Source organism: Megascapheus bottae, chromosome 10 (assembly GCF_031878675.1).
Source record: "Megascapheus bottae isolate mThoBot1 chromosome 10, mThoBot2.hap1, whole genome shotgun sequence".
Taxonomy (NCBI): domain Eukaryota; kingdom Metazoa; phylum Chordata; class Mammalia; order Rodentia; family Geomyidae; genus Megascapheus; species Megascapheus bottae.
In genome coordinates this window covers 56,827,251-56,897,169 of record NC_143518.1, presented here as the reverse complement: position 1 = coordinate 56,897,169, position 69,919 = coordinate 56,827,251, and the positions used below count along the sequence as shown (strand labels likewise).

At 49.7% G+C, this 69,919-nt stretch overlaps 2 protein-coding genes across 3 annotated transcripts; one reads left to right on the top strand and one right to left on the bottom strand.

The window, feature by feature from the left end:
* Positions 1-8,715: 8,715 nt before the first annotated feature.
* Btg2 (BTG anti-proliferation factor 2) lies at positions 8,716-11,133 on the top strand. The gene is made up of 2 exons (XM_090339943.1): positions 8,716-8,925; positions 10,072-11,133. Exons 1-2 carry the CDS (start codon positions 8,784-8,786, stop codon positions 10,404-10,406), a joined length of 477 nt encoding a protein of 158 aa, XP_090196069.1. The 5' UTR covers positions 8,716-8,783; the 3' UTR covers positions 10,407-11,133.
* A 28,216-nt stretch (positions 11,134-39,349) lies between these two features.
* Positions 39,350-48,400, bottom strand: Fmod (fibromodulin). 2 transcript variants are annotated; one of them, XM_090341389.1, is made up of 4 exons: positions 48,382-48,400; positions 48,099-48,152; positions 44,360-45,354; positions 39,350-39,650 (listed from the first exon to the last, which is right to left on the bottom strand). In XM_090341389.1, the coding sequence occupies exons 3-4, from the start codon at positions 45,345-45,347 to the stop codon at positions 39,499-39,501; spliced, it is 1,140 nt and encodes a 379-aa protein (XP_090197515.1). In that variant the 5' UTR covers positions 45,348-45,354; positions 48,099-48,152; positions 48,382-48,400; the 3' UTR covers positions 39,350-39,498. The 2 variants fall into 2 exon arrangements, with proteins under 2 accessions (XP_090197515.1, XP_090197514.1); XM_090341388.1 differs by lacking the exon at positions 48,382-48,400 and having other exon boundaries at positions 48,099-48,272.
* Positions 48,401-69,919: the final 21,519 nt, after the last annotated feature.

The window sequence follows — 69,919 nt, the reverse complement described above, 5'->3', positions numbered from 1 at the left end:
AGACAGGAGGTCACCCCACAGTGAAGGTATTAGAGGGTCCTTGGGGAGTTATTCTGTTATGCCCTTCACCCTGGGTCTCACAGCTCAGTTTCCCTCTTGTTCTGAGATCCTGGGCCCAGTTTCTGCCTCCAAAGCTCAGGGTCAGGACTCAGCCCTCCTTCCCTTCCTCCCTTCCTTCCTTCTCCAGCGCACTGAACATTCTTTTCCACCCCCCTCACCTCCTCAGGCTCCACGTCTGGCTTTTTGATGATGGTTAATTGGAGATAAGAGTTTCCAATTGGACTGTCCTGCCCAGGCTAGCTCGAACTGTGATCCTCAGATTTCAGTCTCCTGAGTAGCTAGTCTGACTAGTGTAAGCCCCTGGCACAGCCATTCGTATCTTGCACTATGGCTTCAGTGCTCTGTGTCTTGCTCCAGACACCCTCTCATGCCTGTTTTTGTATCCTCTTGAGCCCCTAACCCATGCTCTCAGCTCTGAATCATCTTCCCCATCCCTTGAGACTGAGTCAGCCTGTTCTCCCCTACACCAAGGCTCTCTCAAAGGGAGCCTGCTTTTCTGCTTTCCTTGCTCTGTAGAGACTTCTTCCAGGGTGGCCGGCTCTGAGATACCATTTTTCCTCATTCCATCAGCATGGGCCCTTCTGGCTGCTCCTTTATACTGTCTGAGGATCTGGCCCAGTGGAGCTACCTTTCTCTCTATGCACATTCTCCAGCACCTGGGGAAATGTCAACATCTGTGCAAGCAATCTTACTCATTCTACCCTCGAGTCCCACTCTCTCCATCCTTCTTCATTGACTACCTCCTCCTGTCAAGTCTGCAACATCTACCCCCAGAGACTGCTCAGGCCAACTCCCAAACTTTCGTTTTGTCTCTAGAGGCTGGCATCCAAAATGCCCAATAAATCTTCCTTGACTAAATAGATGAATGAATGAATGAATGAATGAAGTCAGGATCATAAGACCACTGGGCATGTGATCCAGTGAAAAGATACTAGGTGAGATTGGAGAATCCTGGCCCATCACCAAGCAATACTGTAACATCGGGTATCTTGTCTCATCTCTGGGGCCTTCTTTCCCTCATCTGAATAACACTAGCTGCACCTTTGTGTAGGTAATTTCTGCAAACACACTGACAATCTACAATAATAAAGGCTACGGTTTATCATGCATTCTGGTGCATGCCATATTCTATGTATTTTCTCCCACTACCCAATAATGCATTATCACTACTCTAAAGATGAGAAAACAAAGAGAAAGAGATTAAAGGCTTGTCCTGTCATAAAGGTAATGGGATAGTCAGGTTCAGGATTACAATCCAGGTCAGCTGGCTTAAAAACAAGTATGTCCTAATGCACCTTATGTCTTGAAATCAAAGAAGTCTCACCCACATCTAGAGGGACAAGGCCTCTGGGTAATGAGGTCTCTTGAGGTGACAGGGACTGACTGTTTTACAAGTCTGGCTGGGATGAAGGCCTGCCCTCCCCCTACCTCCAGTCAATTCAAAGGGCACTGGGGGAGTCTACTCCCCCCCCCACACACACAATGGGGAGGCTGTCTGTGGGGAGAGGAGAGGATAGATTAACTCCTGGGCTGGCCAAGTAACTCAGGACTTAGTGCTGTCGGTGGGCCTTGAACACAGGGAGCTGAGTGGAAACACCGGCCGCTTCCTCCAAAGTGCCCCAGTTCTCATTGTAGAGCAACACCCCAACCCAAGGGCCGGCCAGCGTATAGGAGTTTCAGGCACTGGTGGAGCTGATTTTTACCAACCTCCCCGACCTGCCAGGAGACTTGCATTTCTGTTCCAGGTCCCACAGGTCTTAAACACAACAGAAAATTTTAATTAGTGCCACAGACAATGCAAAGCCACTGAAGATCTTAAAAGGGGGAAAATCAAGAGTAATGTTATCGAGAGGACAGAACAAGTCCAAAGCAAGGAAAAGGAGAAGGGTGTTTTGTCTTGTTCGGTGTTCAGATGAAAATGACAGCAAATGATTTCAAAAGTTCTCCAAGGGAAATTAAAAGAGTCAAGACAGGTCAGTAGTAAGGCTAAATTAGATTATATCTGGGACTTATTCTCTGTCAGGAGAGGCAAATTTGATTACTTCTGAGGATCAAGGCACATGATGCAAATGAGGATTAAATGTAATCATAATAACAATCATAATAACAACAACCATCCCCAACTTACATCCAGAATGGATGGCAAATGAAGCCTGTTGAACTTGGCGGAGACAGAGAGGCAGGAGAGAATGGTGGGACAGGGGAAGGATCCCCTTTCTGTCCTCAGGGCCAGGCATTGCCAAAAAGGAAGGTGAAACAAGTGTTAACAGATATTCGGACTTTTAAAGAGAAACTACAATTGTAGATTTTTCAACATGATACTACCTATAGTTAAATGTTAACAAGTAAAAGAAACCAGACTTGTAGATTTTTAAACACAATACTTCCTATAATTAAAATTGGACAACTAATTTTGACCATACAATATCTATCTGCTTTACAGGCCTCAAATATGTGATTTGAGAGCCAGACACACGGAATGATGGAAAGAGGATTGAGACAAGTACAGTAAGCTACACGGCTTACTGTACAGGCTCCTGTGCCCAGTGAAGGCTTAATGAGGCCCCCCAGGCCTTAGAGTGAATAGATGAATGTTATATAAAGTATACCTTGGCGGTGTGTGTGTGTGTGTGTGTGTGTTAGTATTGGGACTTGAACTCAGGGCCTGGGCTCTCTGTTGCTTAGCTTTTTGCACGCAAGGCTAGCACTCTACCACTTGAGCTACAGTGTCTCTTTTGGCTTTTTGGTATTAAATTGCAGACAAGAGTCACATGGACTTTCCAGCCCAGGCTGGCTTTGAACCTGCATCCTCAGATCTCAGCCTTCTGAGATTACAAGTGTGAGCCACTTGTACCTGGCAGGAGGGAAATCTCAACCTTTGAGTTTCTAGATTCTGTTCTTGTCTACTTTAGATGTTTGGGCAAATTACAAAACAACAATAACAACAACAAAATTCTTCTTAGGAGAAAGGGCATCCTGCAGTCACCATAGCTGTTACCGCCCTGCATCTGAAAACTTGTAGGAAGCAACTGAGGTCCAGCGGCTTCCCAGATCTGTCCTGATCTGGGGGAGGAGCTTCCAGCTTTTGTTTGGCCCACCCCTATGGCTATTTTCATCCCATGCTGCCAGGATCCTGTGCCTGAGGAGGCTGAGTCCTGGCTGGGAGCAGGCCCCTAGTGAACACAGCCTTATCAGGAAGTTCTGTGGCCTGACTTTGGGGCTTTTGGTACAGCTGATTTCTCTAAGCTTCTTCTAGCTTCAGAACAAGCTATGGAATTGTTCCTTTCTAGCTTCAAACACTTCCAGTCCTCAACAGAGTCTCCAAAGAGATCCTTGGGGACTTGAACTTTCCAGGGACTGGCGGATGAGGAGGCCTTTTGCTTATTTATATTTTACCAGAGGTTTTCTTTAACCCAGATGGGTAGTTTTCCACCCACATCTCCCCACCCCCAATCATCTTTGCATGATCTGTATTTGTCTCTACTTTCTGTTCCTTTTGGGGGATGGGAAGCAGTTTCAAGACATAAATTTCATAAATAGTTCATATCTCCACTTTCCTGGAGTCCTCAGTGGTAGAGAACCAAGGGCATTTTCTTCAATCCTGGTTTTTGTTGTTGTTGTTGTTGGTTTGTTTTGTTTTACTTTGTTTGCCAGTCCTGGGCCTTGAACTCTGGGCCTGGTCACTGTCCTTGGGCTTTCTCAAGGCTAGAGCTCTACCACTTGAGCCACAGCACCATTTCTGGCTTTTTTCTATGTATGTGCTACGGAGGAATCAAACCTGGGTCTTTGGATGCTAGGTAAGCACTCTACCACTAGGCCAAACTCCCGGCCCTCAACCCTGTTTTTTGTTTGTTGTTTGTTTGGTTGGTTTGTTGTTTCTGTTGTTGTTTTTTGTGGATCATGGGGCTTGAACTCTGGGCCTGGGCATTGTCTCTGAGCATTTCAGCTCAAGGCTACCTCCCTAGCCTTGGAGCCACAGCCCCACTTCCCATTTTCTAGTGATTAATTAGAGATAAGAGTCTCCTGTCCTTTAGTGCCAGGGCTGGCTTTGAACCTCGATCCTCAGATCTCAGCCTCCTGAGGAGCTAGGATTACAGGCATGAGCCACTATGCCCGGCCCCTGTTTTTGTTTTGTTTTGTTTTTTGCTTTTTAAACTTGTACAGGATCTCAACATTTGCCAATTAGGTGACTCTATTGCTGAACCATGCCTCCAGCATTATTTGGTACTGGATATTTTTGACATAGGGTCAAACTTGGGTCTCATAGCTGGAGCTCGGATGACAGGCATATACCACCACATCTAGTTCTCAGTTGAGAAGGAGTCTTGTGGCCTCTTCTCCCTGAGCTGGCCTCATATCATGATCCTCCCTATTGTAGCCTCCCATGTAGCTATGATTATAGATGTGAGCTACCAGTACCTGACTTTCTCCTCTTAAACTCTGTCACTGAATGTCATGAAAAAAAAAAATGACATCAGTGGTCTGCAGCTGAGCTTGGTGGTGGTGATGGGGAACCCACAAAGAGGTCTCACAAAGACATGCAAATATGTGAGGCAATATTTTCTACCCTGATTAGGAAGTAATGAAGAAGCATCTGGTCCCCTCTGGGTGAAGTTTCTTATCAGCCCTGGACAGCACAAATAGGCTGTCACTGGAGTTGCCTAAGAAGAGGAAAGATCAAGTAACAGGGCCAGAGCACACATCCCAGCCAATGCCCCGGCTGCACCAGCCATGGGCTGTAGCAGAGTAGAAGAGCTCCACGTTCAACATCCACAAACACGGATCCGTGTTCCCTTCTGCCCACCTACCTTCTAGTACGCACACTCACTCAAATACACTTACCACCTTCCTGCCCACGGCAACACACAGACACCAACCGAGCTGCACACGCAGAATGTGGGAGGGAGCTGATGTCACCCTCTCAGAATACCTCAGCCCCGCCTCTGCTGCATACAACCTCATTAGCCTCTCTTTCTATGCCTGGTCAGAAAGCTGGCAGGTAACCTTGGCAACCCACCCAAGTCCCCCTCCCCCACCCCCACCCCGAAAGATGCACAGAAGTCACATACAATCACCCAGTTAGCTCTGCCTGATGGGAAAACAGGAAGCCAGGCCTGTGTGCTCGTCCCACAGGGCCCAGCCAGCTCTGAGTGGCAATTTGGCCACTTTATAGGGGGACATATGGGTGAGGCAAGAAAGCTGACAAGACAGGGTCAGAGGAGATGGTAAGTCTCCAGGGTCACATGGCATCAACAATTCTGATAGAGCTGGGCACAGGTGGCTCATACCTGGAATCCTAGCTACTCAGAAGGTTGAAGTCTGAGGATACAGTTTGAAGCCAGCCTGGACAGGAAAGTCTGTGAGACTCTTATCGCCAAAAGTGGAAGTGGAGGGCTGGGAATGTGGCCTAGTGGTAGAGTGCTCGTCTAGCGTGCTCAAAGCCCTGGGTTCCATTCCTCGGTAACACATATACTGAAAAACCTCGAAGTGGTACTGTGGCAGAGCGCTAGCCTTGAGCAAAAAGTGTCCAAGGACAGTGCCCAGGCCCTGAGTTCAAGCCCAGGACTGGCAACACAAACACACAAAAATGGAAGCGGAACTGCGGTTCACTAGTCGTAGAGCAACAGCCTTGTGCAGAAAAGTTAAGCAAGAAAATAAGGCTCCGAGTTCAAGTACGGCTACCCACCCCGTCCCCCACCCACAGTTCTAGTAGGGACTGATGACCACTCTGTCCTCTGTTACAACCAAGGCCATTCTTCAGAGGGTGAGCCACAGGTAAATACAGAGTGTCAGCCTGTAATATTCAAAATTCAACTCAGGGGCATTGGAGGATATGGAGAGAGAAAGAGAAAGAGGAGGAAGAAGCCGGGTGCCATAGCTCACGCCTGTAACCCTAGCTACTCAGGAAGCTGAGATCTGAGGATCAAGGTTCAAAGCCAGCCCAGGCACAAAAGGACCTGAGACTCTTATCTCCAAGTAACCGCTAGAAAATGAGAAGTGGGGCTTGGCTTGAGGGTAGGGTGGTAGCCTCGAGCTGAAGAGCTCAGGGACAGTGTCTAGGCCAAGTTCAAGCCCCATGACGCACAAAAAAAAAAAAAAAAAAGCATGACATGAGGCTCCCCTCCCCCCCCCCCGCCCCACACACATTATACCAATTCTTCCTAGCCTTGGCCGTACACAGAAAGGTAGATAAGAATAAAGTAGGGGATCTCCTGCCCTTTTTACTTCTCCTTGTATAGTGTTCAGATTCTCCGGTGAGGAGGCAGGGTAAAGAAGGAGGTAGCAGAGTCCACCTACCAGCTCTTGTCCCCACACCTGTGCAGTGACAGCTCCAGAGACCGGTGTGAGACTTGAGCTACAGCAGTGGCTGCAGCCCTGGAACCCTGGTACCTAACCTGGTCCAGCTGTGACCTATGGAGAACTCACTCTGAGGCCCAGTGGAACCATGCAGAAATTATAAAAGGACCACAGTTCTATTGCTTAAGGCACAAAATGAATGACGGTTTGTAAAATAAAAAAAATAAATAAAAAACCAACGTTCTCACCCATTGTCTTTAGGGAGTATCAGATCTAGAATACAAAAACCCTGTCAAAGACACACAGGAAGATGTTTAGTGGATACAGTTGGGCTTGAGTGACCCTGATCAGAGGTCTATATTTTGACCTATTTTGCCTGATTTCCTTGGTGGTTGGCCTTGGTCAGTTCCGGCCTTGCTGACTCAAAATTTCTTTGGTTTGATGCATTTCTGGGTTATCTTTTCCCATGGACATTCTTTCATATACATAAATTGTCTGTCGATGAGTAGAGAAAAGGTGATGGTCTCGTTCTGAGAAGCAGTCAGGGAGTGAGCAAGCTCAGGGACAGCTTGAATGCCCGATCACAGAGCATTTTGATTAGTTCCATGAAAGGGTAGAGAAGAATATTTAAAATGTGAATTTTCTTAACCAGGCACTGGTAGCTTATACCTGTAATCCTAGTTACTCAGGAGGCTAAGATCAGAGGATCCTGATTTGAAATCAGCCCCGGAAGAAAAGTCTGTGAAACTCTTATCTTCGATTAACCACCAAAAGTTGGAAGTGGAGCTGTGGCTCAAGTAGTAGAGCACTAGCCTCGAATAAAGCACTAGCCTTGAGGAGAGCACTAGCCTTGGGCATGTGTGTATGCGCATGTGCACACACCATACAGGGGTGTTCTCAGGTTGTCCTGAGAAAAAGAATATATGAATATCATAACCTGTTTCAAAGTAATAAGCAAGTTGTCCGTGTGACACTAAACGTCCTGTGTGGTATGTTATGGGTCGAGGGAATGACGTGGTCAGTGTAGGCTTTCTTTCTTTTTTCTTTTCTTTTTCATTTCTTTTTGTTTTTGTGGGTCATGGAGCTTGAACTTGGCCTGGGCACTGTCTCTGAGCTCTTCAGCTCAAGGCTACTACCCTACCCCTGGGCCTGGGAATTGTCCCTGAGCTCTTCAGCTCAAGGCTAGCCCTACCCTTGAGCCAAGGCCCACTTCCGTTTTGGAGATAAGAGCCTCAGGTCCTTTTGTTCCCGGGCTTTGAACCTTGATCCTCAGATCTCATCCTCCTGAGTAGCTAGGATTACAGGCGTGAGGCACCGTGCCCAGCCTCGTGTAGGTTTTCAAGGTGGAAGCCCGGAAGGCTGCCCCTTCAGGAGTCAGGGTAGGGGTGGTTAAAACTGATGGCTGGCTGCTACCACCCTCTTTCCCTTTCTGCCCGCTGAAAAGTCGGGGCCCAGAATGTTCCAGAGGTGACCTAAGCAAGGGAAAAGGCAGGGAAGGAGAGTGAGAAGGCTTGGACTGGCGGTGGGGGAGACCAAAACCCCTTCCATCTGGCACCCAAGGGCCCAGAGCTCAGGAAAATCGGAATTTACACAGGCCCTTGGGTTGGACACCTTTAATCAAGGGCTTTGTGTACACACCGCCCTGGCTGGGCTGGGGACCTCGACCTCACTCTGCAGCTGTCCACAGAGGCCCCTGCACAGCCCGTGTTTACAAGGAGGGCGGAAGGAGGCCGGAGTCCGTGGAAGAGGAGCAGAGCTGCGAGCCACCCGAGGAACCGAGCTTGCCGCCACACCCCTCCCGGCCACGCCGCCGCCGGCCGAAGGGGTGCTCTTAGGAGGGGAGGGGGGGCTGCGCGGGGGGTGGGCGGGAGGGTGGACCCCGAGGAGGTAAGCAGCGCAGCGCTCGGTGCCGGGCGGTGAACGGAGCCCTGCACGTCAGCAACACGGTGACACGGCCACCCGGAGTCCCGGTCTTCAGCTCTGAAAATGCGGTGGGGGGCGTGGCAGGTGAGAGGCCGGCGAGGTCAGAAGTGGGGCGCTCCGCCTACGAGTTCCTGACACCCGGGGCTCCCGGCCTTCCCCCCTCCCCCCCTTCCCCCCTCCTCCCGCCCCCCCGTCCGTCGGGCCCGGCCGGGCCCGGGAGCCCAGCGCCGGTTCCCAGCACTGACGTCAGCAGGCGATGATCTCAGCGCTGGGGAGGCGGGGGCGGGGCTGGCGTCGCGGGGGGCGGGGCGGGCCGGCGGAGGACACGCCCCCGTCGATAGCAGCGACCAATGGGCGCCGCCGTCCTCGCCCCGCCTCCGGGAGCGGTATGAAAGGCCGTCCCGGGGAAGTGCGGGCAGAACCGAGCGCGGTGGGACGGACGGGCAGTCGAGAATTTCCCCCAGGTCGCCGGAGAATCCCTCCGCTCCCCGAGCCGGGACGTCATGAGCCACGGGAAGAGAACCGACATGCTCCCGGAGATCGCCGCCGCCGTGGGCTTCCTCTCCAGCCTCCTCCGCACCCGGGGCTGCGTGAGCGAGCAGAGACTCGCGGTGTTCAGCGGGGCGCTCCAGGAGGCACTAACCGGTGAGCGCACGTCCGGGGTCCCGGCGCCACCGGGACGCGCCACCGGGACGCGGCACCCGGGACGCCGGAGACATCCACCGCAGCCTCTGGGACTCGGTTTCCCCCTCCAGGATCCGGGCAGCCTGCGGTTCCCTGTTTCCCCCCCACCCCTTCGCCGGGTCCGATCTCCACTCCCCGGCCCCGCTCTCCCTAACCCTTGAGCGTCCCGTCTTGTCCCCGGGAGAAGGGGTACCTGTGGATCTAGGAGAGGACTCCTCTCCTCCGAGGACCCTCGAGGGGTGCTGTGGGGGACGAAGCCTCTTGATCGGGGCCGGGGGGGTCTTTAGGGCGCATTTGCGCCTCCTGCCCAATTTGGGAGCCCTGGGTGGCGGCGCGGCCTGCGCCGTGTCCTGTCCTGCCCGTCCGCCGGCGGGGTCCCCGGGCCCCTTTTGTATTTATTCGTTTTGGCCCTCTTTACCATCTGCCACCTCTTGTGGTGGGAAGGGCCCGTCGCTGCTGCCCGGTGCTGCGGTCCTGTGTGATGGGGAGGCAGGCGGGGCGTGGGTCCCGGAGGCTGGGGACAGACCTGCCTCCCAGCTGTTTCTAGCTGCTTGGCTGCCATCTGTGAAGGAGCCGCACATCGGCCTGGGGAGAAGCAACGGCTGTCATTTAAATCCGTTTTTCAACTTTGCATCCTGCTAAGAACCAGGCTGTCTGAAAGGAGGCAGAGGCTCACTGGGTACTGGGCATGAGGCCTGGGCCTCCTCGCCGCGAACCGAACAATGCTGGCAGCCGTCCTTTTGAAACCAACTCCCAGGTCTCCAAAGGCCTTGCCTGGACATGCCAGTCCCAGTCACACCCTTCCCTCCACACTCTGGGAAGGTGCCAACGTAGTATACTTGACCCCTGGAGGGTGCCCAAGGTTCCCTCCGCCCCCCAAAACACACAGGCCAGGCTTGGGAAGAGTGGAGGGGGGTTGTCCTTTTTGTTGTTGTTTTTTAAAGCTCCCTTAAGATCTCTAAGTGGCAGGAGGACTGCAAGTGGAACTTTCATCTCTCTTTTTTTAATACTCACCAGCCCTTCACCCCCCCCCCCCCATCCTCACTGGTGGTGGCATCGGAAACTGGTCTTCTAACCAGGCATTTCTCCCTTGTCCCACTTCCACAGAGCACTACAAACACCACTGGTTTCCGGAAAAGCCAGCCAAGGGCTCAGGCTACCGCTGTATCCGCATCAACCACAAGATGGACCCCATCATCAGCAAGGTGGCCAGCCAGATTGGACTCAGCGAGCCCCAGCTGCACCAGCTGCTGCCCAGCGAGTTGACCCTGTGGGTGGACCCCTACGAGGTGTCCTACCGCATCGGGGAGGACGGCTCCATCTGTGTCCTCTATGAGGAGGCCCCCGTGCCTGCCTCCTACGGGCTCCTCACCTGCAAGAACCAAATGATGCTGGGCAGGAGAAGCCCCTCGAAGAACTACGTGATGGCAGTCTCCAGCTAGATGGCCGCCCCCGCCCCACCCTGGCACTCTACTGTACTCATGCTGCCGTGACAACAGGCCACCATACCTCAACCTGGGGAACTGTATTTTTAAATGAAGAGCTATTTATATATATATTATTTTTTTTAAGAAAAGAGGGGAAAAAAAAAACCAAAACTTTTTTTTTTTTAAAAAGAAAAGTCCTTAAAGGGAGCTGCTTGGAAGTGGCCTCCCCCAGGTGCCTTTGGAGAGAATATTGTGTGCTTGGGTCTGTGAGCCAGTGCCTGCCTAGGGAGTAGTTGGGAATTGGACTGGCAAAGTTGAGGGGGGGGGGGAAGCTTAGCTGACAACCCAGGAGGTTGGAAGGGGCAGCATGCAAGGTTAGCAACTGTGATGAGAAGTCAGGCTGAGCCCTGGGATGGGGCCAGGAGATGGGGGGAGGGCGATGAGTTCACACTCTCTCCCAACCAGGACACCTGTATAGCCTGGATCCTCTCTTACTCAGGACCTTCAAGCCATTCAAAGCCTGGACTTAATACTATGTTGCCCAATCTCTTATTTTTCTGATGATGTAGATCCCAGGCAGAGCGATAGGACCCTCCCCGATTCCTTTCTGTTCTAAGCAGCTTTCCTTGAAATCATGTCTCATTTTTTCATTCTACCCTCAGGTGACTGTGGAGGTTGCTTCCTAGCAGGAATCTAAAGCCCTTCTTCCTCTCCTTCTCTTCCTCCTCCTTCCTCTTCTTCCTCTTCCTCCTCTCCCTTCTCTACCTCCCTCCTTCTCTATCTTCCTCCTCCTCCTCTTCCTCCTCCCCTGCCCCTCCTTCTTCAATGAAGTATAAGGCAGGGATGGGAGACCTTTAGGATAGAGAACTCTGCACAAAATCTTTTGCTTTGCAATGTGCTGCTTTGTGTGAATGTGTAGTGAATAACTTTGGGGGTGCTTTGCAATCGAATTTTGGGGGCCCAAAAAGTATTCATTGAGGATTTTCTTTTTTGGCCAACCATGTGAGAGTCCTGATGCTGCTATGTGACTCGTTTGAGAGGTGGCTCAAAAGCCACCTGGGACTCCAGGCCCTTTACTGCCTTCATCGCAACTGCACAATACTCCCCCAGCCATCCTTCCCTCCTGTCTCTCATCTGCCTGAGTCACCAAGCTACCCTGCTTTTCCAGGCCAAGAGTTCTCAGCCACTGTGCAATATTTCCCCAGGGTTCCAGGATGCCCTGGGGAACCGGCTCCCAGCACCTCCTGGTCACCTAGTAGGTTTGGGGAACCCTCTCTCTGCTTTCGTGCGGGATTCTGGCTGGCCTGGGAGATACCCTGGCCTTACTAGGCTACAGAGGAGGGAGCCCTGTACTCTGCTGGACTGCCTGGTGTTCTTGCAGGGCTGACACTAAAAAGCCGACCCTTGAGCACTGCTTTCTCTCGCCGATGCTCAGAGCAGCTGTGGGAGAAGTGGTTGTCTCCCTCAGTAGAATCTGTTTATAAACTTGTGCAATATTTACTGTTGTGGTGGGAAGACATCCCTTTTCTTCAGTTTCTCAGTGACCTTGATGAGGGGTCCTCGAAAAAGGCCTCAAGTTCCCCAAACCAAAATCACCTTAAAAAAGGGCAGCTAGAGGAAAGTGGCGCTGTGGCTCAAGTGCTAGAGCGCTAGCCTTGAACTGAAGAGCTCAGGGATGGTGCCCAGGCCCAGAGTTCAAGCCCCATGACTGACCAAAAAAAGGAAAAGACAACTAGTGCATCTAGTCACTGTGGCTTCCCTCTTCCTGCTGACTGCCCCTCTGCTCCTCAGTGAGGACCCCCCCCCCCAATTCCATTCCTCTGCCTTACCACCAGCTCCCTTTTCAATTTTGTCTCAAAGGTGCTATTTACCAAACTCTCCCTTCTTATTCCCACCCTTCCACTCTTCGGCAACATTCTGCCATTTTAGACCCTGCTTGAGCTTTATTGCTTTAAAGTTAACTCGGGGCCCACAGATCCAAAAGCTGTTCTCTGGTCTGTGGGTTGACACAAAGCTGTGAAAATGTGCAAACTGTGTTGTCACAACTGTCTGTAGACAGGTTCCTGTCTATTTTGAAGCAGCCTCGTGGTCTCACACTTCAATCTTTCCTTGATTCTCTTCTTATTGATGTTCACTTTAAAACCAACTACTCCCCTCCCCTAGAGATGGACTGTTGAGCAGACCTGTCTCTTCTACTAAAATAATAGTAGTACATTTGTAAGCTTTTCTGACAGAAAAGACAAGGGTTACTAATTGTATGATAGTGTTTTTATATGGGAAAAGATGTACAGCTTTATGGACAAATGTACTTTTTCTTTTGTTACTTTAATAAACAAAGTAGCACATAATGTATTCTGGTGTAGAGGAGGTAAAATTCCCAGGCTGCTGATTTGCATTTCCCTCTCAGATCCACCCTTTTGTTGTTTCTCTACATGCCCAGGCAAACAACCCTTCGATGTCATGAGATTGAAGGAAACCCAGGGCCATCATAGTTCCTTCCTTGCAGTCATTTCTCACATTTTCTGGGGGATAAAAAATAGTAACAGGCCAGGAGCATGGCCTAGTGGTAGAGTGCTTGCTTAGCAAGCACGAAGCCCCGGGTTCGATTACTCAGTACCACATACATAGAAAAAACTGGAAGTGGTGTTGTGGCTCAAGTGTTAGAACTCTAGCTTTGAGAAAGTCCAAGGGCAGTGCTCAGGCCCTGAGTTCAAGCCCCAGGATCGGCAAAAGGAAGGAAGGAAGGATCACAGTTCCCACCTTGTGTGAATGTTCCTTAGTCTAGTACTGAATTTTGCTCATTTATTCATTCAGCAGTCATGTGCCGTCAGCCCTCTGTATCCATAGGTTCTACTGGTTCTCAACCATGGCTTAAAATTATGCAGGGGGAAACCACCAGAAATACCAACAACACAACTTGCATTTGCCCCATGCTGGCACCACATGGAACTGGGTGGAGGCAGCGGTGTGTAGGCGCATCCGGCTGCCGCCTCGAGGTCTTTCACTGGCGCCTACTCTCCGGCTCTCATTTGGACATCAAGTCAAGCGCATGTACTAGTCAGACTTTCAGTATGCTTCTGAATTGAACACAAACACACTTTGCCCCGTCAATCCCTGTGAAACAACCACTCGCATAGGTTTTGGTTGTGATGGATCTCATGACCTTAGATGCTTAGGCTAGCCTCCAACTATAAACCTTTGCTCTTTGCCTCCCACATAGCTAGGATTACAGGGTTAAGCTACTGTGCCTGGCTTTTCCTTAGCTTTTCTGAACATAGTGAATTCCCACTGAAGTCACAAGCACTTTTTCTTTTGACCTGACCTAGTTATTTCTTGGTCAAAGAGTAGAGGATAGGGAGCAGGTAGCTGTACTTAAGTATTTAATTCAGGACCTAGAGCAGGATGGGTAGCAGATATCCCATCCTCACTTCATATCTCCTTAGCCTTACTAAGCAAACAGGTACTTGCCCTGGAAGAGCAGGGGGCTGGGTGTTTGTACTGGAGGAGGAGGGCTGGGTGTAGGGGTGAGGGGGGGGCAAGCATCTTTATCATAAGTAGAATTAGGTATTTGGGACTAACTTGTACCACGGGATATTGTTTATAAAGGGCTCCATTTTCTGTGTAGTTTTGGGTAGACATGTTCTAGGCATTTACTTAAAGGACCTACTTTTAAATGGACATGCTGCTTCTTGCATTAGAAGGCAGCTAGGACTTACTTTTTTATTGTAATTAATAGAAGAGTTACATTATATTCACCAGATGAAAGGTGTATTACTTCACAGTGTTACCCTTTCTCATGTTTTTGTCCTCATTTCCCTCCCCCACCCCCTCCCCTTACTTTTTTTTTTTTTGGTTGGTTTTTTAGGACCCAGGTGTTCTTTGGCCCATCACAGGATGCTTTTTTCTTTTTCTTTTTTTGCCAGTCCTGGGCTTGAGCTCAGGGCCTGAGCACTGTCCTTGGACTTTCTCAAGGCTAGAGCTCTACCACTTGAGCCTCAGCACCACTTCCGGCTTTTTTCTATGTATGTGGTACCGAGGAATCGAACCCGGGTCTTCATGCATGCTAGGCAAGCACTTTAACCACTAGGCCAAACTCCCGGCCCAGGATGCTTTTTTCTTGGGCACGCTATTTAAAGGTAGCATCTGTCTTTTTTCTTGTTTAGGTAGTCATGGGGCTTGGACTCAGGGCCTGGGCACTGTCCCTGAGCTCTTTTGCTCACAGCTAGCACTCTACCACTTTGAGCCACAACTCCACTTGTAGTTTTTGAGTGGTTATTGGAGATAAGAGTCTCATGGGGACTTTTCTGCCCTGGCTATTTTGAATGTCAATCTTCAGATTTCACAGCCTTCTGAGTAGCTAGGATTTAGAGACGTGAGCCTGGGTGCCTGGCTACATCTGTCTTTTTTGTTTTGTTTTATTTTAGACTGGTACGTGCTGGCCTTAAACGCACCATCTTCCTGCCTCAGGCTTCTGTGTGCTGAACTTTCAGGCATGGACCACTATACACACCACTTCTATTGTTTCCTAAAAAGCTCCAGTCTCAAAGGACACTTGATTGTTTAGTGGAAGCCTGAAATTCATGAAAGGCTGTCTTCAGGCCAGGGAAACCACAGAAGGGCAGATTTATCTTGAGGTTACTCTTGACTCTTGTACTCACGTTACATGAGACTGCTCTATGATCAAGTAAGGTGTCCCTGGGTTTAGATCTGACCAGTATCAGTAGGGCGAGCTGGGGGTAACGGGGCTCTGGTAGGGAGCTGCCTAAGCAGCAGCAGATGGTGACTTTCCTGTCACAGGGTTGGCCATCAGTTGGGGTGGGTCCAGTATGCTTTCAGCTCCCTCACATAGTAAACAGAGCCAGCCTGTGCTGGGTCAGCTGTTTGGGGATGATAATGTGTCTTCCCAGAGAGAACAGACAAGGTCCTGACAGCCACAGATTAAGAGCCCGCCCCCACTCACGATAAAGAGTTTTGGGTGGAGGTGGCCTTGGTGCAGCCACAAACAGGCCTAAGGAGAAGGAAACCACTTCTGTGGGTCTGGCTCCTTCTGCAGACTCTGGTAAGGAAAGATAGCCAGGACTCAAGTATCCAGTCTTCTAAGAGAACCAGCATCTGGGGCCCAACAGAATGGGTGTACCTGTGAGGGAGAAAGATGCCTGGGGACCTGGTTCTCCCTGCAAAATCGAGGAGTCTTCCACTGGCTCCTGTCTTACTGGGGGGTGGATAGAGAGGAGGGTGGATCTTTCCCTTGGCTTTTTTGCTCAAGGCTTGCACTCTACTACCTGAACCACAGCCCTACTTCCAAGTGTTCAGTGGGCATCTGGAGATAGGAATCTCATGGACTTTCCTGCCTAGGCCAGCTTTGAACTGCAATCGTTAGATCGCAGCCTCCTGAGAAGCTAGGATTAGAGGCTTGAGCCACCAGTGCTCAACTTGTATGTATGTTTGTATGTATGTATGTATGTATGTATGTATGTATGTATGTATGTATGTATGTATTTTTGCCAGTCCTGGGGCTTGAACCCTGGACCTGGGCTCTGTCACTGAATTCTTTTTACTCAAGGCTGGAATACTACCACTTGTGCCACAGGCACCACTTCCAGCTTTTTCTGAGTGATTTACTAGAGATAAGAGTCCCACAGACTTTCCTTCCTGGGCTGGCTTTGAATCATGATCCTCAGATCTCAGCCTCCTGAGTATAAAATAACAGGTGTGAGCCACTAGTGCCTCGCTTCTCTCAGTTTTTGATTCCAAATCATCCCCATTTTGTGGGCAATCCCTGAGGGGGGGGCAAAATGATCACTATGGTTATCCTTTTTTTCAGTGAGTTGAGCTGAAAGGTCATTTGGGCTGGAAAAATGAAGTAATCCTGTCTAATTTGGACCATGTTCCCACATGTGAGGGTTCTGTTTCCGGGTGCAGGGAGGAAGTTGTATAAGTTCTGTCAGGATCTAAGACCTCAGTAGCCAAGGGAGGTCAAATCTCAGTGCCACCAGCATCCTACTGGCTATGCTATTTGGAGCAAGTTGCCAATCTGACCTGTTTCCCCAGGTTGCACTTGCAAGTCCATTTCAAAATGCTATTGTTATGGTGAAATCAGATCGATACACCGCTTACTCCGGCACATTCTAAAACGTAAGAAAGGAGAATTGCTGCCCATGTAGAAGTTCATCTCGTGCCTTCGAGGGCTCAGAATCATCTTGAGATGGAGGAAGCTCTGGGATGCATGGTATTAAAACAAATGCAGAGGTTGTGTCTAGTCGCATCCTGTCTTCAAAAGAGCTTTAGTCAATAGCATCTGAGCAACCTGGCTGCTGCTCCCTTCTAGAAAGAGAAATCTTGGGCTAATGTCTAAAAACCTTCACTGTCCCATGTAACCCACAGAAGGCACTCTACAAGCCTGACCTTTGTCATTCCCATAGAAATGTACTGAGTCTTGCCAGGCACCTGATCTTGTTTGGCTCCACAGGCCTGTTTATGGATTAATACCAAACTGGGCTACGTGCTGATTTACACACAGAGTGGGTGGGGGAAAAGGCCTCCAATAGCAACTGTGCCCATAAGTCCAGTCATATCCATGTGCTCTCCCTTCCCAGAAGAGAAAGAAATGCATAAGTCACACATTTGAGTGGATTCTAAGAACCTAATAAAGCCTCACACAGCCATCTTTTGCAGTTCTCTGGTTTGATTGTCCAGCTTCTCCCCTGCTTTGATAGACAGCTTGCTGTCCTGGAGTTCTACCTAGTTTTGTTCCCAAAAAAATCTTGCCTTTCTCCATCTCCACCCTCCTTGCCACAAACAAGGGTGGGCCTTAGTTCAACCCTTGTCCAGAAAACCCCACACACAGCCTGAGGCACATCAGATAAGAGGAGGTAATAGCTGGGTAGGTTGGAGCTAGAACAACTTTATTTACCCACACTCTTAGGGAGGGGTTATTTAAAGATTTGTGCACACTAGTCAGAGTGAGGACAGAACAGAGGCTGAAATAAACCTGGAAAGCCAGCTCCAGTCTTATCTACAAAGGGTGGGTTTCATAACTCTCCTGCACTATTCACGGTGCCTCTTGAGAAGCAGGACAAGATACTGTGATGCTTCTAGAGAAGCCGTGAAAGGCTTGCTTACTTTTACATGGCATTTCCCTAAATACTAATGATGGCAACTTTGTGTGTATGTCGAGGGGGGGGGTGTGAGGGGCTTGGTCCAGTGGCTTGACCTTTGGGCCTGGCACTGTTCTTGAGCATCTTTTTGCTCAAGGATATCATTGTGTGACTTGAGCCATGGCTTTCTTTTTTTTTTTTTTTTTTTTTTTTTTTGCTTTTTCCCAATGGTTTATTGGTGATTAGAGTCTCACAGAGTTTATTTGCCATGGGCTGGCTTCAAACCACAAACCTTAGATCTCAGCCTACTGAGTAGCTAGGATTACAGCTGGGAGCCACCAGTGCCTGGCCAATGAATTACTATTTTTTTTGTATGTGCATATGTGCCATTCCTGGGGCTTGAACTCAGGGCTAAGGGTACTCTTACCTGGCACCAAGGCTGATGGTCTACCCCTTGAGCCATGCCTCCACTTTTAGCTTTTTTTTTTTTTTGCTAGTAAATTGGAGATAAGAATTGCACAGACTTTTCTGCTCAGGCTGGCTTTGAACCTCATTCCTCAGAGCTCAGCCTCCTGAGTAATTAGGATTACAGGCCTGAGCCACTGGTGCCTGCTGGTAACTAACTATTAACAAGTCTCGGCATTGTTGTTGAAGCATGTATCTGCCTAGATCTTCCAGTGTACGACCTTGGAGGCACCTGGCAATGGGAATGTGGGGTTCTTGTCCCAAACTGAGAGTGAGAATCTCCACTGAGGACATCAATTGTAGCCTATCTTGGGCCCTGAGCACCAGGAAATTGCATTCTGGAATGTTCCTGATGAAACAAAGGATACCCCCCAAGGTTTCGGTGCGAAACAGCTGTGAACTGGTGCCCATGAATCAGTGTTTTGGACAAGTGACCTGTGGGTCTTGGCCTCCCAGAAATTTCCTGACCCTTCCTGCTCGTCTATTTTTGCCTGATGAACTCTTGTCTTCAAGATTTCAGGCCATCTTCCAGGCAAGTTTTTCATGACATTTCCATCCTTCCCAAGATCTGGTCTGTGGCCTTCCTTTAAGTTTCTGTGATGTTCAGTTCTTGTTTGTCCCTGGCCTTAGAACCCTGAATGTACAGCACCTAGTGAATACCAATTGAATGAGTAAATGTCAAAAGTCGCCTGGAGTACAGGCTGGTAGATGAAGGGCTTTCATTTTAGATCAGAGGTAGAAGAGAACAAAAAAACTAACTCAAATCCGTTTAAAAAAATTGACAGTGAGTTCCAGCTCAAATCTAACTTGGATACAGCACTGGAGGGCAGTGATTGCATCTTAAGACTCTTAGAACTTAAAGCACCTGCCATTGAAGTGTAAATGTCACTTAGAGAGGTAGAGACACTTAATGTCCTCATTTAAGAACCTTAGTTATTGATTAACTCCCTACCCAGAAAGTAATGACTCTGAGAAAAAGGCTGGGCTGTCATGGGGGGAGATTCTGACCTTGGCTGCTGTGGGTCTCTAACCCTCTCCTCAGGAATCTTCCTTTCAAATGGCAATTTGGTGGCTGGTTGGCTAGAAGTGGTAGCAGTAGAGGCACAGGCAGTGGGAAATGAGGAGCCTTCTGACATCTCAGACTGGCTTTTCCCTGCTCTGAGTGCCAGTTTCTCATGTATGATGTGAGTCACTGGTGTCAAATTATCTCTCATCATTCCATTTCCATTTTCAGATGGAATGGAAAAAATCCTTGATGTTTCTCTTCCATTTCCAGCAGGCACACAGTCCAGGCCTTGCCCTGCCATATTTGAATGCCACAACAGCATCTGGGGACAGCCACATACACTCCACATTCCTCATGCCATTCCCTTCCTTTGTTGTTCCAAACCCTGGTTCAGAGCTACTTTCTTGTAGGATCCGATCACCTACCCTGGGCTCAACTCTCACTATGCCACAGTGACTTGCCCACCATATCTCTAATCTAATCTCCTGAAATGTTAAGTGCACTGAAATGTTAAGACCTCAAGTTCACAAATCTAAAAGCCCTAGGAACAAGAAGAGAGATAGGTGGGGAGGAGTTTATGGCCAAAGTCTTTCTTCAGAGTCTCTGCTTTCCCCCTTTCTTCTGGATACCCTCCCTAAATAATTCCTTTCCTTGGATCTAGGCTTCTTTCCTCAAGGGTTTTCCACCTAAACGTATATGGAGGTGGAACTGCTCACACTTTCCTGACCCCAGTCTTCATTGATGTGTCTGCATACAGCAAGCACATCCTGTCTTGCTTTTGGTTGATGCCTGATGGCTCTGCTAGCCAGATCCCCTCTCCTACCAGTACCTAGGCATCTCTCTAGCAGGAACCATGGCCCCCCTTTCCTTCTTCTTTATTAACTTTTTTTGTGCTGTTTACCGGGATTTGAATTCTGGTCCTGGGTGCTGTCCCTGAGCTTTTTATGCTCTAAGTGGATGCTCTACCACTTGAACCACAGCTCCACTTTCAGCTTTTTTGGTGGTTACTTGGAGGTAAGGGTCTCACGGACTTTCCTGCTGAGACTGGACTTGATCTGTGATCATCAGATCCTCCTAAGTAGCCAGGATTATAGTCTATAATGACACTGGATCCTGTTTCCTTTTATACTCTGTCTGCTTGCCCACCATTTGATGCAGAGTAGGCCTAAGTTTCCGAGCTGCGGAATGAAACGGTATCAGATGAGCAAGCTGGGCAGTGCCCAGGAGTGGATTTGGTGTAAAAGCTTCTCCCGCACCCCATCCTCCACGCTAGATCCAACAAGAGCATTTCCTTTAGAGGCTTTGTTCATCTTCTCCGTGAAGACTGCCCTACCCTGAACCCCTAAAGTCAGTTAATAGATAGGTGTGAATGGAACAGTACACAAAAATAAGCTCGGGAATAAAAGGAGGCTTCTTTTTGGTAGGAGCCATTATAAAACTAGGCTGCTGCAACCCCTCCAGGCTTCTGTTATGGTTACATTTCCTTGTCCAAACAGATTCAGAATCAGTGATGGAGGGCCAGCAGAAGAAAAGCCTGTGAGGAGTCTGTCTGGATGATGGTGGCTGTTCTGGCACTGGGGAAGCTGGTGTAGGGCCCGAGACAGCCCTGTACCATGTGTTGTGGGGGAGGGAGGAGGAGGAGGGGGAGAGGGGAGTGCACTCCAGCCACTCAGCTGTTACTTCTCAGCAGCTGGTGGATGCCAAGAGCCCACAGTTAAGCCTGGCCCCCTCCCCCAGCTCCTTCCAGGCCTAACTGCTCACTAACCCTTTCTTCTCTGGGGCAGGGCCTTCCCATGTCAGCTGGCCTCTCCTCCAGGTGTTTCCTGTACCCTCTTTATTTGTTGGCTGGGGTGCCTGGGGGTGGGGAGGGAGTCTGCTCTGGCTTCCTGCACCAATGGCAGCCCTGTGGGGGAGGCAGTGCTGCTGTATCTGGGGAGAATGGAGTAGAAGAACAGCTGTCTCTGGACGCCACACCTGCCTCTCACAGAGCTTGTAAACAGTAGTGGGGGAGGAGAGAGAAAGCTTTCTGAGCTGGGCAGGGCTCTGTTGGGCCAGGCCAGAGAGGGGCAATGCCTATTTCTGAACCCAAACTCTCCTGTCCAGGGAGAAAAGGGGGAGGTTAAGGCCTAAAATGTGGGTCACTTTACCCCACCAAGGGCACACAGGGCAAAGGCCTGGCCATTTGGGGCTCAGATCCCTCCACAGAGGACACAGTCTTGCCGGGTGACCCTTTGCTGTCTCCTTGTCCTAAAACAAGGGCATTGCTTGCCGGGAGACCTTAGTAAAAGCACAGACCTGAAACGTTAGCCCATCCTGCAGCCTGAATAGCAGCCTCTGCCTCCTATTCAGCCAGAGTGGAGCAGAGACGCGTGGTCCTGGGCTTTCCCCAGCTTCTCTCCCCAGGTAGGCATGGCCATCTTTTTGGTTCTGTTTTCCATTTGAGTTAAAATGATGCCTGATGGTTGTGTTCACATCTGTCTCCTTCCTGGGCTGTGAGTTCAGGGACAAGGTATCCCCAGGGCTTGGCACCTAGTGGTTTTCAAGCGTGTTGTAAGGAACAGATGGCAATGTTGCAGGGTTGTTCCTTTCCTATGGTTCTGTTGGTGATGTGCTGACACAATAGCAAACAGAAAACGGTGTTAGTAAGGAACACCACATTTAGTAAACGCACCCAGCATGCGTCTGGTTATAAGCTTCTCAGAGCAGCAGGGTGGGGTGACTTGATTGCTCTTACACCACAGGTGAGAAAACAGAGGCTTGGGTTCAAGATACCCAGGAGCACACTACAGCGAGGCTCAAATCCAGAACTGGCTGAAGAAAGAAGGAAAGAAAGAAAGAAAGAAAGAAAGAAAGAAAGAAAGAAAGAAAGGCAGGAAGGCAGGCAGGCCTAACCCAAGATTTCTTCCATTTCTCTCTACCTCTCTTAGCCCTGGACTTCTGAATTCCAGGAACCTTTACACCAAACCATAGTTCAGTTTGAATATAGTCTACAGAAGATAAGCAGTGTAAGCAGGCACCAGTGGCTCACACTTTAATCCTAGCTACTCATGATCTGCGGATCATGGTTCAAAGCCAACCAGGGCACTAAGGACTATGAAACTTTTATCTCCAATTAACCACTAGAAAACGGGAAGTGGTACTGTGTCTCAAGGGTAGGGCGGAAGCCTTGAGCTGAAGAGCTCATGAACAACGCCCAGGCCCAGAGTCCAAGCCCCAAGGCCGGAGGGGGGGGGGCGGGGGAAGATAAGCAGTCTGTAAACCCAATCTTTATATACATGGCTGTGCCAAAGCTCAGGTCATCCTTCCTCTGTACAGTCTTAGCCATTTCTTTTGTTTGTTTCAAGGATTTTGTATTATTATGATTATTATTTCTGTGGTGCCAGGGGTGGAGCCCAGAGCTGTTTTATGCTGCATTCCAGGCCCTTTAGGGGTTGTTTAAAACAAACAAACCAACAAACTAACAAAAACAACAACAAACACCAAAATAGCAGAAGCCATTGCTCCCATTTTCATTCATATGTAGGATGGTGTGTGTGTGTGTGTGTGTGTGCGCGTGTGTGTGTGTGTGTGTGTGTGTGTGTATTTGAAGTTGTTTAGATGTCCTATTTCAACTTGAACAGAAAGTCCAAGAGGTTACTTCTGACATTGTTCCCTGTCTATCACAGCCTGAGTCTAGCACAGTGCCTAGGTATGAAGTTAAGCAAGAAAACCAGGTCACTGGCCCTGGGCACTTGAGGGGAGCCCCTCTTTTCCTTTACCTTTGCCTCTTTCCAGTTGGAGGAATCCCAGTGTAACAGAGGCTGGCCAACCAGATGGATTGCTTCACCCTAACCAGGAATTCCAGCTGTGGATTTCCCAGCCAGGGTACAAAACACAGGAACTCCTTGTGTGCCTTGTGACCCACTTCCTTTCTTACCCAGCCAGCTCTGGGTGGAGGCTAGGGCTCAGTGGTGTCTCTTGTTTTCACAAAAGGAAAATAATCTCCCTGTCATCATCCTTGCTTGACCAATAGGCTTTCCTGGCAGCACCTCCCAAGGGAAGAAAAATGGAGCACTGACCGGTCCTAGAGAGAGATTCAAAGATAACCTAGGAGGGCAGAACCGGATGGGAAAGCACTTGTTAGGATTAGAGGGCTGTTTAAATGTGAGGGGTTGATGGGATTCATGCGGGCCCGGGAGGTCAGGCTGTATCTGGGATCTGCTGTACAGGCAACCTGACATTTTGTTTTTATGGTTTCCAAGTTTTCGGTCTTCTTTTTGATGGACAGCAATAAGGGTAGGTGAGAAAGAGCTCCTACATGTCTGTCACATTGGGGCATGTGACAAGCATAGGACTGGAGTGGAGGATGTCACCGGTCCAAAGGTGGTGACTGGATCATTGTGTAGAAAAGTGGGTGTGGTGACTCACGCCTGTAGTCCTAGCTACTCAGGAGGTTGAAAGTTAAGGATTGCAGTTCGAAGCCACCCCATGCAGCCAAGTCTGTAAGACTCTTATCTCCAATAAACTACTCAGGAAAAGCTGGAAGTGGTGTTGCGGATCAAGTGGCAGAGCACTCACTAGCTTTGAGCGAAAGACCTCAGGTAAAATGCTCAGGCTCTGAGCTCAAGCTCCATGACCAACAAAAAGGAAGAAAGAAAAGAGTATGGTGCGGATCAGGAACAACTGAAGGGAATTACACAGAATGGAGTATTATCCATAAGCCAAGAGCTCAGGTGGCTGCTAGATGAGTGAAGCTGACCAGAGATGGGTGAGGTTAACTTGAGCAAGGAGTGGGAAAGAAGTTTTGAGAATGCCTTAGGAGGCCAGAATAGCTTTACTATCTCATACCACAGAGAAGAATCACAGATCAGCTCTGAGTACCTGCATCTGGGCCAGTGCGACCAGCAGGCAGTCAGCTGGGAGGAGAGGCTCCAGCACCCCTGCACTTCCCCACCCCGCACTCCAGAGTCACCCCTCTCCTCTACTCAGAGCTTCATCTGCTCACTTCTGTGGAAAGAGCAGCAGGGGGTCAGCCCTGAGAAGCTGGGCTTTCCAGCACCTTTCTAGTGAATGAAGACAGGGAATGAGTGTCTTAAAAAATCATTTCTTCATCATTTGCTCATTTATTTAGTTATTTTGTGATGCTGAGGATGGAACTCAAGGCTTCACATATGCCAGGCAGGTATTCTATCACTGTACTATTTCCCAAATCCCTTTTAAACTGATGTTGGAAGGCAAAGGCAGAGGGAGATTTATAACAAAAAAATGAGATTCATAGCTAGGCGCTGATGGTTCATGCCAAGCCTTAGCTACTCAGGAAGCTGAGATCTGAAGCCAACCCAGCCAGGAAAGTTCATGAGACGCTTATCTCCAATTAACAAACAAAAAGCTGGATGTACAGATGTGGCTCAAGTGTTCCAGCCTGAGAAAAAAAAGTTAATGATAAAACAGTGACTCAGGCCTGTAATCCTAGTTACTCACGAGCTGGAGATCTGAGGATGGGGGTTTAAAGCCAGTTAGGGCAGGAAAGTCTGAGATACTCTTATCTCCAATAAATCACAAAATACTGAATGTAGAGCTGTGGTTCGAGTGGTAGGGCCTGAGTTCAAGCCTCAATATCACCATACAGGCATACACACACACAGATTCAAGAGACTGGAGTAAGACACTAATTTGTATCCCTACTTCACTACAAAAAAAAGAAAAAAAGAAGATGCCCATTGCCTCAACAAGCACAAGCACAGGGCCATTGAACATGGCAACTTGATAATAGACTTTTTTTTTTTTGCCAGTCTTAGGGATTGAACTCGGGGCCTGGGAACTGTCCTTGGGCTTTCTCAAGGCTAGTGCTCTACTATTTGAGCCACAGTGACACTTCCAGCTTTTTCTGTATGTGGTACCAAGGAATCGAGGGCTTTGTGGATGCTAGGTTGCTAGGTGAACACTACCACTATGCTCCCAGCCCCTTTATAGACTTTTTTTTTTGTCCTGGGGCTTGGACTCTGGGCCTGGGTGCTGTCCCTGAGCTCTTCAGCTCAAGGCTACCACCCTACCTCTTGAGTCACAGTGCCACTTCCCATTTTCTAGTGGTTAATGGGAGGTGAGAGTTTCACAGTCTTTAGTACCTGGGCTGGCTTTGAACTGCGATCCTCAGATCTCAGCCTTCTGAGTAGCTAGGATTACAGATGTGAGCTACCACGCCAGGCTCATTGATAGACTTTTTTTTTTTTTTTTTTTTTTTTCCAGTCCTGGACGTAAGCAGGGCCTGAGCATTGTCCTTGGATTTTTCTCAAGGCTAGAACTCTACCACTTGAGCCTCAGGACCACTTCTGGCTTTTTCCAAGTATGTGGTACCAAGGAATTGAACCCGGGTCTTCGTGTGTGCTAGGCAAGTACTCTACCACTAGGCCAAACTACCCGCCTTGATAGACATTTTGGTGATTTCATGTTTGTAGCATTCTGTCTGGCAGTCTAGGCTCATTTCTAGTCTCATTGCCTTCATGAAATAATAGCTGTGATGTGGTTTGAAAAACGTTTCAAGTGCTGCGTTCACTGGAGCTCTGGGGAAGTACAGGGGGAGCAGGGAGAATACATTTGTGCAGACTGGAAGGCACAGGAGCGTTCTCTCACATTGCTGGTGGAGGGATGACTTTACCACCATGTTAGAAGAAATGAGGACTCAGACAGCCCAGATGACTGGCCCAGAATCACACCACAAGCACATGGTGAGCTGAGACTGGTCTCACCCTGGTTGCTAGCTTCTCAGTCTCTGAGGACACAACTTGGGCCACTTGGACAGTACCCCCTCTGCCATAATTCACACCTTCATTCAACCACAGTGCCCAGACACCTGGCCCAGGCCTCCGATTGCCTATTTACCTATTTCTAAAGAGGCAAAACAATGCACAACCTTACAACTTCCAAAGCCCCAAACTATAATGGCTCCATGTGCCACCTTGTCTATGGAGGTCTGGGTTCCTGGGGCCCTGGTTGTGTACAGAGCTGGCCAGACGCCGAGGGGGAGCGTGAGGGCAGAGTTTCCCAAAGGAGGACAGATGGGCGAGCTGACCTCAGCTCCCGCCCAACCAAGCTTTCAGCCAACATTTTTGTTTGGCGGCCAAACATCCAGTTTTAGTCCCCCCTGTCACCTCTTGGGCAGCCCTTGCCCCTCCCCCACCCCATCGCCCAGTCCTGGGCTGGCTCTGGGGAGTCTCTGGGCCCTGCAGGGGTGGGGCCTTCCTCCTTTATGACTGGGAGAAGGGATGAAAGGTCTGCAACTGGTGTGGGGTAACTGTTGCCATCTGTCTGGTGGGACGTCACCAGGGAGGGTCTCACCCATTCACTCCTTCACGCACCGCTGGACTCCAGCCTTTTGTTGGGTTAGCTGGGGTGGGGGCTGCTGTGGGTAACAGTGGGAGGGGGCTGATGGGGGAAACTAGCGGATCTTTTGTGTCCAGGCCAAACTTTCACCAGGGTCATTTGCATGAGGAGGCTGCCCTGGGGCCCACTTCTCAGGTGATTGACATCTCCTTCACATCCCGTGTCACAGACTATTCCCCCCCCCATCTTTAGCCCAACAACTCCCCAAGGCTAGGGAGGGAGGCCCCAGCCCTGTTGGCCATGTCTTCAACCCCTAATTCCTATCCTTTCCTATGCCTTCTGCTAGGTAGACCTGTGTCCGGTCTCAGCCCCTGCCTTGGAGTTGCTGATACCCTGGAGTGCTTTACAACTCTTCTTTTTGAGGTTGGGCAGGCCGAGGGGCCAGTGTAGGAGAAGGCCCCTTAGCCTATGCCCCCAGCAGCTGAGCTAGGAAAGAAAGGAACTGAATAGAGACAGTTGGGTTGGCAGTCCTCCAGCTCAGTTCCTGCGTTTTGAATAACACCCCATGCCAGGGCTGCAGCTGGGGGTGGGGGGAAGGCTTAGGGGCATTTAATTATTTAAAGGTCTCAATAAAAGGAGCTTAGTCTCTAGGGGAGGAGGAGGACAGGCAGATGGTGTACCCCAGGAGCTGGAAGACTGACGCAGGCTGGGGCTGGAAAGGTGGGGGGCAGAGGGGGAGTAAAGAGGAAGAAGGAGAGGGAAGTGAAATCGGGGACTGGTCTCCAGAAGTAACCTGAGACTGTAGGTTCTCAGCCTGACTCTCCCCAACTTCTGAGTTGGTATCTGCTCTTTTTGGAAATAGACCAAAAGCTGTAAAGTATAGTGGGTGGGGTGTGTGTGTGTGTGTGTGTGTGTGTGTGTGTGTGTGTGATTACCTTTCTTCTGTTATTTGGGATACTCCAGACTAACTCAGGTGCTCAAGTGACCAGACTGGACAGAAAAGCATTTGTTTTTGTTTTTTTTTGTTTTTTTTTGGTTTTTTTTTGGCTGGTACTAAGGATTGAACTCAGGGCCTGGGTACTGTTCCTGACCTCTTTGTGCTACCACTCGAGCACAGTACCACTTCCAGCTTTTTCCGAGTAGTTATTAGAGGTAAGAGTCTCACAGACTTTCCTGCCTAGGCTGGCTTTGAACTGCAACCATCAGATCTCAGCCTCCTGAGTAGCCAGTGTGAGGCACTGATGCCCAGTAGATGGAAAAGGTTTTTCTGGCTTCAATATACATATTTGTGGGAACCTAATATCAAAATCTGCATTTTATTTGTTTCCTCCTCCTCCTCCCCTCCTTTGTGGTACTGGAGATAGAACCCAGGGCCTTGTGCATGCTAGGCAAGCACTCTGCCAGAGAGTGCTCCCTCTTGTTTCATGGCATAGGGTAAGGTCATTGAGTGGGTCTGTTTGAAGTCTGGAGAAGACAGAGCATATAGCAAGCCTTTGCTCCAAAGGGCAACTTCAAGACTGTAGAGAGGCTGCCATCTTGAAGAACAAGATTGGATGGTGCGCCCAGTGGTAGGTGTGACTCAACTAACTCTTGGACAGCAGATGCGTTAACTTCTTGATGCCTCTCTTTCTCATCTTTAATATGAGGAGGAAAGTAGTTCCCATTTGGTATTGCTGAGGCCACTGACTCATGAAAGGAGGAACCCAGAAGAGCTGGCTCACAGCAGGCACATAAGAACTGTTCTCAGACACTACCATTCTTGCTATTGACCAGCTCTGGGGCACATATCAAATTTGTGGCATCCTGGGCATTACTGTTACCTAGATCTTGTAGATGAACGGTCAAGTTAAACGTCCAGGAGGCCTGCACTTGGTATCTCCTGGGTCCTATTTTCACTTTTTGCCCCTTCTAGCCTGTCTACCAGGTCACTTGGTCACTAAGGGACACCAATCACGTAAGAGGTAGCATCTTCATAGATTATGAGATGGTTTGCACCACTGTCCCATGGCAGCTTTCTTCTGGTGATCGGGAGAGGGTGGGGTGGCCACTGTGATTTCGTGGACAGCTCAAGCCCAAGCGATCCCACCACCAGCTGCTTGCAATCAGACCTGCCCAGCAAGGAAAAGCCAGGGAAAGAGGCTGGTAGGGCGGTGTGGGCCGGCAGATGTCTGGCTTCCTCCCTTACCAGGATGTGGGCTGAGCTCTCGGCCACCCACCCACTCACCTACAGCCCTCAGTCCCCCCTCCCCCGCCCCCTCCAGCAGCTGGCTAGGATTTAAAGTCACCAAACCCGCTTGCAAAATCGGCTTCACTCGCTCAGCAACCACCCGGGGCGCCCGGGCTCCACCCTGTTGGGGGGGGGGGGACGGGGAAAGCCACACCTTGGCAACAAGCATCTGATTGGCTGGCCCCGGAGAGAGCTGGCCAATCAGAGCCTAGCTGGTCGGGCAGAGCTTTGGCCCCGAGCTGGGCAGCCCGGGAGCCCGGGAATGGGGGTGAGGGCCTGGGAGGCTCGCAGGGCGCCTCCCCGCCCGGCCTCGTGGAGGTGAGGGCGGGGGCCTGGGGGCGACGGGGGGCCCTCCACCTGCTGCCCAGGATCCCAAGCCGCTAAAGCTTCGGACGTCCCCGCTTGCCGGGCTTCGAGCCGCGGCGGGAGCCATCTGGAGGCCCTGGGGTTTGAACTTGTAGCAGTTCTTTCTGGGTCACCTTCGGAGACCCTGTGGACTGGGGGCCTTGCTCTCCCCGGCTCCGCTCCGCCGCCCCTCCTCCTGTCCTTCTGCGTGTCTGTGGGTCGGCGCCCTCCTGGGGCAGCCGTGGGCCCGGCTCTGGTCTCCCCCTGTCCCGTCGCTTTCCACCGGCTTCATGACTGGGCTCCCAGAGGGAACTGTGAGCTTGGAGGAAGGCAGCGCCTGAATAACGTCGTCCCCGGGGCTCAGAAGTTAGCACGAGGCTGGAGAGGCACCGGGCTGGCCCTCGGTGTCTTCACAGAGCCTTGCTTCCCCCCTATAACAACATTCGTGAATGACCAACACTAGGGTGTGAGCAGTACCGCCCAAGGCTTCTGAAGAGCTGGTCTCCCCACCGCTCCATCACTCAGCCTGGACGGGCATCGGGCCACCCTAACTGCCTGGCCCAGGCAGAATTCAAAAGCCGAAGGAGGGCTTCTTTCCACTGTCAAGTGGAAACACGAGAAGCTGGACACCCTCTGCATAAAAGCACTCCACCTCAGAGAAGTTACCAATACAGGAGGGCAAGGCCCAGTGGCACATGCCTGCCTGTGCTCCTAACCACTCAGGAGGCCCAAGGATGAGGGCTGAAACGTGAAGCTAGCTTGGGCAGGGAAGTTGCTGAGACTCTTGTCACCCATTCACCATCAGAAAACTGAACGGGAGCTGTGGCTCAAATTGGTAGAGCACTAGCCTTGCGTGAAAGAGCTCAGGGCCAGCGCCTAGGCCCCGAGTTCGAGCCCCATGATGGACAAAAAGGAAGAAAAAAGAGGAGGAGGAGGAGGAGGCCACCAAAAGTCCTATCAGGGGACTTTAGAGGATTTCCTTTATCCAAAGCAAATACAACAATGTGTTAGTATGTGTTAAATCCACAGGACAAAAGCGTGCCTATTATTATAGTGCTTTCTGCACTTCATTGAAATAGCTCATTAATAACAGGAATAATAGAGATGTGGGGGTGTTTTCTATCTGTGCACACCCATCAGGAGGTCCCCTCTTTCTCAGAAGATACCTGTGGATAATTGTCTTGCTGGGGTGTTATCCACTGGGGGACAGCCTGGAGCAGTGGGGACTGGGCCTGAGCACAGTGTTGGTGCTCTACTACTTGAGCCATAGCTCTACTACCAGCTTTTATGCCAGTTATTCAGAGATAAGAGAGTCTTAGTTTTGATCCCTCAGATCTCATCTTCCTAAGCAGCTGGGATGACCAGTGTGAGCCACCAGAGCCCCTACCCTGCCCCCCCAAGCCCAAGTGTGACCTTATTTGTAAACAGGATCTTTGTAAAATAAATAATAAAGGCTCAAGATGAGATTATAATGAATGAGGGTGGAGCTTAAAACAAATGAGTGGCAACCTTGTTAGAAGAGATTACTCAGACAGGTTCTCAGGGCTTGACCCTGATAGTGTTTCTGCTTACATGCCCTTCCATCTAGATTCTCTGAGCTCCCCAACATGTCTTCTCTCAAGAAGCTATTAACAGAGAGACAAATTCTTTCTGTACAAATCAGCTAACTTCAGTTTCTGTTGCTTGCACCCTGAGCATTAAGTCTGACACACGACTCCACCCGCCATCTAGTGGTCTTGCTAGAAAATGGTCCTGGTTGATTGCATAGCTGAGACTTCTCAGAGCACAGATGTCTGAGAATATTCCGTTTTATAATCCCATAAAGATATAGGTGTTAGGGCATGGTGGCTCACGCCTGTGTTCCTAGCTACTCAGGAGCTGAGATCTGAGGATCGCAATTCAAAGCCAGCATGGGCACTAAAAAAATCTGTGAGACTCTTATCTCCAATTAATTACCAGAAAACCGGAAATGGTGTTGTGGCTCAAGGGGTAGGGCTGCAGCCTTGAGCTGAAGAGTTCAGGGACAGCACCCAGGCCCACAACTGACAAACAAACAAACAAACAAAAAAGATACAGGTGTATTATGAAATGTGTCATGATTTTCTGTTCAGAAAACATGCTCAGTGAGATGTTTGCATTGCTTTTTTTTTTTTTTTTTTTTGTGGAGCTACTGGGATTTGAAGTCAGCGTCTTGCACTCTGGCTTTGCTTTTTTTTTTTTCCCTCTTTGCTCCTGGCTGACACTCTACCCTTTAGGCCACACCTCCAATTCCAGCTTTTTTGCTGGTTAATTGGAGATAAGAGTCTCTCAGATTTGTCTGCCCCAGATGGCTTTGAACCAGTCTTTGGATCTTGAGTTCCTTTTCTAGGATTATGGGTATGAGCCACTGGTCCCTGGCTCACTAGACTTTTAAGATGCCTCTTTGTCTGGGCACCCCCCACATGGAAGGAAATAGACCCTGGCATTTCGTATCAAACTAAAAGTCCTCAGGGCTATGAAGGCCCACTGCTATGAGACATAATGGGACCCCCTTTAATCCAGACAGAGGGTGCAGAGCTGCTAGGGCCCCTAACCTATGGCCTACTTCTGTGTGGAGTTTGGGTTTCTGGCTCCTTCTATAGCTCTGTGCGCAGCCTGCCATAGTTGGCTCTTCTTGCTGTTTTTGGAACTGTTTCCAAGTCTGGTGCTCATGGCACCAGATTCCATTATTGTCTCAGCTTGTCTTCAGAGTCCAATTTTGCCAAGACCCCAGGCTCCTCACAACACCTGTTCAGGAGATGTGGAAGCCTGTGTGCATGGAAAGTTAGTGATAGGAGAAAGCAAGGGTACAATGCCAGGACAAGATACTCTTTTTCTGCGTCTGATGTGTTTTAAGAAGGTTGAAGACTCACTTACCCTCAACTTTCCACCGGTCTTGTGTGTATGTGTGTATGTGTGTATGTGTGTGTAGGTCTGTGGTGTCTCTGTTATTATTTCCTAAACTGGGTCAAGTGTGATTCTATTCTTTCTGCCTCTAGTGCATCTGGAGGCAGAGACCCGGGCTGGGGAGAGAGAACTCACTCCAGTGTTGACAGTTCCTGTGGTGCAGTTCGTGGCCAGGAGTGGCCTGTGTGGTCCAGCGTGGGCCAGCCTGTGTTGGTTTCTCCTTCTCCCAGCTTTCTGGGACAGGCTCTCCAGCAAGGCCTTCCTTCAGTCTATTGTGTCCCTGTCTGTGGCTCCACATGTGGGCTTTGTCCCAGGGCATGGACGGGTTTCCAGGAACCACTACTGCTCTAGAAACGGGGCTGTCCATGGGGCTAAGCAAGGTGCTCATGTGGGGCCAATGGGGAGGCCCGGTCACCCCGAAGCTCAGCTCCCCAGCTCGCTGTCTGTTTGGGGCAGAGGCTCTTCCTAGGATTTGCAAAGGATCCAGACTCTCCGGATGCTGCTTCTGCTCGGGCCCCAGCGCCTCAGTACTGCTGGGAGAAGGGCTGAGGAGGTCCGGGACCCCAGAGAGAGGGGCCTGGTCGTGCCTGTAGCTCTCCTATCACCAAGATCTCATTGTGATTCCCTCTTAAAAAGAGAAAGAGAGTGAGAGAGCGAGAGAGCGAGAGAGAGGAGACATTTTGTGTGTATGCTTTATTTAGCACTTAATTAAGATTTGAATCGGAGCGTTTTGCTTATGAGGCACTTTTGCTTGTCTGCCACTTAAGCCATCCATCCAAGCCATTTCTCACGGGTTCTATTTGAGATGGGAGTCCCACTGCCTGCCCAGGTGAGTGCTTCAGGCTCTCCTCCACTGTGGGGATGACAGGCATACGCCATTGCACCTAGCTTCCCTCTGTGGGAGATGGAGGCTCACAGGTCTTTCTTCTCAAGTTGGCCTTGAACCGCGATCCTCATATTTTCAGCTTTCCAAGCAGCTAGATTACTGGTGCCTGGCAAGTTTCTTCATATCTTGACTTGGAGAGGACTCATGAACTTGTCTGTGCTTTTCATACATTGATCTGAAATTTGTCATATCTTCAACTATCAAGAGAACTTGAGGCCTTGCTAATAGATGAAATCATAGATATATTTATAACCATTGCAGTAATTGAAAACTGCCTTAAAGTGCCAATTGCACTTAATACCTTGAGATGACCATGGTTAATAGAGAGTGGTTACATTTTGCTCCTTGTTGTACTTATAAAGGAAGGTATATATTACTTTTTAAAATTGTACCTGGTTTATATTTCAGTAATCGCATTTCAAGGCAACTAGTTTGTTCTGCAATCCTATGCATTGTGTGTGTGTGTGTGTGTGTGTGTGTGTGTGTGTGTGTGTTTGTTGTGTGTGTGCATGTGTGAAAGGGGGGAGGGAGGGAGAGAACCAGTACTGAGGCTTGAACACAAGGCCTCTTACTTGGCTTTTTGTTGTTGTTGGTCATAGGGCTTGAACTCAGGGCCTGGGCACTGTTCCTGAGCTCTTTTTGCTCGAGGCTAACACACTACAACTTTGAGCTATAGTGCTACTTTTGGTTCTTTGGAGGTTAATTGCATATAGAGTCTTACAGACTTTACTGCCTGGGCTGGCTTTGAACAGTGATCTTTAGCTCTTAGCCTCCTGAGTAGCCAGGATTATAGGCATGAGCCAGCAGGGCCAGCTTACTTGAATTCTTTGCTCAAGGCTAGTGCTCTACCACTTGAGCCATGACTCTTCTTTTGGCCTGTTGGTGGCTTATTGGAGGTAAAGTCTCATGGACTTTTCTGCCTGAGCTGTCTTGGAATTGTGATCCTCAGATCTCAGCTTCCTAAGTAGTTAGGATTGCAGGTGTCAGCAGCTGGCGTATGATCTATATTTTGCCCTCAACAGTATTCTAAAGCATTGTTGCTAACTGCAGTTTGCTTCTTTCTTTATTTATTTACTTATGTACTTTTTGGCAGTCCTTGGGCTTGATCTCAGGGTGTGAGCACTGTCCTTAGGCTTTCTCAAGGCTACAGCTGTACCACGTTAGCCACAGCACCATTTCTGTTTTTTTCTATGTACATGTGGTACCAAGGAATCGAACCTGGGTCTTTGTGCATGCTAGGCAAGCACTCTACCACTAAGCCAAACTCCCGACACTGTGTTTTTAAATTTAATATTTTTTGTTATTATAAAGGTGGTGTACAGAGGAGTTATAGTTATATGAGTCAGATAAAGAGTATATTTTTAGGATATTATCACCCTTTTCCATTTTCCCCCTCCTATCCCCATCCACACGTTGTAGAGTTCCTTTTTAACATAATGTCCGGTGAGGACCACTGTTGCATTTGTTCACCTGTTGTCCCTCCATTTTTGTGCCCCCCTTACACTCCCAAAGCCAAGTGTGCTCTTTAGTCAATTTTCTGGAAGCAGGTGTTGGTGATTTAACTGGAGGTTAAGGACCAGGAGGTGAGAAGGGGCCCTCTTTCTTGTGTAGTGTTGGCGTTTCTGTGCTGGGAAGCTGTCTGATCTGCCTCACCTCCAGGTCCCAGGGACTTTCTTATCCTCCAGATAATTGTAAGAAAGCTTGGGAGTGGGCTCGCATTAACACCAGTTCAGAAACATATTATTGCCTGTAAAGATCTCTTGGCAAGAGATCTTGGATTGCTTTTTGTGGATGGGAGGCATTGTCAATAGTTGAAAAACCTCAATAAAGTCACAACATTTGGCTATTGACTTATGTAGGCCATGGGAGGGTTTCTGTTTATAAAATGTATGGAGAACATTTCAGAAATGAGGGCCTAGTGGTAGAGGCTTGCTTAGCATTCACAAAACCCTGGGTTCAATTCCTCAGTACCACACACACAGAAAAAGCCAGAAGTGGTGCTGTGGCTCAAGTGGCAGAGCCACTACCCTTGAGCAAAAAGTGCCCAAGAACAGTGCCCGGCCCCGAGTTCAAGTCCCAGGACCGGCAAAAAAAGAAGAAGAAAAAAAAAAAAAGAAAGAAAGAAAAGAAAAAAGAAAAGTCTGAGGCCAAGCATGGCATTCTGTGTTCTTCTAGTTGAAACATTTGGGAAGGAGTGTTGGAGGCCAGCGGGGGCTACAGAGTAAAGCCTTGCCTGAAGACAAAGAAAACCCAACATATTCTGAGAATCTGAGTATGGTGGCTGCCACATGTAGTCTCTCAACTCAGGAGGCTGAGGTAGGAAACTTGAGGCCAAGAGTTGGGCTCCTGACACAAAAGCAAGCCAGCCAGGGCCGGGAGTTTGGCCTAGTGGTAGAGTGCTTGCCTAGCATCTACGAAGACCCAGGTTCGATTCCTTGGTACCACATACATAGAAAAAAGCCAGAAGTGGTACTGAGGCTCAAGTGGTAGAGCTCTAGCCTTGAGAAAGTCCAAGGACAGTGCTCAGGCCCTGAGCTCAAGCCCAGGACTAGCAAAAAAAAAAAAAAAAAAAAGTCAGCCAATGAAGCTCCCAAGACTCCAAGAGGAGATTCCTAGGCCTTCTGGTGACACAGCCAACAAAGATGATGGCCCTGCTCACATCAGGCCTCTGGTACCCTGTCTTTTAGGGGCATCCCATGTGGCTGCATCAGGATGCTGATTAAAGCGGAGAAGGCCTCATCTCCAGAAGTCTTAGAAAGATCTGGAAAAGGCTCCCGGATGTGAGATGAGATGTTTCCCCCCCAGTGGCCAGAAGACAGAATTGGGAGACGGAGCATAGGGCAGGCATAATAACTTTAGTTGATTCTGAAATATGATAATAAAAGCAGTAGGAGCTGGGCTAACTACTCAGGAGGCTGAGATGTGAGGATCACGGTTCAAAGCTGGCCAGGGCACAAAAAGTCGGTGAGACTCTTATCTCCAATTAACCACCAGCAAACGAAGTGGCGAAGTGGCGTGGTAGCTCAAGTGGTAGAGCTCTAGCCTTGAGCTGAAGAGCTCCTAGACAACACCCAGGCCTCACAACCAATAACAACAAAACAAAGCAGTAGATACCTTGACTCTGCTTGTGGTCCCAGCTCCATTATTTAAGATTCCCACCTTGTTTCCCGTTCTGTTTTCTTTGTCCTAGGGTCAGTGCTGCTCTGTTCCACCTGCTGTTTACCCTTGCCTTCAGGCTCTGTCCTCTGCTGGGTTACCAACCCTGTTCCACAGCTCAGAGTTTGCCCACAGGTTCTTGGCAATCCTCCTGCAGAAGTGTGCCATCTTCTCAGCCTTTTCTCCTTCCTCCCACCACCCCCCCTCTTTCTTCCCCCCACCCTCCTGCTTAGATTTTTTTTTTCTTTTTGCTCAAGGCTATCCCTCTACCATCCAAACCAAACCTCTACTTATGGCATTTTGCTGGTTAATTGGAAAGAAGAGTCTCTCATACTTTTCTGCTCTGGCTGACCTTGAACAGTGATCCTTACATCTCAACCTTCTAGTAGCTAGGGTTACAGTGTGCTCCCACACCCCGCTCTTCCCAGCCACGTCTCAGTGTTTATCACACCACAGGAAGGGTAGGGTTTGTTGTTTGGAATCTGTCACCGTGCTGGGTCAGGACTGCTTGCCTTTGTTCTCTGAAGTCCTCCCGTGTCCACCCAATGGCATGCCCCCATACTTACTGATGAAGAGCAAATCATAATTAAAACATTCACAAAGGGATTGTGAGTGTTAGAGAATAGATTCAACTCTACCTTGCAAAAAAAAAAAATAACATACATTCTCAGCCATGGGAGCTCATGCTTGTAATCCTAGCTGCTAGGGGGCTAAGATTTGAGCATCATGGTTTGAATCGAGCCAGATCAAACAAACCTGAGAGATTATTACCTCCAATTAACCAGCAAAAAGCTGCAAGTGGAGGGGTTGCTCAAGTGGCAGAACACCAGTCTTGAATGAAAAAGCTAAGTGAAAATGTAATGCCCTGAGTTCAAGCCCTAGTACACACACACACACACACACACACACACACACACACACACACACACACACACACACACAATGTGTTCTTTCTACTTTCTGTTTGCAACAGCCCATCCATCCTCACATCTTCCACATCTCCCCCTTGCCTTAGTAAGCCATGATTCCAGGGCCTTCAGGAAGCCCAGTAAAACAATGGGGCAATACTAACAGGCTGGGCAGACAGATCTTTCATGCTCACCAACTGGGTGGCCTCAGCTGTTTTATGCCTCAGTTTCCCCTTGGGTAAAATAGTAAATGACAATACCTACTACATAAGAGGTCCACAAAAGTAAATGAGGTAAGTTAACATACACAAAGCTTCTGGCACACAATAATAACCCCTGATCTCATTGCATCCTCAGGAAAGAGGCAGCAGAGCCTGAGGGATGGTCTTTCTTGTCTTGTTGTGTCTGTGGTAATGCGCTGGACTGAGAGCCAGGGCAAGGACTGCACTCTGTGTAGTTTGGGGAATTCCGTCTCTCCTCCCTCTGGTGCCTCAGGGCAGCGGGGCCTGGCTTGCTCTCCAGGAGAGAGGACTGTGGCCTTGGTTACGGCTCTCTTCTGATCATCCTTCCTAACTCAGGCTCCAGACAATCACACTCAAATTCATGGTCCCCGCATTAAGAAGGAATTAATTGTGACACTCAGGAAACGATAGGTATGCTATTGGCCTGCATTAGTACTTGGTCAATGGCTATTGTCATTTCCCTGTCAGAAGATAGTGGATCATCCTGAAGGGGGGGGCAAACACAGCCTGTTCATAGCATCTGCTAAGCCCCTAGCACATCTGGCTGGAGGAATGCACTCAGGAGCTGCGACACTGTCTTTCAATTGGGCTTGGCTGCCCGGGGCTGCCTTCAGTTTAACACAGTGGCCACTAGAGGGCGATAGGAGTTAAGACACAATATCCAGGGCCAGAATGGATGGACAAGAGAGAATGGTGGACGGAGAGGGGAAAAAATGTTAAAATCACTGAGAAGTAAAACCCAGTTGGCTCATCATGGGAGAATTCCAACAGAAAGGAACATGTTGGTTGTTGTGTTGACAGGCTTACAGATGGACTTCGGGAGTGCAATGTTTACCAACCTGAGAGTTTATACATGAAGTTCTTAGCTCCGTCTTCCCAAACAGAATAGAAAAGAGAAAGCTTACCCAGTCCAAGCTGGGGGTGAGTGTACGTGGTTCCTGTCTGCTGTCGATGACTCCACTCCCAAACATGCGCTCGTAAAATAACTTTATTGGTCAGGTTAGCCACCATGCATGCCTTTCCTGTAATGAGAATCCTTTATAATAAGGGACATGAAGGTGATGCAGATGCTTTCTGAAGAGCCTGGGGGAAGGGCGGCCTGGCCCCGGGCATCAGAGCTCTCTGTTGAAATGAGCTGGTTTGGCTTTTGTGGATTTTAGGATCTGGAGCCAAGAAGGAAGTCTAGGACCCCCTCTTCCTTTCCCTCCTCCCCTTCTTCCCTTTCTGGAGAAGCTGCTGGCAAACAGAAGTGGAATCAGGGGGTGTCCTGGTATCGGGGGTGGGCTGCACTGGGGCTGAATATCCCCAGTGGGTTCTTGCCTCTGGCTGTCAGATGACTGAACCCCAGAAGAACAGCTGGGTTCAGCCCGACATTATATTTGAGATCTGAAAAGAAGTAACTGCTCTGCAGCCAAGTGATTCAGGACCCGAGGCATCTTAGAAGAAGGGGTGGAAGCAAGCGAGGGCTGCTGAGCCCGGCGAGCACTCTCAGCAGAGCTGGCTGGCACTTTGAACGCTGGCCTTAGGAAAATCAGTTCCCAGAGATGACCGCACCCCCTCCTCCGGGCCAGCAGGGCACACTGGGAGCTGGTTGGAGTCTGTCTTTCCTTTCAGCATATCAAGCCTTCCTGCCTAGATGAAAGGAAAAGGCTGTCTTGCTCGTGCTTTGAAAACCGCACGGCCTCCATCTTTGAGGCTCGGTGTGTACGTGGGGAAGCGGAGCATGCAGGCAGGATGAAACGCCAAGACAGTCCTTCAGTCTAGCTAATTGGCTGTGGGTTATGAAAATGACCACCGGTCTGGCCTCTCCTTTGAAGTCAGACCTCCTTCCAAAGAGCCGCCCAGCTTCGAATACAGAACCTCATCAAGGCATCCTGGCCCAGGCCGTGCCCCCTCCTGCAGCTGCTTGTGACCACCTTCACCCCACTGGTGATGGCCTATCTGGTGGCTTTCCATAGGGGACCCGAGAGAAAAGAGCGGGGCTCTCCTCATTGGTTGCCAGGCAGCCCTCATGCCTTGGGGTCTCCTGGCTGCTTCAGGCAGGGACAGAAGAGCCCTCTGTAAAGCAGGGCTAAGTGGATGAGATGGAAAGAAGGGGGGAGGAGAGAGGGGGAGGAAAGGGAGGAGGTGGCTGGGCCAGAGTGTTTGGAGGAGGGATCAATAGAAGCAGAGAACCCGCAGGAGCACAGGGCTGCTGGCAGAGAAAGCCGGAGATTGCTTGAGAATTAAGGTTATGCGCTAGATTGCTCAAGCGACTCTTCAACTGCCATGACTTTAATTCACCCAAGAGAACTCAACATTCGTGAGATTCCGGGGCCAGGACTTAGGATGATTCCATCCACTCCCTGTCTTGTCACTGGGGAACAGACAGCTTTTTGCCTATACCGTCAGCAGAAACCTGTCCAGTCCCTGATCCCACCTAGAGGGGAGACGCTGAAGAGGAGCCCACAGAGCTCTGTCACCGGAGGACTGAGCCAGACCTCCCAGCAAAAGCCAAACCAGCAAGCTGAATGCAGTGGGTGTGTTGGGGCTGTGGGCCAGGGGCCGGGGCTCAGATCTCGATGAGGCTGGCCAGGCGCAGGCAGAGGGGCGCGTCCACGGGCAGAGCGCTGCGCTGGATCTCATTGCCGTCCAGACGCAGCACCTGCAGCTTGGAGAAGTTCACGACATCCACCACCGTGCAGAAGCTGCTGATGGAGAACTCTGAGGAGACAGGAGGGGCGGGCAGGACCTGAGAATTCCAGATCACAGATCGGAAGTACAGCCTCTGTGTGTGTGTGTCCCCAGGCTGGAGCCCAGGGCCCTGTCCCTGAGATCTTTTTGCTCAAGGCGAGAGCTCTACCACTTTGAGCTACATGCAGTGCCACCTCTGGCTTTCTAGTGGTGAACTGGAGTCTCACCGACTTCCCTGATTAGGCTGGCTTTCCAACATGATCTCCAGATCTCAGTCTGCGGCATATGTGCGATTACAGGCCTGAGCCACTGCTGCCTGGCTGACATGGCTTCCTTGAAGCTGCTTGGATGAAGATGCCCAGGATGGAAGTTGGGGAGGTTGTTGGGGGGCGGGGGTCGATGTTCCTCAGGATTGGATGTACCTGGCACAGGTGGACTCGGGACTAGGAACAGGAGAGGGCTGTACCTGCTGCTGCAGCTCAGCTTCATAGCTCAGGGACTCATGAATGTCCTTGACTATCCTTCCTGACACCGCTTGCTTTTGTTCTTTCTGTTTATGGGCAGCAGAGGGAAGCAGAGTGGCACCAGAGTGGCACCAGAGCTTTGAAGTGCTTGATTGCTTTTAGAGAGGGAGAGAGCGTTGCTGAATTGCCTGAGAGGGAAGATGGGAGATGGGAGGGCTTCCATCCTCAAGATCTCCTGCCACTTTGCAGACTGGGAAAGTGGCAGGAAATGAAAGACAGAAACCCTGGGCTGAGAGACAAGCTGTGCTAGAGCTGTGAGGAGGTTGCCGATGTGTCTGAGTATCTGTGAGAGCCAGGCTCTGAGGTTAAAGCAAGCTGGAAACTCAAGCTGCTTGCTTGGAGCTCTACTGCTTGAGCCATGCCTCCAGTCGTGGGGTTTTTTTGCTGGTTATTTTTTGGAGATGGAATCTTAATGACTTTTCTGTCTGGACTGACTTCAAACCACTGTCCTCCAGATCTCAGCCTCCTGAGTAGTCGAGATCACAGGTATGAACATGCTGAGGAGGGAAGTGTTTGAAATTAGCATTATCAATTGAGTTGCTACATAGTCTAGGCTGGCCTTGAACCTGCGATCCTCTTGCCTTTGCCCCTGGAGTGCTGAGAATCTAGGCGTGCTTCACTCTGCTTGGCCTGCATTACCAGATACACTTAGTCTTAAGAACTGACTGAAATTCTACTGGGAGAGACTGAGGAGGCTGAACTGAAGCACACGACACAATACGCCAAAGTCCAGGAGGAAATCCACACCGGGGGGGGGGGGGGGGAGAGCAGGGTGGTGGTGAAGACCTGGAATGCTTGTGGCTGCTTTGTCCAGGGGGCCAATGCGATGGGCAGGCTGGGGACAGAGTGTGTTTAGAGGCTGGGTCTGTATCATCGGAGGGGCCTAGAGGCCTTGTGGATCCATTCAAAGTCAATGCCAGCTCTATGGAAGCTGAACAACAGGTAGAGGACCCCCCCTCCCGTGCTCCCACTTGGAGCCCACAGACCCCAGATGGTCTGCTGAGTTCCTGATTCCAGCTGTGGGCACATTAGTACAGTCTGACTTAGAGGAACTAGACACACAGCATTTATGTGTCTATAGACTGACCACACTGGGCAGCAGCTTCCCAGGAATTGGGCAGGGACAACATTTTCCAGCACAGATTAAATACTGACCTAAGTCTTTCCAAACTCCCCCTGGTACCCGCCCAGCTACCCTGGGTCCACTGCTTCTGAATAACTTTCCTGATGCCTGCTGCCTCCCTGTTGCCAGGCTGGAAAAACTGAGGCTGACTCTGGAGGGAGAGGGAGGGGAGGGCCAGCAGGGAAGGGAGAAGAGGTGGGGATTGACTGGTCCCCCTTGCATGCCAGGGGCTCCCTCAAAGCAGGCTTTCCCCACTCCCCACCGCCTTGTCCCCAGCTGGCTGTGTAGGGACTGCCCTCAGTCCCCCTAGGAGGGGAGACAGAGCTGGGGAGGGGGCTGCGTCCTGCCAGGGGTCTGGGTCAGGGCCTTTGAGGCTGAAGACAGGCGCTCTGGGCTTGGCACTATAAGGTCTGGGTGACCTGGAAAGACGGCTTTTTCTTCTCTGGCCTCAGTTTCCCCATCTTTCAATTGGGAGGGGAGGAGAACACAAAAACCAACAACAAAATCATTAACAACAAGAGCTGTTCTCCTTTCCCTTCCCTCCCCTTCCCTCTCTTGCTCTTCCCCTTCCCCTCCCCTCTCTTCCCCTTCCCTTCTCTTTCCTTCCCTCTCCTTGCTGTACTGGGGTTGGTTTTCAGGGACTCATCCTGCTAGGCAAGTGTTCTAGCATTTGAGCCACATCTCCAGCCCAGATGTGTCTTCTTCAAAGTGCTCATGGGAAGAAAGCTGACAATGGTTACCATGTAATGTTTTAAAGTTATGTGCCATGCCCCCAGGATTAAGCACTTGGCATAGTTTTGTTGCTTGCTTTAAGACCAGTAAGGCCTTGGAGTTGTTTTTTGAGAGAGAAGATGGGGGCAGGGGTGGGGTGAGAGGGCAGAATAAGATAACCAGGAAAGGAATTAGACTTTAACTTTGTACAAATGGAAGGCCCTAGAAATGTTCAGGTTGTCTGAACAGAGAACTCTCTTGCAGGACCTGGAGCTGCTTGTGGAAGCAGTTTATTTTCCCACCAGCTTGTGGGAGGCCCAGATGTGAATCCACAGGAACGCAGAAAGGTGAGATGTGTGTGTGTGTGTGTGTGTGTGTGTGTGTGTGTGTGTGTGTTGGTCCTGGGACTAAAACTCAGGGCCTGGTTGCTGTCCCTTAGCTTTTTTGCTTAGAGTTAGAACTCAACCACTTAAGCCACAACTCCACTTCTGGTCTTTTGCTGGCTAGTGAAAGATAAGAGTGTTATGGACTTTCCTGTCCAGGGTTGGCTTTGAACTGCAATAATCAAATCTACTGAGTAGGTAGGATTACAGATGTGAGCCACCAGGCCTGGCACTAAGGGACTCTTGGACAGGATAGCTGTTTTGTTTGTTTGTTTGTTTTTGTTTTGGTCATGGGGCTTGAACTCTGGGCCTGGGTACTGTCCCTGAGCTCTTCAGCTCAAGGCTATCACCCTATCCTTGAGCCATAGCCCCAGTTTCCATTTTCTAACGATTAATTGGAGATGAGAGTCTCATGGCTTCATAGTGCCTGGGTTGGCTTTGAACTGAGATCTTCAGATCTCAGCCTCCTGAGTAGCTAGGATTACAGGCATGAGCCACCGTGCCCGGCTTAGGATGGCTGTTTTTGATATTACATTTTCATGGTCACACTTGGATGGAGCTCAGCACATACTGTGCCTTTTTTCTTTTTTTCCCTTCCTTCCTTCCTTCCTTCCCTCCTTCCTTCCTTCCTTCCTTCCTTTCTTCCTTCCTTCCTTCCTTCTCCACCCCCTTTCTTTTTAACACTGGGTCTTAAATTCAGGGCCTCAAACTTGCTAGATAGTTGATCATTGCTTGGCAAGGACTTGCAACTTGCTTTACCACCTGAGCCGCACCCCCAGCGCATCATGAAACATTTCCAAAGAGAGGAAATTCAGAACAAGTGACAGGTAACTGTGAAGACGGATGTAAAGTCAGGGGCAAATGTGAAGCTTTCCCAGCATGCAATATCTTTCAGACTCCTCTAAGGACCCTCAGCATTACCCCAGGAACAAGAACACCCCAAGAAACACCAAGAAAGAGAGGCTTTAAACTCAAATCAGTTTGTAGTCAGTAGTGTCTCGAATCTCAGATGAAAGGGCCAGACAGTCAGTGCTCCATCCTGCCTGGGCCTTCTGTATTCCCCTCCCAGGCCCAAGTGGGCCTCTCTCTGGCTCCTTGCTAAAGGACTGATCTGTGGGGTGGGGAGAGAGGCCTCCTCTCCCTGTGTGCTTTCCCTGCCTACCTTCTCAGCAGGCTGTACTTCAAAGCCCTCTGTGTGGTCATTACCCGTGTCCCCTCCTGGGAGAGCAGAGGACTTTGCCCCAGAGAGGGGAGGTTAAACGCTGGCTCAGAACCTTCCAGCAGAGAGGAAAGCATCGAGTCCTGCAGGCATGTAAGCAAGTTCTGAACACAAGATTCTAAGAGGAAGGCAGTGGGAAGCAGCAATTCCATCTGGGATGCAGGTGGATGCAGATCTGTTGTGCAGGAGCCTGGGAGGGCCAGGGAACCATGCCCCCTCCCCACCACCTTGTGGGTTCTCTGCTCAGCCACCTGGGGCTCCTTGGACTCCAGGGAGAACTAGCCAGAGCCAGCTCTGAGAGCAGCACCTGGTTACACAGCAGCTGTTACGTTTACCGCCCCCCTCCCCCCCCCATAGCCCTCGCACATATTCCTCTGGAGCCTTAGACTGACACTCAGCTCTTCTGGGAAATCCTCTTTGGATCCCACTCCCAGCCTAGTTCCTTAGGGGTGGAACCTGAATGGGTACTTCCTGCACCTCCTGTACAAGGCTATGGCTTGTGTGTTCTCTTGGTGGTACTGGGACTTGAACTCAGGACCTCTCACTAGACAAGCACTCTACCACTTGAGCCCCTCTCCAGCCCTTTTGCTGTGCATTTTTGTTTTTAAGGGTCTCACTACGCTTCCGGGGCTGACCTCAAGCTCCAGATAGCCCTACCCGTGTGGCTGTATTACAGGCATGTGCCACCACACCCAGCTCCACGAGGCTTCCCTTCCACCCTTTGATTGGGCTGTGTGGGTTTCCACTCCCTCCACCCGCCTGCCCTGCCAAGGCCTCACCGTTAATCCTGTTGCCCTGGAGGTACAGGTTCTCCAGGTTGGTGTTGACCGGGGGGATCTTCTGGAGCTGGTTGTAGGACAGGTCAAGCTCCAGGAGGCTGCTGGAGTTGAAGGTGTTGGTGGCCAGGCCGCTGTTGGTGAGACTGTTGTGGGACAGCCGCACGTACAGCAGCTTGGGGGAGCCCCGGAAATAGCTGTCGGGGACCGTGTAGACGTTGTTGTGCTCCAGGTAGAGCTGCTCGAGGGCGGAGGGCAGCCCGTCGGGCACCCTGCGGAGGTGATTGTAGCTGAGGTCCAGCAGGATGAGGGACCGGAGCCCCCGCATGGAGCTGCCCACCTCCTGGATCTCGTTGTGCTGCAGGTAGAGCGCGGTGAGGTTCTCCAGGCCCTCCAGGGCGTTGTTGGGGACCCTGGAGATCTGGTTGTGGTCGAGGTGGAGTTCCCGCAGGGAGCGGGGCAGCGGCCCGGGCATCCGGGTCAGGTTGTTGTGGTCCAGGTAGAGCCGCTCCAGCTGCCTCAGCTTGGAGAAGACCCTCCTGCCCACCTTGTCGCTGGTGATCTGGTTTCCGTGGAGGGCCACCCACAGCAGGCCCGTGGCGTTGTCAAACACACCCTCCTGGATGGCGGAGATCTGGTTGTTCTGGAAGTAGACATACTTCATGCGGGAGGGCACAAAGGGCAGGTACTTGAGGTTGCGGTTGTCACAGTACATGGCCGTGGGGAAGTTGGGGGGGCAGTCGCACTCCTGGGGGCAGTCGCGGGGCTCCGGGGGAGATGGGGAGCCATAGAAGTAGGCCGGGCCCCCGTCGTCCACTCCGTAGGGGTAGGGGTAGGGGTCGGCGGGCTCGTAGGGGTAGGGGTCGTAGGGGTCATCGTAGGCCGACTGCTGGCTGCGGAGGTACTGGAACCACCAGTGGGAGTCCTCCTCGTACTGCCCCTGGCACAGGCAGCAGAGCCCCACCAGCAGCAGGAGGCCGGCCCACTGCATCGTCTGCCTGCAGGGCGGAGAGAGGGCAATGGAGGATGGCACCAGCTGGGCAGATGGCACTGCCCAGGTCAGGGACCCAGAGCTGGAGTCCTGCTTCTCTCCTGGGGCTCTCTTCCCAGTGCTCCCCTAACCTGGGGCCAGTGAACTGCCTTCGGCCCTGCCCAGGGAGAGATGAGAAGAACCAGGAGGGAAGGAGGGAGGCTGCTAGGAGGGGCAGGTTCTGAGGGACCATGAGTACCCTGAAACAGGGGAGCCCATGACCGTATGTGTGTATACATGTGTGTATGTGTGTGTTTGATAGGGCCTACCCAATGGCTGGTATGACAGGAGGGTGTGTAATACAGGCGGTATTGTGTGTATGCCCGTGTGTGTGTGTGTGTGTGTGTGTGTGCACATGTGTGCGTGCACGATGCTTAGAAGTGATGGGATTTTCTTCAGACCTGAATTCGAATCCAGTAGGGACACTCAGGGGCATAATGTTTTCTGAGGGTTCAAATGGTAAGTTCTCTGGCTCTTTCCATGTCTCCAGGGGACCTCCAGCAGTGGCTTAGGGCAGCCAAAGGGGAGATCTGAGCTGCTTGTGGGAGATTGCTTAGTCTCCTGGGCCAGGATGGTCTGGCCAAGTGTGCAGGGGGCAGGGGGGGGGGAGGGGGATGGTTCCTCTGCAGCCACTGCTAGGCCCGGGCCACTCTTTAGAGGGCTGGGTGAGACAACTCTTAGCTTAGCATTTTGTGGCTGCTCAGGTTCTCCTTCAATAGCTGCAAATCTTCTCCAGCTGGAGGCGTGGCACTGGGCATGGCACCTGGCTTCTAGAGTTGCCACTGAGTGTGTAAGGCTCTGGGTCACTCTTCTCTCCCTGCCGTGCTGCCCTGCTCATGCATGGAGACTGGGGAGGACAGACAATGAACAAGCGAGGAGCCCTAGACAGGAACAGACATGGAGGCTCTAGGGTACGCCCAGGCAAAGGTGGCCTAGGACGGGTTCCAGCACCTTCTTTCTTATCCGGAGCTACCAGCCCAGCAATGACAGTTGATCCCTGAAGGCCCCTCACAATTCCAGGAAGCTTGGTGCTTATGACAGTGAGAGAATAGGGCTAGTTCAGGGAGAAGCATGGGGTGTGGGATCCTATGTGAGGGAAACGGAAGCTATGGCAGAAGAGAGACCCAGAATGGCATATCAGGCTTGACTACCCTACTGTGAGTGCCAGATAACCCATCATGCACTGTGAAGCATGTGGACAGAGCATTACCTGTGAGAGATGAGCTTAGAAAGCTTAGAGATGAGCAGAGAAAGCTTAGAACCAGTCTTGGCCTGGAAGTCCTGAGTAGCCCCATCTTGCCATTAGGCCTTGCTGGATTTTTCTTGTGGACAGGAGAAAGTGAGGAACATAAAAACCAATGTGCCCAACATTGGTGGCTCACGCCTGTAATCCTAGCTACTTAGAGAGATCTGAGGATCACAGTTTGAAGCCAGCCTGGGGAAGAAAAGTCCATGAGACTCTCACTCCAACAAACACTCTGAAAAAGCCCAAAGTGGCTCTGTGGCTCACATGGTAGAGCACTAATGTTGGAATCTAATGAGCAGCTGAGCAGGGCCCTGACTGAGACGGCTCATCTAAGTCCCCACTAGTCACCTAACCCTCCAGATCTTTTTCCTGAAAGCAGGTCTCTCAGGCCCACGTCATCCCACTGGCCCCTGGGCTCTGGAGAACAGGCGCCCTGGCTCATCCTTGGGCAGCCTTGGGCCTCAAACAAAGAGCCACAGTGTTTCTGAGACACAGACCCAACTGCCCAGTGCCTGGGCACTCTGGCCGGTCTCTGGGCTTGGCCAGGAAGAAAAGATGGAAGGCACGGCCTACTGCCAAGAGCACATTTTTCCATGCTGCTGTAGGACCGAGGTGGCTGTCTGGAGGGCTGGCACAGTGGGCCTCTGTCTCCATTCCTTCTTCTTCCTCCAGATCGGGCACCTTGGCAGAAGAAAGCCACCTTCCTCTTGAAGATACAGCTTTTCAGGGTTGTGTGCCCAGCTACTGTGGCTTCTTTAGAGCCACAGCTGCTGGAAGGGCTTGGTGGGGAGCCAGCGAATATCCCCACCGCATGCCATCTCCTTGGCAATGCTGCTTCAGGACCATAATGGACAGACTTGCCTGTACCCAGAGCCCATACAGTGTGACTGTCACTCTCCAGCCTCAGGGAGCGGACTCAGGAGCTCTGGTGCTCTTCTCTTCCCAAAGCCAAGGAGGGAAGAAGGAGCCCCATGAGCCATAACTCCCAGGATGTGGCCAATTCGTAATTTTATTCTCTTTCTTTTACTCCAGCACCCACAGACATAGACAGAGACACACAGACACACAGACACACAGACACACACACACACACACACACACACACACACACACACACACACAAATCTTGCCCCTCCAAGCAACATTTGGATACTAAGACCCCTCTACATGAGCCATTATAGGGGCATGCTGGGGTACCCTCCAGCATGCTGGTGGGATTTGTGAGTAGCTAAGAAGAAATTCTGGTGGACATGCTTACAAATTGGAGGTTCCCAGCACCCGCAAAAGAGCTATCAGGAGAGAGGCTTCAGGCAGGACCCATCTCTCCTCTTTCCCTTGCCCTCTCCACCGTCCCCAGGGTCACGGTTCAGGTAGGGAGGAATCGTTTCTCCTGCCAGTTCATTTCCTTTATTTCTTCAGTGCAATTACAAAAAGACAAGAATCCCAAGCCAAATGCCAGAACTTACCTTGGGTTGGAGCTTTCGGAAAGTGACCACGTCCCTTAGTCTGGCCTCCTGGGGCTGGAGAAAGAACAGAACGTGTGAGAGAGAAGAAGAGAGAGGTGCAGAACTGAGAGTGTGCGGGTCTGTGCCAGGCCAGGGCCCGCCCCCAAATTCCTAATCAAGTATGGTGAAGAGAGGGGCTGAGGAGCCTGGATTCCGGCTTTTTGTAGGGGCGGAGCTCACACTCCACTGCCGCAAAAAATCCTGCTGCTGGCTGCCTGTGTCAAAACCACCTCTTTCCACTCACTTATCTTCCATGAAGCACTGGCAGTGCGGGGCCTCTCTGCTGAAAACGTTAGTGGCGCCCAGACTCTGTTTGTACCGTGCCTTATGAAGCGCCTGGGTTTCTCATTAAGCCCACAAGGCAGATGTGGGAGAGCTGAGGGAGGGCTGGCATTTAGGAAGAGTCCTCTTAACCCTTTCCGAAGCTAGGGTTCCCCCAGAGAGCTGTGACTTGCCCTTCTGGGCTCAGGTATGGGATTAGTATAGAGAGCGACAGCCCACTCCAGCTCCCATCCACCTCTGACCACTGAGACTTTTCTGGGGCTCAGGCCCCTCAGGCACCCTGCCATTGTGATCAGGGGGAGGCAGGGATCTCCTACTAGTTGTTCACTTAGTCTATAATGGCATTGACTGTGTCTTTCCTCCCATTGGTGGTGGGGGATAACATTTGCTAGGCTGGGTTGTAGTAAGGTCATGGAAGTGAGCTGCACATAGCTGGCACACTAGGTGATGGAAATGGTACCTTCCTACCTGGTTTACAGGTGCAGAATCCCTGAGCAGAGGAAGAGTTGATCAGACAAAACAAGTGGGTAGAAGCTAGGCAGTTGAAGGGATTCCCCCACCCCCAGGTCCCGAGGCTTGAACTCAGGATCTGGGCACTGTCCTTGGACACTTTTTACTCAAGGCTAGTGCTCTGCCACCTGAGCCACAGTACCATTTCTGGCTATCTCTGTGTATGTGGTACTGAGGAATTGAACCCAGGTCTTTGTGCATGCTAGGCAAGCACGCTACCACTAGGCCACGCTCCTGGCCCCATGATTACATTTTTTAATTCACATTTACTTTTTGTTTTTGTTGTTGCTGATCATGGGCCTTGAACTCGAGCCCTGAGCACTGTCCCTGAACTTTTTTGCTGTAGGCCAACACTCTATTAACTTTGGCCCACACACACTACTTCAGTTTTCTGGTGGTTAATTGGAGATGAAAGTCTCACAGACATTCCCGCCTGGGCTGGCTTTGAATCTCGATCTTCAGATCTCAGCCTCCAGAGTAGCTAGGATTACAGGCGTGAGCCACCAGAGTCCAGTTCACATTTACAGGTTTTCTTTTTGTTTTTGCTTTTTTTTATTGCCAGTCCTGGGCTTGGACTCAGGGCCTGAGCACTGTCCTTGGATTTTCTCAAGGGTAGAGCTCTATCACTTGAGCAACAACACCACTTCTGGCTTTTTTTCCTATGTATGTGGTACCGAAGAATCGAACTAGGGTCTTCATGAATGCTAGACAAGTACTCTCCCACGAGGTCAAACTCCCAGCCCATATTTACAGTTTTTAAAAACACAAAGAAGGAACTGTTGTATAAAGAAAGGAGGGGGCAGGGAGTACAAGCAGGAGCCCAGTCTTGGGAGAGGAGAGGTGTTAGATTAGACTGCTGTGGCAGGGCTAGGAGAGGGGATAATATATTTTAAGTACAGACTTGAGATATCTGGAAGATGAATCAAGTTTAGGAGTTGGGGAAAGTCAAGAATGACTCAGAATCTGAACTCAGAGACTGAAGCTCCTTCCTTGGCTTTTTTGCTCAAGGTGGTGCTCTACCACTTTGGCCATATCTCCATTTGTGGCATTTTGTGGTTTTTTTTTTCCCCCCCTCCAAAGGTAAGAGTTTCACAAACTTTTCTGCCTGGCTTGGCTTTAAACTGCCATCTTCAGATCTCAGTCTCCAGAGTAGCTAGGATTATAGGTGGGAGCAGCCAGCCAGATTTTTGTTCTTGGTGGTGGTACCAAGGGTTGTGAAGCAAGCCACTTGAGCCATACCCCCAGCTCTAGAATTTTAATTTGAGCAAATGGATGGGGTACCAATTCCTGATGTGGAAAAGTTGGGGAGGATCAGTGTTGAGTGGAAAATCAGGGTTAGACTTAGGATGTGCTAAGCTAGAGCTGTTGAGCTTTGAGTGTGCATCTATGAATGTGAACTTGGAATTGAGGGGCCAGGAAGGAAGCACTCAACAACCATTAGAACTTGGATGCTGTAGGATCTTGGTAGCTTAGACAATCCATCTGTCTAAACACTCTTCTCAAGTAATGGGCTTATGGCACCATCCAAAAAAAAAATACCCCTATTTTTTAAAGAAAAAATACCGGTTGAGAAATCCTCAAAGGATTTGAATCTGAAGAATTTAGAACTGCCAAGGCAGATGGCATGCTGGGTTTCTGCAATTCGTTTGAGCTGTTTACTTAACTTGTAGACTGTCGGAAAAGTTCTTGTCTGGAGCCCAGTCTCCGTGGGATATAAGAACAGTTCTTCAAAAAAGATGAAAAATTCTGAGCTGGGTGCAGTGGTGTATACCTGTAATCCTCGCCACTCAGTAGGCTGAGGGCTAAAAGTTGCAGTTCAGAGCGAATTTGTGTGGCAAAGTTTGTGAGGCTCTTATCTCCATTCATCACCAAAAAATTGGAAGTAGAGCTGTGGCTCAAGTGGTAGAGCACTAGCCTTTAGAAAAAATGTTCAGCATCTGCCCAAGCCCTGAGTCTAAGCCCCCGAACCGGTACACACACACATACACACATGCACACATACATAAAAGATAAAATATCCTGGGGCCGGGAGTTTGGCCTAGTGGTAGAGTGCTTGCCTAGCATGCACGAACACCGGGGTTCGATTCCTCGGTACCACATACATAGAAAAAAGCCGGAAGTGGTGCTGAGGCTCAAGTGGTAGAGCTCAAGCCCAGGACTGGCAAAAAAAAAAAGAAAAGATAAAACATTCTGAATGAACCTTTGCTGACCACCTATTCAACCTAACTTGCTTATGGTATCCTCTTTAATGGTGATGGGGGTATTTTGCACTGGAATTAGGGGCTCAGTGGTGTTAAGTTGCTAGGTGAGTAGGGATAAGACAGGTATTTGAACCTTGGTCTCCCAGGAGCCTATAACTACAGGAGTAGATGGCAGCTTGGGGCAGTGATGGCCCTTGTGCTGGCAGTGAATTGTTTCACTAAAAGGATGCTCAGTGGCTCAGTCTGCCTGAATCTCTGCACAGAGGTGTGTAGGGATGAGAGGGCAAAGGAATATGAGGGTTCTCTTCCTGATCTCCTGTATACTTTGCTTCCGTTTAGTAAAGAGCATCTAAGACCGGCACCCATGGCTCATGCCTGTAACCCTAACTACTCAGGAGGCTGAGATCTGAAGACTGAGGTTTCAGGCCAGCCCAGGCAGAAAACTCTGCGATGCATATCTCCAACCACCCACCAGAAAGCTACAGCTGGAGCTATGGGGCTCAGGTGGTACAGCACTAACCTTGGATAGCTCAGGGATATCACTTAGGCCTTAAGCATGCCCCCAAGAAAGAAGACGAGGAAGAAGAGGAGGAGGAAGAGGAGGGGGAGGAGGAGAAGGAGGGGGAAGAAGATCTATTCTGTGTCTGGCATGGTCTTCTGTGTTCTGGGGACACAGAGGAGGTTTTAATAAAATGCCTACCAGTAACAATAAAGCAGATAGCTATGCAGCAAGCTCTGATCTCAAGAATGGCCTCCACATGAGGCCACAGATACTTCCCAGGCCACTTGTTAATTATCTTTGAGTACAGAAGTGATCATTTCAACAGGGGACCCTGGTCTGAGCAGCTGTGCTTCAGCTGACCCTTCTCAGATGGGTCTAGATTGCCGGGCAAACCACCCACCCAGTACAGATGTTTGTTTTCCACATTCCAGTATGCTGACTCATACTGCATTTACTAACAGTACAAATCAGTAGAGTCTGGGGACCAAATATTGACTGGGCTCTTTTCTAACCAAGCTGCACAAAAACAAAGGAAGGGGCAGTGCTCCCATGTATTTGACCATTTCTAAAGCAATGGGGTTGGCTCCAGGCCTTTACTTATCCATCCTGTATCCAGGCAGGCTAGAGGGCTCTTTGGGAATTCTAGAGAGTGTCTTACTGTCCAAAGTGTCATTTCTGACCTGTAAAGGAGGCTCAGACCTCCATTTAGATGATTTCTGCTGTTTCTGTGGTCAGAGATCTAGGCCTCAGAACTGGGCTATTAAATGGGAAGCCAAGGAGGGAATCAAAACCCTGAGAGGCCACAGGTAAAATCTGAGACACAGGTGTTCTTTGGGAGGTTTCATGTCGCTTAATTATTTACCTGCAAATGAAAGATAGAAGCAGTGGAATTCATTTTTGAGGACTCATTAAAATATTTTTTTTGGCAGTCTAAAAGATGAATTATATTTTGGGCTCCCCACAAAGCCTGTCTGTCTTTGGTAATCAAAGCTAGGCACAGTAAACACCACTAACCAGGCCAGGAAAAGCCTTTGCACTTTGGGCCAATTAGACTTTCCAGGGGTTCAGACCACTGCTATTTCCTCCCTACCCAGAAAAGTACCGGTTAAGTCACAGCCCTGAGGCACAAAGTTGCCCCTGACATTGAACTCACCCTGTCTGGTGAAGTAACTTCTGACTCAACGTCCCACCAGAAAAAACTGACACCCCTTTTTTCTTCATGTCCCACAGGACTGGACAATCCTGTGTTTAAGACACAACATTGATCTCAGACAACGTAGGGATGGCCGGAGGGGTGGGGGAGGAAGCAGACTGAAATTCTCCCAAACAGGATTCTGAAACTGGACATGAAGAGGTCATTGGAAAGATGATTGTAGTAATAGAATCCAGGCCCAGTTTCTGGCCCATCCTGAAATCTCATGGCGCCAAGGGGGGAAGTTTTAACAAATTTGATATTTTGATGGAAGTCTTAGGTACACTGGCACCAACAATGGTGTCCCAGAGTTTCCAAGAGGGATGTTTTCCTTTCCTTGGCACTGAGGGGTCATCAGAAACCCTCACCAAGGACAGTCTTCGTTTTCCAGAAGGATGAATGTCATGATGATAGGGGAGCTGAGGAAACAACTTGTTTGTCTTCAATTGTACAAGGAATAAGACTTAAGTTTCAAGTCCTTGGGGATCCACTGAGGGCTTCCAGGCATCTGAGAACCCATATAGGAATGAGACAGAAGAAACTGCCTTCCACTGGTAGCATTTTTTCCCTTTCCTGAGCCATTGATGCATGCTTGAGATATTTAACATAGTGGTGACAAAATGAATCCCAGGAGAATTCTGCCATCTAGAAAGTGTGACCAGGAGAAAATGTCTAAATACGGAGGCAGAGGGGATAGTGTAAGCCTTGAAGCTGGCTGTGACTCAGTGCATGTCAAACACCTTTGTTCCTTAGACTGTTCTGGGGAAACAGTGCAAGTCACCATAAGGCCCAGGTCTTATGCCCAAGAATGGCAGCTACCCATTCTGAGAGTTTTACCACAACCCCAGAGATGATATTATCATGCCTTCTCTTTCTTTTTTTTTTTGCCAGTCGTGGGCTTGAGCTTAGGGCCTGAGCACTGTCCTTGGACTTTCTCAAGGCTAGAGCTCTACCACTTGAGCCTCAGCACCACTTCCGGCTTTTTTTTCTATACGTGGTACCGAGGAATCGAACCCGGGTCTTCATGCATGCTAGGCAAGCACTTTAACCACTAGGCCAAACTCCCGGCCCCTCATGCCTTCTCTTTACAGATGAACAAACTACAGTTCAGAACACTCATCAGTGTGTTCAAGAGTGCACAGCAATGAAGCAGTATTGCTTGGACTTGAACCTCGCATCTGTCCTCTCCTACAGTCTGAGCTCCTCAACACTTGGCCATGCAGACTCTCCAGAATAAATAGGCAAGGAAGACATTCAAGAATTTGAATTGAGTCTATTAAAATTCCAGCCCTTACCACTATCTTCACGACCTTGTGCTAGTCACTTAAACGTCAGATTCAAGAGACTCAGATTTGAGTCCCAATGTCCTCATTCATAAATGGGAAAATACCTTTAACCTCATGAGCTGCCCTTTCCTCCCCTCTTCCTTCCTACTCTTCTTTCTTCATTTCCCTTTACTTGCCTCCCTCCCTTCTTCCTTCTCACTCTCTGCCTTTCTTCCTCCCTTCCTCCCTTCCTTCCTTCCTCCCTTCCTCCCTCCCTCCCTCCCTCCCTCCCTCCCTCCCTCCCTTCCTTCCTTCCTTCCTTCCTTCCTTCCTTCCTTCCTTCCTTCCTTCCTTCCTTCCTTCCTTCCTTCCTTCCTTCCTTCCTTTAAACAGGTGTTTTGTTATGTTGCCTAGGCTGGCCTCAAACTCCTGGACTCAATGATCCTCCTACCTCCTACTCTCAAGGGGCTGGGGTTATAGGTCCACTCCACTTGTACCCCACATAAATACCTGAGAGATACTGCTGATTATTTTAATAGATTGCACTTCCCTGAGGAAGGAGACAATGTTATGTGCCACCAAGCATTAAACAATGCTGAGTCTATATGTTAGGCCTTTTTCAAACATTAGATGACTACATTGGATGACTTTAATCAGTCAGAGAAAAGCTAGGCAAAGCTAAAGACAGAGTTGGAATGGCTGGCCTCACCAAGTTCCTCAAGAAGGAGAAGAGGAGTGATCACAAGTCATGCAAAATTCTCTTTAGACAAGGTCAGTGTCACTGGGGGAGAGGGCTGCCGACCTGGCTCAGTTCGTAGAGCACTAGCCAATGAAGGAAAGTGTCAGGTACGGACCTCAAGTCCTGGTCTTGGGCTCCAAAAACTACATTGTTGGGGGATGGATAGGAAAGCATCCCTAGGGGATCATAGGAAAGCTCAGGATCTCGGAGGCCAGGCCAGAGCAACTCAGAAAGAAGAATGCCCTAGATTTTTCTCAGGAGTCTAAGAGTTCAGTTTGGAGCAGGTAGGAGAGTAGTAGACCAAGAATACCAATAGTCCCTGTACTTCGGAGACAGAGGCAGGGGGGTTATAAGTTCGAGGCCAGCCTGGGCTATGTAACAAGACTCTGTCTCAAAAACCCAAACACTGGATGTATAAGCCAGTGGTAGAGTGCTTGCCCGGCCAGTGCAAGGCCCTGGGTTTGATTCTGAGCACTAACACTCTGTTGGATGTTTGTTCAGGAACTGGTTGGTGGGAGGTAGAAAGAATGATCCTATTTCCTAATCTATGGAAAGACTGCAGAGAAGATGGTTTTATTAGGAGTGGGGTAGTAACCCCATTTAGTGCCAGCCCAGGCATTAAAGAACATGAGACTCTTATCTCCAATTAATCACTAGAAAAGGCTAAGTGTACTGATGGATGAAGGTGTGCGGTGGCGCCATGCGAGAGGGAGTGCATGGAGACGAGTGTGGACAGAACTCCTCCAAAACAGTCTCTCACCTGGCATCCAGCTCTGGGAAGAAAAGTCACTCAGATTTCTTCCTGAAATAACCCTAGAGAGGGGAGAATGGTTGTCTGTCTCTAGGTGATGGTGGGAGGCGGGGCAGGGGTGTCATCAGAAGCAGCCTACTCACGTTTAAATCTCATATTTGATGTTAAAACATGTGAGGTGGACATTTCAGTTCATCAAAAAGACACATTCAGTCCAGTGGAATCCCACCCCGTGCCTGTCTAAAGCTCCTGAATAAAAAATGGTTTCTGGGGGCATTGAGAATCCCAGCATTCCCAACTTGAGCAGCTGGTAATAAGCCTGCACCTTGGCTGGACAGCTGTTCAGTGATGGGACAGAGTGGCCCCCCCATCTCAGGATGCAATGGGGCACTGTGGGGTCACCTAGGGCAGCGGCAGTGAGTCTGTCACTCACTCAGCTGCCGGTGTCTGTGGTGGCTGCATCTAAGCAGGGTGGTGGTATGTGCACTGTTGCTTCTTGTTGGAGACCCTGCCAAATGGCTTCTAGCCAGGCTGCCTGAGAAGCCTTGGGAAGAAGTAAGATTCTTTTCCTAGTTCCCACGAGGCTGTATTTCTAAGGGAATTTGCAAGAATAGAAATTGTTTTGATCTTCAATCAAGATACAGCAAGCTTCTCTCCTCTACCACCTCCCCCTTTTCAGATCTCCAGCCAGTTTATGTCTTGGGAGGGAGAATTTGCCAGCTCCCTCACCTTCCTGCAAACCTCTAGCTTCACAGAAGCCCTCAATCCCTCACCCTCTGCCTGCCCAGAGGCATTTCTGCCTGGCCTGCCATGTTCTCTGGATCTGCCCCTCTCTCTTGATCTATTACCTCCTCTTTCTCTAGCTCCCCACATCACCAGCTTCTATAAGACAGCCTCCATCAGGAGCAAGTGTGTTTTGTGTTGAAGGTGCAGCTAGACTGTGGGGTGTAGAGCTAGCAGATGCATTTTCTTTCTAGAGAATGACCAAAAAAGAAGACAAAAAGAAAGGAAGGAAGGAAGGAAGAAAGACAGGCAGACAGACAGAAAGAAAGAGGGAGAGAGAAAGAAGGAAAGAGAAAAGGAAACAGGATATTAAGATTATTAAGGCTCTAGGTTAGGTCCTATGCACTTCATTAGAGCTCCACAGCACCCTCTGAGACAGCTTTAGCGATACCCATGTAACACATAAGAGAAACTGAGTCTCAAAGAGGTGGCATGGGATTTAAACATAAGCCCAGCATCTGGCCTTTAGTATGGACCAATCAGTGAATAGAAGAATGAATTTATAATCAACATCTGCCCACCAAGGAATGTTAGAAGACCCTCCCAGACCACCAGCACTCCAGCCACTCCATAAAGGGAGCCCTGGGGTCCTGGCCCGGCCTCCATCCTATGGCTGTGGTAGGAGAAGTCACCCAGTTACTGCCACATGCTGTCCTTATCCTGTCCTCTCTGTCCCATGACACACAGACGGGAAGGACATCCAGGAGGAGTGGGTTTCTTTGGCCCTTCTCTTCCTTTTGCTGTATTCTTGCCTGATTCTTCCTTGAACGTGAGTCCTGCATCTCCACATCACAGCAGCACATTGTGGGCGCTCCATAAAGTTCTGCCCTGAGTCGACAGCTGCCAGATTTACTAATCTGCTCTACCGGAGGGAAGACTGGGTGTGGATGAGACCCAGTGAGCCAGGAGGGCCTGGGGCCTTGGCCTGGTCGGTGGAGAGGAGCCAGTGACACCCATTAACAGGATTTGTCACGATTAGGTGCTGTCGTTTGGAGGAAGATGAAGAATTAAAAAGTGGTAGCTGGGAGATGGCCTGGTCTAGTTGTGCAATTGTTCTTAAAGGCCATGTCAGAGGCTGAGAGCCTATGAAGGCTCTGTCCCTGAGCTCTTCAGCTCAAGGCTACTGCCCTACCCTTGAGCCAAGCCCCACTTCCCATTTTCTAGAGGTTCATTGGAGATGAGAGCCTCAGGTCCTTTTGTGCCCGGGCTGGCTTTGAACCTTGATCTCAGCCTCCTGAGTAGCTCAGATTACAGGTGTGAGCCACCGTGCCCAGCATTCCTTTTTTTTTTTTTTCAGTCCTTGAACTCAGAGCCTGGGCACCGTCTTGAGTTCTTTGTGCTCAAGGCTAGTGTTCTACCACTTGAGCCACAGAGCCACTTTGGCTTTTTTGAGTAGTTTATTGGAGATAAGAGTCTCAAGGGAACTTTTCTGCCCAGGTTGGCCTTGAGCCACAATCCTTAGATCTCAGCCTTCCGAATAGCTAGGATGATAGACATAAACCACCAATGTCTGGCTCTTTGTTCTTTCTTTTTAAGCTAAGGACCACCTTCTGATAAACCCTGGCCTCTCTTCTGTTTAATCAGACACTGAACCCTTATGGAGTGACGGAGTGTGTGTGTGTGTGTGTGTGTGTGTGTGTGTGTGTGTGTGTTCCGACACATAGGGGAGAGGGAAGGGTAGGTTTGTACTGATTTCCTTCCTCTCCCACAAAACCTCATTCACTCTTGTTGGGTGTCTGGTGGAGGCCAGCTACATGGCATTCATTGAGGTAGGCACAGTTTGTGGCTGCCAGCAGCATGTCGTGAGGCCGCGGTGTCACCCAGGCCCATGGAAATGCAAGGAAACACAGAAGCATCATTACCAGCCTGTGGCATCCGGGAGTGGAGTGGGCTCAGCCACCAGGTACCGGGCATGGAGGGGGGTGGAGAGCTGCTCATAGGGTCCTGGCAGCCAGGTGGTAACTACAGCGCCAAGACAGGACACAGACCATGCATTAATGAGACCCATGGCTCAGATGCAGCAGAGGGTGATGGGAAGGAGCCTCTGGATTCCCACGTCCTGTGTGGTGGGGGGGGGATAGGTGAAGAATGACTGTCAACTCCTGTCCCTTGGAAGTGAAAACAAAGCCACTTTTTCCTCTCTCTCTCTCTCTCTCTCTCTCTCTCTCTCTCTCTCTCTCTCTCTCTCTCTCTCTCTCTCGTGTGTGTGTGTGTACCCTTGGAAGTGAAAACAAAGCCACCTTTTCCTCTCTCTCTCTCTCTCTCTCTCTCTCTCTCTCTCTCTCTCTCCTCTCTCATGTGTGTGTGTGTGTGTGTGTGTGTGTGTGTGTGTGTGTGTGTGTGTGTGTGTGTGTGTTGTGGACATTGTCCCTGGAGCTTTTCAGCTCAAGGCTATGACGCTATCCCTTGAGCCACAGCACCACTTCCAGTTTTCTGGTGGTTGATTGGAGATAAGAGTATCATGCTCTTTAGTGTTCAGGCTGGCTTGACCCTTGATCCTCAGATCTTAGCCTCCTGAGTACCAGGATTACAGGTGTGAGCCACCGCGCCCACCTTCACATTTTTCTCTTGAGCAGGGTACCGCACTGACTCGTCCACCGAAACGAAGCAGCTTCTTTTGTGTGTCAGTACGGGGGCTTGAACTCAGGGCCGTGGTGCTGTTCTTCAGTTTTGTTTTTGTTTTTGATTTTTGCTTAAGGCTAGTGCTCTACTTCTAAGACTGGGGTTCTACTACTTGACCCACAGCTCCACTTTTGGCTTTTTAGTGGTTAATTGGAAGTAAGCATCTCCTAGATTTTCCTGTTCATGCTGGCTTCGAACTGTGATCCTCGGATCTCAGCCTGTTTAGCAGCTAGGATTCCAGACATAAGACCCCAGTCCCTTGCCCAACCAGGATCTTAATGCTTAGAAAGAATCCCAGTGTGATCAGTGGGAGGCCAGGGTCCAACCCCCAAATACCTAAAGCTGCACCCATGGTCCCTGTGGTCTAACTGTCCCTCTCGGGCTGCCACTCCTCTCCTGGCTCTATCTCTCCGGATTCCCACATGAAGGAAAACAGTGTGGCATACTATTAACTAACCAAAGCAAACCCTGCCTGCGGGGTGTGGCCGTGGCCGCTTTCCCCACAGCCTCCCACTCCTCTGCCTGCTGTTTCTGCTGTGCTGGGCCCTGATGAAGCATCCGTGCTTATGGGAACCCGTGTTTGATGACAATCCTGGGACCAGAGCGGGGCACCAGGGGGTGTCACTCTCTGTGGCATTGGGTGCTAGACCCTCCGGGAGCACCACAGCTGGTGGGCACGTCCCTGGGTGCCTGCAGAACATATGATCAGTAGTCTGGCTGTAATACTGGCCCTGCAGGCTGCACCCAACCACAAGCAGCGGGGCATGGCTGCAATCTGCTCCAGCAGGAGTGTTGAGGAAGCTCTGCCCCCTCCTCATCTCCCAGGAGCAAGTGAGGCTGGCTGTGCACTGCACGGATATTCAGCTCTAGCTACTGAGGTGAAATCCACACAATATACAATTAGCCGTTTGAAGTGTCCCATTCGGTGTCAGAGATTTTTGCCACTCCAGAAGAAAACCCTGTATCCATTCAGGAATCACCCCCATCTTCCCGTCGTCTCCTCCATTTCCTGGCAACCATTAATCTCTTCTGTCTTGATGGATTTCTGAAAATATCTTACAAAAGATATCATTATGGCTCAAAGTGGTAGAGTGCTAGCCTTGAGCAAAAATGCTCAGAGACAAGGGCCAGGCCCTGAGTCCAAGGCCCATGAATAACAACAAAAAGGTTACATGATATATGATTTAGTGTGGGGCTTCCCTTATCTAGTATGATAGCCTCAAGATTCATCTGAGTCATGTAGCTTGCCTTCTTTCTTTCTTTCTTTCTTTCTTTCTTTCTTTCTTTCTTTCTTTCTTTCTTTTTTTGTGACTCAATAATATTCTGTTGTGTGTTCACTCTTTGGGGAAGAACATATTTTAGTTAATCTCCATAGCATCCTGTGAGGTAGGCAGGGCAGGTAAGTTTTAACAATTTGAACATGACTTTCAAATGCAGAAATGGAGGCTCAGCATGGGAAGTGATTCACATGAGCCCATTCGAAATAGCTGAACCAGAACTCAGAATTCACAAAGTCCATATCCTCCTTCTCCTCTTTCTTCTCCTCCTCCTCCTCTTCTTCTTCTCCCTTACCCTCCTCCTCCTCCTTCAGCTCTTCCTCTACTTTCTCCTCCTCCACCTCTTCCTCCCCCACTTTCTCCCCCTCTTTATACTGAGCCACTTCTCCCTTCTGGAGTTTACTTGGTTTACTGGAGATAAGGACCTCATGGTATTTTCTGCCCAGACTGTCTTTCAACCTGAATCCTCAGATCTCAGCCTCTGGAACAGCTAGGATTACAGGTATGAGCCTCCCAGAAGTCAGTCTTCTTGGAACTCTTTCCGCCACTTTTCAAAAAAAAAAAATAATCCCAGAAGATGAATTTCTCTAGAGATTCAGAGACCTGACCCAACTGGCCCAAAGGCCATCAAGCAGAGATCCTGTTTTCCCGCTTCCCAGCTGTCTTGCCTTTACCCTGGCTAATGGCAGTTGCAGTGTGGTCTGATTGCATCTGACAGCTAACTGAGCCATCTCCCCAGGCTCCAGTCCTCCAGCCAGTGCCCCTCGTTTTCCTGCCTGAGGCCAGCATAGAGAAGCTGCTGGACCAAGTCTCCTTCATTTCCTGGCAATCATTAATCTGGCAACCCAGGGTGCCTGGGGAACATTTCCCTCTGGAGGGATTTGTGGCTTTGCTCTGCCTGCTCTCCTCTGGGATCCCCAGTGTCACAAGTCTGTCTGCATCTTGATACCCACCCCCCCCAAACAAAAACAAAAGCAAAAACAGGGAGCTGACCTTGCTGCAGGAGGGCAGATGTGTGCCCCAGAAGGTCCAGCTCCAGTGCCTGGCTGGTGCTCTCTGACCAGACACCATCTTTCCACGGAAGCTCCATTTCTGCACCCCGGACAATGGAGAAGAGAAAGATCCCGCAGACTGGAATGCTCAGAGGCTGCTTGGTGTGCCCTCGCTCTGAGCAATACCAGGCTTAGCTGCCAGTTGGAGTAAATCTTCTGTTTGGGGCCTGGATAGCAGAGCCAGCTTTGATAGGAAGGGGGTGGACAGCCTCCCCCGCCCCCCTGACCTGTGCACACTCCTTTCTCCAACCTTCTTGTTAAAAGTATTGTTTTAACTGCCACAAATGAGTGGCCGCAGCTCCCAGCTTTTAAGGTTCTGAAAATGTCATGTGCACTTGACCTGTTTTGTGCTGTCTTCCCCTACTCCTCCCAAAAAGGGTAGGGAGGAGATTTTGGGTGGAGGGCCTTCCTCCATCCGTGTTCTGCCTCTTCCCTCCATCTCTACACACCGAGTCGGAGCAGGAGGGGAAGTGTGGCGCACTGGAAGGCACTGGCTTGGCTGAACATGGCAGCTGCCTTGGGAAGAAGGGAAGGGAGAGGAGTTGGCAGGACTGCTTCTCTTGAGTAGGGCATTGTGTATCTTGCTGTATGCATGTGACACAAGAAAATTTAAAGAAAAAGCGCTCTGACTTTATTTTTGAATTATTTTTTCTATTTTTGTGCCCCTACTGGGTCTTGAACTCAGGACCTCATATTCTTGCTTAGCTTTTTTTCGCTCAAGGTTGGTGCTTGGCCATGTGAAGCACACCTCCACTTCCAGCCTTTTGCTGGGTTATTGGAGATAAGCGTTTCACTGACTTTCCTGCCTGTGTTGGCTTCGAACCACCATCCTCATGTCTTAGCCTCTTGAGTGGCTTAGGATTACAGATGTGAGCCACTGGCATCCAGCTGTTGACTCCATCTGAGGCCCAAATTCAATACAGCCCAGGCCTTTTGCCAAATGCCTTCAGGACTGGCTTGATTCTTGGCCCCCAAGTGAGTTCAAGGTAAAGACAAAGCAAACAAACTGTAGTTGAAACCAGACATCAAGAACTCACACTGCTGGTGGAAATGATTAAGTTGGCGAGATCTCTGAGACAGGGCACATGGCTACACAAATCCCCCCAGGAAGGGCCAGTCCAGAAGAGTCCTGCTGTGGTCACAGAATGTGGGCCAGAAAGGAGAAGTATTCCTCAGCTTCAACCCTTGAATGCCCTGGGCTATGAGGTAGATGTCCATGTGGCTTGAATGTCACTGTTGGACTGTCTGTGGGTGAGCAGCTGTGTACACTGCCCCTGGGAGAGCCCTCAGGGACTCCCTCCAGTGAGAAGCCAACCTCTGTCTAAACCTAAGGACTGAGATCAGTTTCCTCCTTCTACAGATATGCTCCTTATGTGAACCCTGGGCCAGTTCTGCTGCTCCCCCCACCCTGCCTCCCTGCTCCCTCCCAGGTCCTCAGCAGGTGAGGATTCATTTTTAGTTTGCTCCTTTTCCTGGACCAAATCCCATGCTTCTGACAGTTCTGGTCACAGCTCCTCCGGGAACAGGAGAAAGGAAAAAAGCGGTGGTGTTTGTTCATCAAACAGCTTTGAATAGAACCTTTCAGAAGGGCCTTTGCCTGGCTGGTTGTCCAGCAACTAGCAGAGATGGCTGCCAGGTATGTCACCCACCTTGGAGAAGCTGTCTCATCCAGGCTTTGCCTCCCAGCAGGCCAGTTGCCTGGGGGACTGGAGCTGTAGCCATGCTTGTTCCCCAGTACGTGGCCTGCACTGGATTGGCTTGTAGGGTCCACTGCAGGGGTCAGGATTAGAGCCTCCTGTGTCAGTGGCTCCAAACTAGACTCAGCATCACCAGCCACAGCAGCTCTCAGCCTCGGGGATGTGTCAGGGTTATGGAGACAGGTTGCCGAGTGCCATCTCCAGGGTCTGACTCAGGGAGTCTGGGATGGAGGCGAGCCTGTGTTTCCAGAGAGTTCTCAAGCGCAACGGCTGCTGCTCTTGCTCATGTAGATTCTACTAAACACAGATGCATACAGATGCTCCCGTCTAGGGATTTTTACTCAGAACAGGGGCCTAGGTATTTTTTTTTTTACGAGATTGTGGGTGACTCTGAAGTATATGGTATTTTAGATTGTTTCCTGTGCTGGGACGGGTTTGAACTCAGGGCCTGGGTGTTGTTGTCCTTTCATTTTTTTCCCCCCTCCAGGCTGACACTCTACTACTTGGGCCACAGTTCTGCTTCCAGCTTTTTGGTGGTTAGTTGGAGATAAGAATCTCACAAACTTTCCCGTCTAGGCTGATTTTGAACTATGATTCTCAGATCTCAGCATCCTGAGTAGCTAGGATTTATGAGCTACCAGTGCCCAGCTGAAACTCAAGATTTTCTTCTCTTTCCTTCTCTTTCTTTCTTTCTTTCTTTCTTTCTTTCTTCCTTCCTTCCTTCCTTCCTTCCTTCCTTCCTTCCTTCCTTCTTTTTTTTTCCAGTCAGGGGGCTTGAATTAAGGGCCTGCCTGGGTGTCGTCCCTCAGCCCTTTTGCTCAAAGCTGTCACTCTACCACTTTGAGCTACAACACCACTTCTAGTCTTCTAGAAGTGGTGGTTAATTGCAACAAGAGTCTGTCAGAATTTCCTGACTGGGCTGGCTTTGAACTGCCATCCTCAGACCTCAGTCTCCTGAGTAGCTAGGATGACAAGCGTGAACCACCAGAGCCCTTTCAAAGTACACATTTCTTGGAAATCAGTCCTCCAGAGCTCTGTTGTTAGGTCAGTGTGTCCTAAAGATGTACTTAGAGGCTGTTCAGAGGAAGGCTGTGAGTCCATGTAGGACAAGGATGGTTGTGGAGACAGAAGGCTCTGGATTTGCTGTGCTTTATTTTTGCAATGCTGGGGATCAAACCTAGGGGCATGGTTCAGGCCAGGCTCTACCCCTGAGCAGTACCCACTCCCAGCTCAGAACCTCCTTGCATTTGGTAGGAAACAGCACGAGGAAGTGTTAAATGTGAGCTTGTTGCTTGGTGAAAGCTGCAACTTTCCAAGAGGTAAATGGAGATTATGCAATTTGCATTTTTAGTAGGTGAGAAATTGAATACAGTCAGTGGTCTTGCTCCCACTCCTGGACTTTGCTTGGCCTGCTCAGGGGACATTTCCTGTTTTGTATACAAAGGGGCCTTTTTTACCCATTAACAATTCCCCCTTTTAATTAAAATAGACAGAGCAATGAAAATATCCTTGGAGACTAGCAGAGAATGGGAGTTGCTAGAATAAACTTCCTGAAACTTCTTGTCATGTTTTGGGGCACATGAAATTTGATGGAGAGACAAGAAAGAGCATCTGGATATCCTGGGACTTCCAATAGTCCTGGCTAGGGCATCCAGCCGCAGGGTGGGGAGATGCAGCCCAGCAGACTGAATCCAGTGTGGGAGGGGGCTGGCTGAGTTCAGCAGGTGATGTCTCAGGAGCCTTTAGACTTGGATGTCCCAAAGCAAAGCAGCTGGGTTCTGCAGATGGTGTAGGACACACAGGCAGACATGCCTGGAAAGTGTGGTCATCGGGTCTATCAAAAGCTATAGGATTCTGGGTCCTGGCCATGAAATGGAAGAAGTAGGGAGAGAAAATAGTTTGTTTCTACCCATCAAGAGGCTGGTGAAGAGGGCTGGGGTCTTGCAATGCAAGAAACTAGATCTCAAGATCCAGGCAGAAGAAGCCTGGGGCCAGAAGTGAATGATGTATGGGCATTTTGGGCTCCTGAAAGGTGGTTTCACACCACTGGGCTCAGGCATTGTAAGACTGCCCTGTTCAGGACCAGGATGCAGACATGACAGTGCGGCCCTGCTGGAATGGGAACCAAGACAAGTCTGTCTGCTGGGGCAGCTGGGACTAACTTGTTCTGGAAGACAGAGGGGGATCCTGGGGCCTGTGGGCCATGCTGACCTCTCTGCCCTGACCTCCTCTACCCAGGCTCAACAGAAAGGACTATGGCCAGGCCTGGTCAAGTCATTGGGGAAGTGTGTAAAACCAGAATAAAAAGCAAATAGCGAAGATCTGGAAGATTCATTTGCTTTTCCACCCCGTGTCCTGACACCTGGTTTTCCATTGGGGAAATTCATGGGCTGCCTTTGCCTTCTTGACCCCAAGTGGTGCTGGCTGGCTCTTTCGGCTCTGCTGCTTCATTTCAGGCCTTAGGCTGAGGCAAATGTGCATCAATCCAATGCTTCACAAACCTACTCCACCCTGCGCTTCCTCTGGTCCCCTGTGTAATCCTGGGTTTCTGTCAGCCAGAGCACATTCCTATCTGAGGACGGAAGGGGTCGTGATGGGCTCACAATTAAGTCCTTGGAGCTGCAGCAAGGAGCCAATTAGCATGCAAAGCCCAAACACATCTGGTTCTGCAGACAAGTATTGAGAATCTGCCTTCCCGGTTCTGGACTCTGAGCAGGGCTGGCAAGAGAGATGGGGAGAGGGAAGGGAGCAATAGGAGTGAAACCCCTTACACCTACCCACCCTCAAATACCAAGACAGACAGATGGACCTCTGAGAACATTTCTTCTTCCCAGACTACATCCCTAAGCACCCCTATTTCTCCCTCAGCCTCAGGGCATCTCTTAAGTTCCTTCTCCTGCTTCAGTAAATAGAACCTACTTGTGAGGAAAAAAACAAAAGTTCGGCTGGGAGTTTGGCCTAGTGGTAGAGTGCTTGCCTAGCATGCACCAATACCCGGGTTCGATTCCTCGGTACGACATACATAGAAAAAAGCCAGAAGTGGTGCTGAGGCTCAAGTGGTAGAGTGCTAGCCTTGAGAAAAGTCCAAGGACAGTGCTCAGGCCCTGAGCCCAAGCCCAGGACTGGCAAAAAACAAAAAAACCCCAAAAAACCCCACGAAAGTTCTAGCTCAAAGCTGGTGACTCATGCTTGTAATATTAGCTATTCAGGAGGCTGAGATCTGAGGATCATGGTTCAAAGCCAGCTTGGGCAGGAAAGTTTGTGAGACTCCCGTATCCAATAACTGCCCCCTCAAAAAAAAAGCCAAAAGCAGAGCTATGGTTCAGGTGGTAGAGCACTAGCTTTGAGCAAAACAGCTCAACGATAGTGACCAGGTCCTGAATTCAAGCCACAGACAAACCATTCCCTGATATCTCAGGATCTCTGTAGGGAAGCTCTCGTTTGAGATTCTACAGGACTTAACCCTCTGCCTGTAGTCCTGTGTGAGCCTCGGTACCAATGGACACAGCCAAGGGGGGCTCCATTTCTGGAGATCAGAATTTGGTGCTTCTGGGTCCAAACTCAGGAATTATTATTATTTTTTAAAACAATTTCTCCAGGTGGTGAACACCAAAGATCATGTCACTGCCATTTTTTGGCCTAGGGATGTGCAATATCTGCCTTTTGTCTTCTGGTTCTCAGGGGTGAATTAACCCCAGAGCTTTGTGACTCAAAATAGCACACCTGGCCAGGAGTTTGGACTAGTTGGTGGCAGAGTGCTTGCCTAGCATGCATGAAGACCTGGTTTCCATTCCTCAGTACCACATACATAGTAAAAGCCAGAAGTGGTGCTGTGGCTCAAGTGGTAGAGCTCTAACCTTGAGAAAGCCCAAGAACAGTGCTTAGACCCTGAGTTCAAGCCCCAGGACTGGCCAAAAAAAAAAAAAAAGCAGCACACCTGGGAATGGGATTGGAATGCTTTGGCATCTTGTCAGCCATCAGGAAGGGATGTGTTCAGGTAGTCGTGAAGGGGGAAGAATCAAGATGGAGCTTAAAGGTAGCCATGGAGTGAGACTAGACATGAGCTTAGCTCATGAAGGGGATCCAGAGTCAGTTGCCACTTTGATAAGCCCTCAGGACTTAGGATTCCAACGGTCCCCCTTACTCTCAGCCTCTCCCATACTTCCTTCTTTCTCCTTGTCCAGCCCATGGGGACCTTCCCTGCATCTGCATCCTGCCACCCACTGCTCTGCTTCTTGTTGCACGGACCACAGGGCTGCTTTTGAAGGTCTTTCATAGGCTACTCCTTCTCCCTGGCTAGCTTCATACACACACTTCTACTCTGCAACTGTGCAGAGCCTAGCTAAGAGCAGAGAGGCTCAGCTCAGGGGGGTTGAAGGTGTGAAGCGAGGAAAGTGAGGTGGCTAGGCGAATGTCACATAAACTAATGGATCTCTAGGCTGTGGTAACAGACACTGTATCAGCCAAGCAGGGGATGAGGGCTGATTTTCACCATGGATGGCTCCACCCCAGAGGCTGGGGGTCTAGATGGAACAGAAGGGGGGAGGACAGAGGCATTCTACAGGAGTCCAGAGAAAGGAAAAAAGGACACAGGAGTGCTAGGGTAGGGCAGAGTGGAGGTGTAGACAGAGGTGCAGAGTGGGGCAAGAGGAGGAAAGGAGAGAGAAGGGGTTGCTGGGGTTCTGAGGTACAGATTCTGGGCTGGACCAAGCAGACCTACTGACCTCTGGGGTTTCCTGCCCCATTCTTCTTCACAACCTTATCACTTTGTCCTCCTACATTTTGTCCCTGCATTTCCCCCCCACCCATTTTATGCCAAAAGAAAGACTTTGCATTCTTTATAGAGGAAAGTCAGAGAAACTTTCCAGAAACGCCAGTCTCCAGAGAGAGGACAGAGACAAATTCAAATGGTAGCTGAAGGGAAAAAGCTACCTTTCATGTTTGTGCCAACAAATGTCAATCAAATCAATCATCCTGAATTCAGAGCTGGTTCTGGGGAAGAGAGGAGGGGGGAATTTGTGATCTAAAGCCAGGAGTTTTAGCTGAAAGTTTAATGTATTTCAAGGGAGAGAAAACCTTTAGTTAAAAGCTACCTTAGCACAGATCCAAAGGGGAATTGAGCCAACTGAACTCAAAAGTCATTTCTGCCCTTGGGGAAAACTGAAGGCAAAAACCTGGCCAGCTTTCAGGCCTGAAAGGAACACTGAATTTATTAGTGTTGGATCTGCAGGTTGTTGTTGATATTTAAAGGTACAAATTTCACCAAGCTACCTCTGGGGTAGCACAGGTGAAAGAGGAGGAGGAGAAAGAAAAGGAGGAGGACAAGAAGGAGGAGGAGGGCAAGGATGAGGAGGAGGGGGAGGAGAAAAAAGAAGAAGGAAGAAGAAAAGGAAGAAAGAAGGAGAAAGGAGGAGGAGGAGGAAGAAAGAAGAGAGTTTCACAAGATGGTACCCAGACCACCTCCAGTTACCTAGTTCTTCCAACGAGCCACGCCCCCAAGCACCCATTCAGCTAGAATGAATTGTGATTAATGTCCCCCTATCTAATCACCTCTGGATACTCTTCCAGTTGAAGACCAAGCCTTAACATCTGAGCTCTTGGGATATTTTTCTTTGCAAACCATAGCTCCTCCATATTGATAAGCACATGTTTTATATCTGTCATTCTTAATATTTCTTTTCTAGTTTACTCTCTCTTCAGCTGAGTTCAATCTTCTGTTCAACTCTTTTTTTCATATTCTAAAATTAAAATATTATTTCTCAGCTGGGAACCCATGGCTCATACTTGTAATCCTAGCTACTCAGGAGGCTGAGATCTGAGGACTGCTGTTCTAAACCAGCCTGAGCAGAAAAGTCTATGAGACACTAATTTTTTTTCATATATTTTTTATTGTAACTAATAGAAGGGTTACATTATATTCACCAGATAGAAGATGCATTACTTCACAAACATTGATACCCTTTCTCATGTCTTGGTCCCCATTGAGATACTTATTTAATCACAGAAGAAACTGGAAGTTGTGCTGTGGTCCAAGTGGTAGAGTGCTATTCTTATGCAAAAGGAGCTCAGGAAGAGCACCTAGGCCCAGAGTTCAAGCCTTAGGACCAGCAAAAAATAAAATAAAATAATAATACATATTTCTCTCATCTATCTATCTATCTATCTATCTATCTATCTATCTATCTATCTATCTGTGGGTTTTTTTGGTCAGTGTTAGTCTTAGTACTTGAACCTAAGGCCTAGGCACTATTCCTGAGCTTCTTTTGCTCAAGGCTAGTACTCTAGCCCTTGAGCCACAGATCTACTTCTGGCTTATTTGGGCAGTTAATTGGAAATAAGAGTCTCCAGACTTTCTTGCCTGGGCTGGCTTTGAACCTTGATCCTCAGCTCTTAGTCTCCTGAGTAGCTAGGATTACTGGCATGAGACACTGGTGCCTGGCTCACCTATGAAATGTTTATTTGGCTCATTTTCAAATATGCCTGATCATCTTTGGTAATTTCAAGTTGTTTTATTTGTATTTATCGTTCCATGTTTTAAACTTGCCTAAACATTTGATAAACTTGATTTCATATGCAGACAATTTTAGTATCCAAAACCCTTGCAGGATGGTAAGACCAAATTTACTATGGCAGTTTATTTTTTTATGTTTGGTGATCTTTGGTTATGAGTGCATATTTGGTTGATTTTAATTTTAAATGAACCTTTTTATTATCTTCATGAGGTTGATATACAGAGGGGTTACTGTTATATAAGTCAGGTAAAGTGTACATTTATTTTTGGACAATGTCACTCTGATTTAATTTTTGAAAAACCCTGGAAACTGAAATGAAGTTGCTTTCCTTGGGGAGAATTTATATCCTATCAGAATGCAAATTTTATTCCATTTGAATTCTAATGTAATATTCTGA

What these genes read in the sequence shown, in the direction of transcription:
- Btg2 (XM_090339943.1), top strand. Translation starts at nt 8,784, where the DNA reads ATGAGCCACGGGAAGAGAACCGACATGCTCCCGGAGATCGCCGCCGCC. An exon ending in GCTCCAGGAGGCACTAACCG is followed by an intron (nt 8,926 to 10,071) that starts GTGAGCGCACGT and finishes CCACTTCCACAG; the next exon opens with AGCACTACAAACACCACTGG.
- Fmod (XM_090341389.1), bottom strand. Translation starts at nt 45,347, where the DNA reads ATGCAGTGGGCCGGCCTCCTGCTGCTGGTGGGGCTCTGCTGCCTGTGC. An exon ending in CCAGGGCAACAGGATTAACG is followed by an intron (nt 39,651 to 44,359) that starts GTGAGGCCTTGG and finishes CTGTCTCCTCAG; the next exon opens with AGTTCTCCATCAGCAGCTTC.